This window comes from Phyllobates terribilis, unplaced genomic scaffold (genome assembly GCF_046119375.1).
Source record: "Phyllobates terribilis strain yellow unplaced genomic scaffold, ASM4611937v1 Scaffold_800__1_contigs__length_655948, whole genome shotgun sequence".
In the NCBI taxonomy this organism is placed as follows: domain Eukaryota; kingdom Metazoa; phylum Chordata; class Amphibia; order Anura; family Dendrobatidae; genus Phyllobates; species Phyllobates terribilis.
The window spans coordinates 275,774-347,862 of record NW_027363560.1 but is presented as its reverse complement, the minus strand read 5'-3'; the positions used below and the strand labels follow the sequence as shown (position 1 = coordinate 347,862).

The following is a 72,089-nucleotide window of genomic DNA, read 5'->3' as shown; positions in this document are numbered from 1 at the left end:
CAAAGTGATGAATGTGGCCCCCTTGGACCTGTCTCGTCTCCCACCCAGTAAGACATTTGTAGCGGTTCCAGATCGTAAGAAGGTTCTTCACTGGGGTCATTCATCTAAACTAGCCAGCCATGCTGGCCAGAAGAAGACCTTCTTGCTCATTACCCGGCATTATTGGTGGCCTACCCTGCGCAAGGATGTAGTAGACTTCGTGACGGCCTGTTCGTCCTGTGCCCGCAACAAGGTTCCCAGACATCTTCCAGCCGGCCGTCTCCTGCCTCTTCCCGTACCTGCTGCCCCATGGCAACACATTGCTATGGACTTTATTACCGATCTCCCTGTTTCTGCCGGTTGTACTGTCATTTGGGTGGTCGCTGACCGCTTTTCTAAAATGGTCAACTTCATCCCTCTGCCTGGTCTCCCGTCTGCATCTGTGCTGGCTAAGGACTTCATCCATCACATTTTCGTCTCCATGGCCCACCCCTCCACGTTGTGTCTGATCGCGGGGTCCAGTTTACTTTGCGTTTCTGGAGAGCTACGTGTAAGCTGCTGGATGTCACCCTGGATTTTTCCTCTGCTTACCATCCGCAGTCAAATGGCCAAGTGGAACGTATCAACCAGACCCTTACCAGCTTCCTCCGGCACTTCGTCAACGCTCACCATACCGATTGGGTAGAGCTCCTACCATGGGCCGAATTCTCCTATAACAACCATGACAGCGAATCTTCTTCCAAGTCCCCGTTCTTTGTAGTCTACGGTCAACATCCCCGGATTCCGTTTCCCGTCTCCGCTTCAGTGGACAACCCTGCCCCGGAGTCTCTGGTCAGCGAATTTTCCACCATTTGGGAGGACACTAGGTCCGCACTTCTTTATTCCTCCGAGCGGATGAAGAAACATGCTGATAAGAGACGCCAGGACCCACCTCAATTCCATCTGGGAGACAAGGTTTGGCTCTCCTCCAAACATGTTCGTCTCAAAATACCCTCCTATAAGTTGGGTCCACGGTTCATCGGTCCTTTTGATGTCCTCAAGCAAATCAACCCAGTAGCCTACAAGTTAAAACTCCGGGCCACCTTACGGATTCCCAACTCCTTCCACGTATCTCTCCTCAAACCAGTTGTGCTTAATTCTTTTTCTGACAATCCAGGTACCCCCCCAGCTCCGGTCTCCGCTGAGGACGTCTATGAGGTAGAGAACATTCTGGCCACCAAGAGGGTAAGAGGAAAAACCTTTTTTCTGGTGGATTGGAAGGGGTTTGGCCCAGAGGAGAGAACTTGGGAACCCAGGGAGAACATCCACGCCTTTCTTCTCCTTAAAAAATTTCTTTCTGGCCTAAAAAAGAGGGGGCATAAAGGGGGGGTACTGTAGTATCGGCGTCTCTGCTCCCTGACAGGCAGAGACGCCGTCCCTCTTACCGCCACGCTCCCGGCCCGGCGTCTTCCGACTCTCCTGCTGCTGCTGCCGGCGCGCGCAGCTTCCCGGGCACTGTGCTTAGGGCGCGCTCTCCCCCCCTCTTAAAGGGGCCGCGCGCGCCGTCCTAAGGAGTCCTCAGCCAATGGCCGGAGAACCTCTCATATAGAAGGCACCCCCTCCAAAATGGAGGTGCCCGTGCAAGGTTGTAGCTTTGTGTCCTAAACTCTGCTTCAGCCCTCAGGTCCCGCTGCTAGTCTGACTACCAGTCCAGTCCGCCAGCCTGACTACCAGTCCAGTCCGCCAGCCTGACTACCAGCTCAGTCTGCCAGCCTGACTACCAGTCCAGTCCGCCAGTCTAACTACCAGCCCTGTCCGCCAGTCCTGTCCGCCAGCCTGACTACCAGCCCAGTCCGTCAGCCTGACTACCAGTCCTGTCCGCCAGCCTGACTACCTGTCTCCGCCAGCCCGACGGTCTGCCTACGATCCAAACCCGCCAGTGTGTCTATGGGCCTGGCTTGCCTGCCTACCCGGAGAACGTACCAGTTACCTGCCGTGCCTATCAGTCAGCCTACCTGGAGGCTCTTATCAGTTACCTGCCGTGCCTACCCGGAGGCTCCTGCCAGTTACCCGTGGGAGTCCCCTGCTCTCATACAAGGACAGGCCCAGAGTAGCACCTGGTCCTTCTGCTCGGTCCTTCCCTGGTTCACGGAGTCGATTGAGCCGCCGTGCTACCCTGGTCAGTCCGAGTTGATACCTAGTTACGCCCCTCTGGTCCCTCCTTGCTCCGCAGCACAGAGGTTCCACCACCCGGATCCGTAACAAGAAGCAGAGGTGACTCTTGGTCTTCCTTTCCTGGGGCGGTCCTCATATGAGCCAGTTTCTTTGTAGCGCTTGATGGTTTTTGCAACTGCACTTGGGAACACTTTCAAAGTTTTCCCAATTTTTCGCACTGACTGACCTTCATTTCTTAAAGTAATGATGGCCACTCGTTTTTCTTTACTTAGCTGCTTTTTTCTTGCCATAATACAAATTCTAACAGTCTATTCAGTAGGACTATCAGCTGTGTATCCACCTGACTTATGCACAACACAACTGATGGTCCCAACCCCATTTATAAGGCAAGAAATCCCACTTATTAAACCTGACAGGGCACACCTGTGAAGTGAAAACCATTTCCGGTGACTACCTCTTGAAGCTCATCAAGAGAATGCCAAGAGTGTGCAAAGCAGTCATCAAAGCAAAAGGTGGCTACTTTGAAGAACCTAGAATATAAGACATATTTTCAGTTGTTTCACACTTTTTTGTTAAGTATATAATTCCACATGTGTTAATTCATAGTTTTGATGCCTTCAGTGTGAATGTACAATTTTCATAGTTATGAAAATACAGAAAAATCTTTAAATGAGAAGGTGTGTCCAAACTTTTGGTCTGTACTGTATATATATGTGGAATGTTTGAGCTGAACGAATCTGTAACAGAGTGAAATTTGCTGAATATATGTGCAGCTGCTAAGTGAGATTTGTGTGACAGAGGCCTCATGTATGTTTGTTTCTTTATGTGAAGGTACAAAATTACATTTAAGTCTGAGAAAATGATGATACATAATTAAGTATTATCTATATAATATATATATTTCTATATTTCTTTAGTAATTATTACTTCTTGATTTAGCTAATAGTGGATAAGGGTAACCACACATTAAAATGGTTTATAAAGCAAATTTACATTTAGAATAATTTTTCACAATGATAATTTTATAGTATTCAAGGATATTATTATTTTTAATGGTTACATAAATAGGTACACACCTCTTCAGACAAATATATGCTATGACATTTATGCAAAATATTTATAGAAGAATAATTATTTTTAATTTGGTTCTGATATATAAATTATTTTCTAAAATAATATTTTTTGCCATTAAGGGGGAAAATGTGCTTTTGATCCTGATTACATAATCACTTTTGATCAATACTTATTTTTCACACATTTTAATGAAGAAGAAATATTAATAAGCTACAATGGTATGATTAAGAAGGGTATTACATGCAAAGTTACATAATTTAATCATTTTTGGTAAGCGCAGGAGAATTTTCCCACGCTTGCGGTGAGCGCAGGAGAATTCTCTCACGCTCACCGCATGCGCAGGAGAATTTTCCCACGCTGTCAGTGACGTGCATGAGGTGAGCTGAGTTCATTGGACATTAACTCGGCTCATCTGGATGCCGTCACAGCCAGACACTGAGGAGCGCAAGCATACCTGCGCTTCTCAGTGTCTGCGGCATGGCAAGCTGGATGGCAGCTTTCGGCTGCGATCCAGCCTGTCATGTGAATGTAGCAGAGCTGGAGCCGGCCTGGGAACCATGGAAAGGTAAGGATGAGGTTGGTTTACTATTTTATTTTTATTGCAGGAGATCGTTGGCTTTAGCTGGAATGGGCGTGATGGTAAGTATGGTTTAATTTAGAACATTAAAGAATTGTGCGTTTATTTCAATTAAAGGACTCTATTCTGGGTGTTTGTGTTTTTTTTTAACTTTGACTATGGGGTTAGTAATGGGGGTGTCTTATAAACGCCTCTCCATTACTAACCTGGGCTTGATGTCAGCTGGCATTATAAGCTGACATCAACCCCAGCCCTATTACCCCACTGCCACCGCTACAGGGCAGTGGGAAGAGCGAGGCTAAGTGCCAGAATTGGCGCATCCTATGGGGTGGCTGACGGCTGGTGTTTCTAGCGTGGGAGGGGGCCAATATTCATGGCACCCTTCCTGGGCTTTTAATATCAGCCCCCAGCTGTCTGCCTAGCCTTTGCTAGCTATTAAAATAGGGGGGACCCCACGTCATTTTTTGGGGGGGTCCCCCATTTTAAGCCTTTACTAGCTAGGTATTCAGCCCCCAGCTGAATACCTAGCCTTTACTAGCTATTAAAATGGGGGACCCCAAAAAAAATGACGTGGGGTCCCCCATTTTAATAGCTAGCAAAGGCTAGGTATTCAGCTGGAGGCTGATATTAGTAGCCTGGGAAGCTCTGTGGGTATTACCCCCTTCCCAGGCTTCAAACATCTGCCCTAGCCGTCTGCTTAACCTCCGCTAGAGACTAAAATTACGGGGAACCCCACGCCAATTTTTTTAAATAAATCCTTTCTTTTAACACTAAATGACAAGTACAGTAATCAACACTATCACTGTACTTATTATATATGTGACTGACATGTTTCTATCTATCTAATCTATGTGTGATGCTCTATTCTTTCTGTTCTAAATTGTCTGGTACCGGTGTATGCTGCTTGTGATGAATTGCCGGCCGGCTTTTTTAAAGAGACAAAAACACTATTATTTTTTTTTAATAAATCCTTTATTTTAACACTAAATGACAAGTACAGTAACCAACACTATCACTGTACTTATTATATATGTGACTGTCATGTTTCTATCTATCTAATCTATGTGTGATGCTCTTTTCTTTCTGTTCTAAATTGTCAGGTACCGGTGTATGCCGCTGATGAATTGCCAGCCGGCTTTTTTAAAGAGACGGGTGCATGAAAATCGGAGGGCACTAGTGTGTTCCAATTGCCCTGCTATGTTTTTCACGCACCCTCCTATATACCTTGCCTGCCTGTCTGCCTATATATTCTGCCAGCCTGACGTTTAATTGAGCACTGTTCCCATCGATTTGGGCAATTTTTGACCTTCTGCAGACCGCCGGGGGGACCGCCAGAAAAATGCTCGAGTTTCCCATAGACTTACATTGGGCTCGTTGCTCGGGTCGAGCACCCGAGTATTCCAATTTGCTCAACCCGAGCTTCGAGCACCCGAGCCTTTTAGTGCTCGCTCATCACTAATAAACACTTGTTTCAAAACACACTGACACCTATGGGTTGGAAAAGGTAATTACACCTATGACATAAAAATGTTCTATCACATGAAGAACTTGATTAATAATGAATTACTATCTATTATTGTTTTATTATTCCAAACATAATTTATTTTAATATTTTGATAATAATTAGATGAACATTATTGATTGCTATGGTACCCTATGATATTATAGGTTAGGAAAGTTGCCAGATTTGGTATCAGATTAGCGAATGAAGACTTCAATCAAGACATTGCAATTATTAATTCTATCTTAATAAAGATTTTTCATATTTATAAATTAAAGAGATTCTCAAAAGTTACAAGAAGAAGCAACCGATATACGGAAATCTCAGAAGGTAAAGATGTTGTGAATGCTGAGTGATAATAGACTGTGTCAATTACAATACATTCACACCACTGATAACCACGACTGCAGAGGACGATGATCCTATATGAACTGGGTTGTGTTCAAGTTTCATCATGTTCCAGTGGTTTCCTATCACCTGAAAGCTGGTGAATAATAACGGAGTGTCAGGATTCTGCCAGCCTGATATATGTGTTCTGTACATTAAGGATTAAGTACTGGTTATGGTGCTATATAGAGCAGGGAAGTGTCAAGTTAACCCTTGCTTTTCTGACCAAAGACGTCACACCTGTTCCAAAAGTGACAGGAGACCAGTGCGGATGACACGGAGGATTCCAGAATTATCCAAAGACAATCCAACGTAAGTCCAGGTGACACTGCACAGATATTAAAGCTACATTTCATCCATGGACTTTGTTTTCTTATCAATTGACACACATGATCTTTCTAATAAAGAGTACAGTTTAAAGACTGAACAATAATGAACACAATTATGGACTGTACAATATCTACACGCTATAATTTATTTCAAAGGAATTTTCATCTAAAGACTGTGTTTTAAAAGAACCAAGAAGAAGACGAGACAAGAACCGATGACATCAGATGATGACGATTGGACCCGTGATTATTTCGATTTAGATTTAGGGAAGTATAATTATATATGTTAAATGAATAAACAGACTGCGACCCGCATAATAAATGACGTGGGTTAATGGTCCCCAGAAAAATTCCGACCCCGTCTCCACATAGCCCACTCAAGACTTATATAAAACTAGGAGAACAGCTGAGTGAAATCGCATGAAAAGACTTTATTGTAGACATAGTTCATTAAAAGACAATACATAGCATTAATAGTTATGACACAAAATTAAGACAAGCAGACAAATGGTCCCGCATATTTGTAAGTGGGTCTCTCCAGAGGTTCACCCCTAGAGTCAGAAGGGTGCATGCTTACACTAAAACAGGGAGAGGGACGCACAATCAGGGCAAGCAAAAAGGTCACTCCCATATGGACCATGCGGTCCAGAAAGACCCAAAGGTCATATTGTACCAAACTTACCCTAATGTAAGGGGCCCCAGACCTCTGGGAGACCACACAGGGACCAGATAGTGAATGAGAAAGGCCTCGACGCGCGTTTCGCCGGGTGTAGATCAGCTTTATCAAGAGGCGTGTGTGAGGGTGCTGCCAGGACCTTTAAATACGCCCAGAAGTGTCACATGATACATCATGTGGTCGTCCAAGATGGCCGCCAAGTACTGGATGATGGGCGGCGCATGCGCAACGGCCGTCACATATCCCGCGCACGCGCCCCAGCTGTCATGACGTCGGCGCGCGGACCGAAATGCAAATGAATGCTATTCCCGGCGGCGCGCCGAAGGCATAAAGACAGCCGAGCGCAGCACGGCACGGGACGGACCGGGCGCATGTGCACTACATCCATGTAGGAGGTGAGCTTGGGACTGAGTGCCAATAACAGAAATGAAACCACATAAAGGGAGCAAAAATATCCCCACCAATCAAAACCCGGTAGCTATTCCAGCCAGCCAGCACAATACTAATGTTCTATAAAAGTTAATATCATGATACTAATAGTAGCAAATAATGCTGGTCATGGAAGTACAGCTCAATAGAAAGGTATGAAAGGAGGGGATGGTGCATTAGGTCAAAAAAAGAGGTACATATGTCTATACAATTAGCGTTATAACAGCATAAGTCCCCTTGCAAAAGGGGACATATAGTGCCAAAAAGTGCACAACTATAGATTTCTCAACATGGTTTCAATCAGTCACAAGTACCAGATATCAAACAGAATCCACAAGTAAAGTGTACATCCCGGTCAAGAATCAAGAGTGCAGTAGCAGTATCTGTATCAGAATCTCTTGTAGACATCAAAAGACGAAGGAGTTCAAAAGACAGATCGTCTGCCATAGATGTACATCAAAAAGAAGAGGTCCTGGGGCACAGTCACTGTCGGAGAAAATGTGAGTACAAAGAGAATAAAAGGGAAAATATAAAAATTAGAAAAGAATATAAAAACTAAAAACCTAAAGCCATGGTCCAGAAATAGACATATCATGGTCCACAGGGGAGCAGAAACACAGAACATATCATACAATCCGTCACTTCATTTCAGAGGAAGGACGAGAACCCCAAACTCTCATTGAGGCCCCGCGGAGCCATGGTGTCTAAAGTGACGATCCATCTGGCCTCCTTTTGGGCCAGAAGTTGCTTACCATTTCCACCCCGGGAGCCCAAATGTATGACATCAATGCCGCAAAACTTTAGTGTCCTCGGATCGCAATTGTGGACAGCCTTAAAGTGACGCGGCAATGTTTTGAGCTCCCTGGGGTCGGCCACCGTCCGAGCCGCGCCAATGTCCCGCACGTGTTCACAAACCCTGATCCTCAGCTCTCTCGTAGTGAGTCCTACATAAATTAATTGACAACCACATGTAGCATAATATATAACATGGGTTGTACCGCATGAGATGTAATTGCGGATTTTAAACTCACGAGAGCCATCAGAGAACGTGAACACCCAGCTGCGCAGGATATTGGCGCAGGCGGCACAGTGGCCACAGGGGAACGAGCCAAACGTGGGTCCGCGGGACACAAATGGATTCATCAAGGGAGTTATATAGTGGCTGGATACCAGTATGTCACCCAGGTTATTGGCCCGCCGGGGGGTCATTTGTGGATAGCTTCCTAAAGATTCACGTAGGGAGGGCTCCGCGCTGAGCACACCCCAATGACGGGAAAGGATCCGCCGCATATTCCCCCACTCATGATTATATGTGGAGATGTAGCGGATTCTTTCCGTTGTCACCCGTTTGGATGAATTTGAGGAATAAATCAGATGGTTACGGAATGTGTTCCGTGCTCTCGAGTAGCCACGGCCGATGCAGTGGTTGCTATACCCACGTTGCCTGAAACGTTCTGCCAGATCCGAAGCCTGTCTCCTAAACTTGTAGTCGGTGGAACAGATCCGCCTCATCCTCAGGAATTGTCTGACCGGGATGGCACGAATTGTAGAGGGATCATGTGCAGAGGCAGCATGTATTAAGGAATTGACCGAGGTGGGTTTTCTAAAGACATCAGTCTGGATGGTGTGGTACTCACCCACCTCCAGACTGATGTCTAGAAAGTCAATCTGTTTATGATGGTATGTATAGGTAAGCCTAATGGAACGATTGTTTGAGTTAAGCTGCACCATGAAATCGTCAAGCTCCTCCACCGTCCCCCGCCACAGAAACAAAATATCATCGATGTATCTAAGCCATGACACGACGGGGTCGGCGCGGCGCACGCCCTCGTCGCCAAAAATGTCTCTCTCCCAGGACCTCAAGAAGAGATTGGCGTACGAGGGCGCACAAGACGCCCCCATCGCCGTGCCACGCCTTTGTAGATGCACCGTATCTTTGAATAAAAAATAATTGTGGTGGAGGACGAAGTGGAGGAGCTCAAGGATAAAATTTCGTGAGAGGCCGTCCAGATTGGACGCCCCAAGGAAGAGGCGGACTGCAGAAAGGCCCAGATCATGGCTAATACATGTGTAGAGGCTCTCAACATCGGCCGTGACTAGCAGGATACCATCCGTCACAAGGACGCCATTAACGCGCCTTAAGACGTCCATCGTGTCCTGAATGTATGAAGGAAGTGTCTCCACTAATGGGCGAAGGTGGCTGTCAATATACTGGCAAATAGGACCACACAAATTACTTAGGCCTGACACGATTGGACGTCCCGGCGGGTTGAGGGCGTCCTTGCGAATTTTTGGAAGTAGGTAAAAAGTAGCAGTTTTAGGGAATCGAACAGGTAAAGCTTCAACTGTTTGCTTGTTAATAATTCCCTGATCACAGGCCCTGCCCAGGATCCCCTGGAGCGCGGCAGAGAAGGAGGCAGTAGGATTAAAGGGTAACCTCGAATATGTCTTGGTATCCCTTAGTTGGCGTAACGCCTCCCTCTCATATTTAGAACAGGGCCACAGTACAATGTTCCCTCCCTTGTCCGCTGGTTTAATAACCACATCACAAAGTGATTTCAACCGTTCTATCGCAGTACGCTGAGAATGAGTAAGATTGTCAAAGCGTCTGCGTGTGGAGAGATGTCTCAAATCCTCCGTCACTAGACGCACAAATATTTCAACTGCCAGACTCAGGGACAAGTGAGGGAACCTTGTGGATCTAGGATACCTCGACTGTGGTAACCCACCTGTATTTGGGGGTTTGTCCTGCTCCATCAAGAGGTCCTACAAATCCTTCAATGCCTCCATCTCTGTCGTGGTCACAGGGCCATCCTCACCATGTGGCCTGGAATGTAATTTTTTAAGAATAAGTTTACGTGCAAACAGGTGGAGGTCCTTCAGGGCAGTAAAAAAATTAAATGCATTAGTGGGTGCAAAAGATAGTCCCAGCCCCAGGACCTCCATCTGCTTGTCAGTTAGTACGTGGTTGGATAAGTTAACAATGCGGAGCCCCCCGCAAGCAGCACTAACCTGGTAAGGTGTGGCACGTGTTCTTCTATTATTGGGTCTTGTTTGAATCTTTGAAGATAGGAAGCCATCCACACCAGGGCGGCCACCTGGGTTGCCACCTGGGTTTTCTGACGGTGTTTGTTCGCCGTTAGAAGTAGTTGAAGCGACCAATGTAGTTAAATGAATATTAGTCACGGCTTACCATAACATGGATTCACATCATTATGCTATTGAATACATATAACAATAATCCGATATTGATATTATTATTATTATTATTATTATTAATATTGTTATGGACATTAAATGATATTGCCAAGGAAGAAGAAAAGAAAAATGATCCTATTATCCTAATGATGAACCTATCTACTTTGAGGATTTCAGTTGATGTCTGTCATCCTCAAAAGGGGGAATTGTTAAATATTAATTACGGATATTAATTTTATTCTGAATTCTGTACCATACATTGCATAAGATTGCATCAGCCATTGTGCTAGGGTTTCTAGGTAACATGCGCTATTTGTTTATTTTTAGTTAGTCCATTTCACAGGACACTGGACGACACATGGTGTCATTCTAACACACGTGCTGGACACAGACAGACGCAACCTACCATCCAGGATCCAAGGAAAAGATGAGTGAATCTCAACTATTAAGCTAATTATGGATAAATGGACAATCACTCTAACTATTTAACTATTTTATGTAACTATTGCAATCATTCTTTATAATGGACAATCCAAGAATAAATCGATATATTTTTTTATAAGAATATCGTGATATTGATACTTTGATCAATCGCATCTGATAAGAAGTCCTCAATAGAAAAATATACTGAAAGAAGTATTTTTTTTACACCTTCAGACATTTGTCCCATGGTTCACTCAAACCAACACTGTGGGACCATTTGGCTGCCAAAATATTATAGGGAGTCTGTTCCCAACCTGGTATCTCAATAGACTCAGTAACAACTATCTTTTTCTTAAATAAAGGCATGTGTGACATGCAGAAGGAATGCTGTTGCTTCAAAAGCATCCAGCAACTGTTACAAAATAACACAAGCACAGGAGACAGGAAGTGTTGTGCTCCAGAAGCATCCAGCAACTAGAGGGGTTAACACCGTCACAGGAGACAGGGAGTGTTTTAGCAGAGCCCCAGGGGGATTGTGGGGAACTTGTTATTGTAGTCTGGCTGAAGCCGAAGAGAAAGGTAGTGTGTTATCTGGATCTGACAGAAGGCAACTAAACAGGATTCAGATCACGAGAGAAAATAAACACATGTCAGATAAACTCCCTGAACTAACAGTGCAGAGTATTATCGGGCAGGAAGATAAGAACTGGAAGGAATTGTGTCACAGGGATCATCTCCCTCATCAAACCCTGCCCCCCTACATCTCCATGCAGGATACAGAATGCTGTTTACTATTGTGTCCTTGTGAAGGAAAAGCCTGTGGTTGTGTATGCATAGAAGTGTGCTGCTAAGAGATCTAATCTATGCTGAATTATGCTACTGAAGAGACTGTAATACTGTGCCTTGTGAAGAAACTACTGTATTGTTACTGGAGCCGGTTGCTCAAGAAACTCAGACTGTACTGTAATGAAGATTGTTGCTGTAATATCCCTGAATTGCACTGGCCGTGCTTCAGATTACATTCCACTGTTAAACTGTTAAAAAAGACTCTTGTTAGATGTGTCTGGTCAGCAATTGAATCTATCATGTGCCTGAGAGAAGCTTCTGCCTATGGTTGCCCTGAGTAACATTTCCCCGAGGATTCCAAAGAATTCATGAAACCGGTCTCGCCCTATCTGAACCTAGTGGCGTGCGTGTAACATTGGTGGCCCGTACAGGGAATCCTAAGTGGGAATTAGCATGTAGAGGGAGAAGAGGAAAAGTGTCTGGAAAACACAGCAGCAAAACACATCAATTCAACTCTGCTACACCAGTTAAAGGGGACCAGACCTAAAGAAAACTCACTAGCAGCAATGGATGTGGAAATACAAACGGACAGAATTAGTGAGCTGCTTCTTCAGTTAACCTGTGAAAAATTGAGAACAGTAGCAGAACATATAAAGATGTCAGAAGAACAGATTTCTAAAGCACACAACCGCAGGTAACTGTTAGCTGCCATTAATGCAAAAATGGATGAGCTGGGGAGAAAGAAGCTGAAGACGTCATGGGGACATTCCTCCAGGAGCTAACACAGTTTCTAACCTGGCTGAAGTTTGAGGATGGAGGGGTGGCACCAATTACCAAAAGCAGGAATCTCCATCCGCAGACAGAACTACAGGAATTTAAAGAACAATTCAAAGCCCTAACAACAGCCCTACAGGAATCAATCAAAACCTCTGAACGGGTGACAGACTCAGACACAACCTTTACCCTGCTCGGACTAGATAAATCAGAAAGACAGTCCTCTGTAACACCACAAATCACCATAAGGAAAGAATTCAAGATCCTGGGACAGATTTGAGAGTGTGAACAGAAAGAGAAACTGTCTTATATGAACTTGTTGCACCAGATCGATGCTGGCTTACAGAAAGGCTACAAGCCAGATGAGATCATTGAGGGGGTGGTGAAAGCGATCATCCCAGGACTGAACCTCCGTAGTATGCTAGAAATGAAGAGTCAATTGACCTTGCAACAGCTGAAGATGATTTTAAAAGGGCACTATAAAGAAGAGAGTACTTCAGAATTGTTCCACCGACTCATTAACCTCTCACAGAAAAATAATGAATCACCCCAAAGTTTCTTGTTCAGAGCAATTGAACTGAAGGAGAGACTGTTGTTTGTGTAGCACCCTGAGGATTCGGCTGCTACAGGAGTATTGCACCTCAACCCAGAGGTGTGATATTCCACTCCCGGGTAAGGATGGAGTGTGGAACTGAGCTCGGTAGGCTGCATGCACTACATACATCCCATTTCCGAGGAACAGGCCGACGGTACTCCCACTTAGAAATGTGCAGGTACGACCGAGTCTGTTCCTGGCTGGAGTGGGAGGGGGGTGGAACATCCCAAGTAGTGTAGGGGCAGATAGGGGGAGCAGCCTGGGTAAAGATAGGAGCTCATTGGGTGCTGGTCACCTGAGCTCACACATAGAGGGTGTATATAAGGTGGGCACCATCAGAGATCAGGGTCAGTCTGTCAGCCTTTGCAGAGGAGTCACAGGAAGAGGAGCAGAGCAGATCCAGAGAGAGAGAGGAGAAAGAAAGAGAGACCCAGAGGGGGAAACAGAAGAAAGGACTCTAAGACCCCAACTAAAAGCACCGGGTGAAGAGTCGGCATCAGGGTACCGGAACCCAAGCTGGTGGGGGCAAAAACACACCCCAGCCAGAGACCGGAGGCCGTGGGCAGCGTCTGCCACGGCCACCCACCACATCCACCACGAAGGCATACCACGTGGAGGGTCAGGGAACCCAAGGCCAAGGGTCACCCAACAGAAGGCCCGAGGGAGCTGGACCTGGGTGGATCACTAGTGGGGACGGCCAGAGAAAGGACAGAAGGAGAGCTCAGGGTCACGCTCCGGACTCGCTTGGGGGTTGGCTGGATCCAGGACCTGGTGGACGCAGCACGGCTCGGGTGGTCACTTGAAGCTGGAGTGACCGGAACATCAGCAGTGAGTAAATACCCTAAACTGCACAACCCGACTCTGTCTTCCTTTAACATCTATGCTGCACCACTACAACCCCCATCCTCTGCACCTGACCCCCTGAGGCTATACCCCACCCGTTGGGGGTTATACCATCATAAGCTGCACCTACACCATCAGCCTCAGCGGACCCTGCTGCAGCGGCGGCCATAGTGACCGCAACACAACGGGTGGCGTAGTCGACAATAAAGAACTTAATAACATCTGTAGGACTGCCACATACAACTGAGTTTGACACCCTGGGCACGGACCGGGTCACAGCCACTCGGAAGACTACAACTCCCATCTGATCCGGCTCCGGATATTCCCCCTAAAGAATATGGCCCAGGGGGCGCGTCAACTTTGGCGTAGTCGGCAGGATACCGTGCCCGCAACACCCGGGTACTGCGTGCCTGAAGAAAAGTGCAAGTTTACCTCAGAAAGAAGTCTCCCGCCGGTTCCGGAGGGTCCACGCCATCGGACTCCATCACCAGTCGTTTCCCGCCGATTGTCCGCCATTTCCAACTTGTTCCCGCCATCTGCAGAGTTTCCCGCCACTGGGCGACGCTTCCCGCCAAAACCGCAGATTTCCCGCCTTGGAAGAGCAGCGGACGCCATTATGGGCGTGCCAAAGGAGGGCAGGAGGCCGCCTCCCATCGTGGGCCAGGACAGAAAATGGCGCCAAAAGTGGAAACCGCCCCCACCAACAGAGACTGTGATGCTGGAGGTGTCGGTCAGCGTGAAAGAACTACCCCTGGAGCTGACAGTCACCGAGTTGCCCCGGGACCGCCCTCGAAGTGGGAGGAGACGAAAGAAAAGAGCGAAGATGGGTGCCGCCTGGAGCAGTCTGGAGCGAGCGCACCCGGAGGCAGGAAGCCTGGAGAGGAGCAGCAAAGAAGCTCACCCGGAGATGTCCAGAGAGCAGAGCAGCACCGGCCCGCTGGCCAGGAGCCTGCTGGAAGAAGAGCAGAGCAGCACCGACCCGTTGGTCAGGAGCCTGCTGGACACCACGACCCCACTAGGCCTAGTGGAGGTCCTTGCACAGCTCCCCCGAGACCGGGAGTGTGCGCAGACTGCCCTGGAGGGCCTCGCACGGAGGATGGCCCGGGTACAGCGCGAGATATTGGCGGAATGGAGCCGGGAGATGGCCCAGCAAGCTGAAACCAAGACGCAAGCTGAAACCAAGACCCGGAGCACGCCAGCCGAGATGAGGAAGGAGACCGCCTCTGAGGATGGCGCGGGAGGACCCAAGGCCAGAGACGGCGCCGAGGAGGGAGCCGAACGCATGGAGGCAGGTAAAGGGGACGCCTATACCCCAAGCCGTGACACCGCTTACCTGCCCCAGCTCCCCGTCGCAGAGCCCGAAAGTCCCCCTGCTGTGCCCGAAAACGCCATGTCACCGACGCAGACTAGGCCCCAACCGGAAGCCGCCGCCGCGACCCCTGTGACGTCACACGCCTCGACCCCGAGCGTGACCAAGCAGGAAGTACCACCAGCCTGGTCGCAGGGCCTAGAATTCCCGGGCGCCGCTACACCAACAGCGCCCCCTACCTCTGCGGAGCCTCCGGCCTGGTCGCAAGGCCAGGTAGCCCAGGGCGCCGCCGTATTAACGGTGCCCTTCACCTTCCAGGTGCCCCAGGCCTGGCCGCAAGGCCTGGGCAACCCGGGCGCCACCACCACCGCGCCCGCACCCGTAAAACCAAGGGTGCCGCGTCTGGGAGAGGACTTGTTTGCCCAGCACACGTGGCCGGACGGGCAGCCTTTCGTCTGGCCCCAGAAGTATTACGAACTGGAGCACCAGAGGAGGGTTGGGGCCATGTGTGCACCCCTGATTCCGGCTCCGAAGCCCGTAATAAGGATCTCGCCCCCGCTAGCGGAAGCACAGTTTGAGTGGGACCCCACCGGAGAAGATCTAATGGGGTTCACTCAGGAAACTAGGGCAGCTGCAGCAGAGCGTGCGGAGTGCTGCCGCCAACAGCTCGAGGAGTTTGCGAGGGAGCGGAGAGAGAGGCGGGTCCGGGAACAACAAGCCCAGATAAGGAGCGCGGAGCAGAAGAGCCGGGCCAGGAGAGACCCCCGTGCAGCGCATTGTCCCCGCACCATCGGGACAGTGATCAAGTTCAACCAGCAGCATGGGTGGGGCTTCATTCGAGACAACAACACCCCCGGCGACGTCTTTGTCACGCGCAGAGACGTGGAGTCCCATCTGCCGGAGGGGCACAGAGGTCGTGACCTCTACATCGGAGATGAGGTCACCTTTACCCGGCACAAGTGTGCCAAGGGACCTTACGCCCTCCATGTGCATCGCCTGACGGAGGAAGAGCTGCGGTGTGAGGAGGAAGAGCAAGAGGACCCGGACGGGTCTGAAGTAACAACCAGCTGTAAGCAAAGAGCAGGAGGAAGACGCCGTTGAGTGCGGCAGAGCAAGTGATGTAGATAGTTACCCGACCGGGTACCAAAGAAACTGTTGATACATATATATATAGTCCCCGTTGGGACCAGCTGAGTGAACTGTTTACCCGTTAACCCCTTAATCCCACAGGCTGAGGACTGTGAGCAGCCATTCCCTTCCCTCTACCTGGCCGAGGACTGAGAGCGGCCATAATCCCTGTATATAGTTGCGCGTCCTAAAGCGCCCCCAACCGGTTTTTATAGGGAAAACCAGTTTTCCAGAGAGACTGTCGCACTTTACCCGGTCACACGTTGCACAGTGACCGGAGGAGGAGCCAGAGACGACGAGAATGTTTATATGAAAAGTTTTATATATATAATGTTTTATATGTTTTATATGTTTATAAAAATTTGTATGTTTTGGTGTTTTGTCTTACAGCCCGAGGACGTGCTGTGATTTACCAGGGGGGAATGTAGCACCCTGAGGATTCGGCTGCTACAGGAGTTTTGCACCTCAACCCAGAGGTGTGATATTCCACTCCCGGGTAAGGATGGAGTGTGGAACTGAGCTCGGTAGGCTGCATGCACTACATACATCCCATTTCCGAGGAACAGGCCGACGGTACTCCCACTTAGAAATGTGCAGGTACGACCGAGTCTGTTCCTGGCTGGAGTGGGAGGGGGGTGGAACATCCCAAGTAGTGTAGGGGCAGATAGGGGGAGCAGCCTGGGTAAAGATAGGAGCTCATTGGGTGCTGGTCACCTGAGCTCACACATAGAGGGTGTATATAAGGTGGGCACCATCAGAGATCAGGGTCAGTCTGTCAGCCTTTGCAGAGGAGTCACAGGAAGAGGAGCAGAGCAGATCCAGAGAGAGAGAGGAGAAAGAAAGAGAGACCCAGAGGGGGAAACAGAAGAAAGGACTCTAAGACCCCAACTAAAAGCACCGGGTGAAGAGTCGGCATCAGGGTACCGGAACCCAAGCTGGTGGGGGCAAAAACACACCCCAGCCAGAGACCGGAGGCCGTGGGCAGCGTCTGCCACGGCCACCCACCACATCCACCACGAAGGCATACCACGTGGAGGGTCAGGGAACCCAAGGCCAAGGGTCACCCAACAGAAGGCCCGAGGGAGCTGGACCTGGGTGGATCACTAGTGGGGACGGCCAGAGAAAGGACAGAAGGAGAGCTCAGGGTCACGCTCCGGACTCGCTTGGGGGTTGGCTGGATCCAGGACCTGGTGGACGCAGCACGGCTCGGGTGGTCACTTGAAGCTGGAGTGACCGGAACATCAGCAGTGAGTAAATACCCTAAACTGCACAACCCGACTCTGTCTTCCTTTAACATCTATGCTGCACCACTACAACCCCCATCCTCTGCACCTGACCCCCTGAGGCTATACCCCACCCGTTGGGGGTTATACCATCATAAGCTGCACCTACACCATCAGCCTCAGCGGACCCTGCTGCAGCGGCGGCCATAGTGACCGCAACACAACGGGTGGCGTAGTCGACAATAAAGAACTTAATAACATCTGTAGGACTGCCACATACAACTGAGTTTGACACCCTGGGCACGGACCGGGTCACAGCCACTCGGAAGACTACAACTCCCATCTGATCCGGCTCCGGATATTCCCCCTAAAGAATATGGCCCAGGGGGCGCGTCATTTGCATCCAGAGATGTAGAAGCGGAGAAGAGGTTTGATGCTAGACTATTCCAGAAGAAGTTTTTGAGAACATTGGGAACGAGATTAATCAGCAAAGGCATCAAGTTGCAGCTGAAACAGTACCTAGAAGATCCTGGCATTCTGGACCAAGTCCTAATTGAAAAAATGAATGAGGCAACTTGTTTGGAGTCAGAGAGCGAACAGAAGTTACAGATAGGCTCTGCTCCTAAAATCACCAAAATGAGTCAGCTGAAGCTGGGGACCCCCGGTGGCCAGTCCGAAGATCATCATGGAGACCCTCCAGTGCCACCTCCGAGAGGGAACTTTAAATCACCAACAAAAGAGAGGACCGCCAACGCTGACTGGGAGGAAGTAATAGATCTGCGAGCCGAGTTGATTTCGGTAAAAAAGTTGATTCGTACCAGGCTGGAACCTGTATCCCTCAGACCCAGGAGTGGGCTCCAGAACAGAAGATACCCGACTTGTGAAGTGTGCCGTTCATCAAATCAGAGTACGGTGTGTGTCTACTGTCTAAGATGTGGTGAGGAAGGACATTTTGCCAAGGAATGCAACGGGTCAGAGATGGGTCGTTGAAGTAGCTGACTTCAATTCCAGCATCAAGTACAGGCCAGGAAAATGCAATGCGGATGCTGACGGATTGTCGAGAATGCCTCTAGAGCCTATGGAGTTCATGCAAAAATTCTCGGAGGAAGTCAGTCTGGAAGCAATTGAGAGCACTACCCAAGCAGTACAAGTTTATCAGGAGGAAGACACACCATTGTGGTGTCCGTTGACGGTGGAAACCACCATAAAAGCGGGAGAATAAGATCACCCCCTGTCTATTCAACAACTACCAAAAGAAAAAATCCATAGAGCACAACGGAAAGATCAGATAATTGGTAGAATACTACTTTATGTGGACCAAGATCGGTTTCCAAGTAAACGGGAGAGAGATAATGAATCATCAGCAGTATGTTTTAGTTAAAGAATGGACGAAGCTCTACCTCAGTGAAGACAGTATCCTGTATTGTAAAGGAGGACAAAACCGGCAGTTAGTACTACCCAGAGTATTCCGTAGGTTGATCTTCAAAGAACTCAATGAAAACATAGGACACCTAGGAGTGGAAAGGACCACCAACTTGATCCGTGAATATTTCTTCTGACCGTACATGCAGAGAGATATTGAGAGGTATGTGACCAGGGAGTGTGGGTGTCTGAAAGATAAACATCCCAACACATCAACCCAGGCACTTATGGGCAACTACAGTATGTATCCGTTTGAGATGGTCTCAATAGACTTTCTACATCTCGAGACGTGCAAGGGTGGCTACGAATACATATTGGTGGTGATGGACCATTTTACTCGATTTGCCCAAGCATATCCCACCACCAATAAAGCTGGTCAAACAGTGGCAGAGAAGTTCTTCAATGATTTTGCTTTGAGGTTTGGTTTCCCTACGAGGTTACACCACGACCAAGAAAAAGAAATTGAGAACCAGCTCGTAGACAAGCTAGGAAAATACTGTAGAATTCAGAGATCCCACACAACGCCCTATCACCTAGAGGGTAATGGACAAGTGGAACGTTTTAAGCGGACATTATTGTCGATGTTGCGCACTTTAAAGTGGTTGTCCACTACTTTTACATTGATGCCCAATTCGTAGGATAGGGCATCAATGTATGATCGGCCAGGGTCCCGCACGCGGCACCCCGGCCGATCAGCTGCTACTAGCGCCGGCGGCGGTGGCCGCAGGCCGGAAGTGATCACCAGCGGAACTCCACCGTCAAATGGTAGTGGCCGCCGCGGTGTACTGCACATCCGCCTCCTATTCAATTGAATGGGAGGCGGATGTGCAGCACACCTCGGCGGCCACTACCACTTGACGGCGGAGCCCCACAGGTGAGCACTTCAGGCCGATGGCCACCGCCGCCGGCACCGATAACAGCTGGTATGTGGGGGTGCCACGTGTGGGACCCTGGCCGATCATACATTGATGCCCTATCCTACGGATTGGACATAAATGTAAAAGTAGTGGACAACTTCTTGTCAGGACTCTGAAGAGGCAATTTGCATATTGTTTTCCTTTGGGACATTTCTGCCCTTTTTCAAGATGGCGTCTTCTGTATCATGTGCCCTTACCTCCTGCCCTTATTACTCCACCCCAGCCTCTAGTCTAGTGCTAGAGTATTTTGCCTGAGATCCTCCTTCTGGTGGCTTCCTGGCTTTCTGCATGCTCCCGAAATTCTGCTGGAATCATCTGTTCCCTGAGAGCCTGCTTCATACTCTAGTTTCCAGCATTTCTCGTGCCCCTGGCTGTTTTGTGCTGGTTCCTCTGCACCTCTGCCCTCCATCTGCTTTGGCTCTCAAGTAAGCTGCTCTGAGTTCTCAGTCTCCTTATTCGGATGGTTGCTGAGCATGGGACTGGTCTGCACTGTCCGAGACTTTACCCGGGCCTCTTTGATTGCTTCTGCATTGTATGGACTTGCTGATGTATAATGGTGAACTAACCTTGCAAAGACTCATTATTCTGTGAACTTAAGACTTTGAGATTTCTCTGCATTTTTGTGCAAAACACTGTGTGCTTTAATATAGACTTTTCACCTATAAACTGTGTACTGTTGTGTCTCGCTCCACGCAAACAGTCTCCTTAGTTATCCACTATAATTGTTACAGGATACTCTAGCCCCTTTAGGAGACTGCTGGAGCAATGACTGCAGAAAGCAAGTTAGAGCAGGTGTATGCCATAATTAGATCTCTGCAGAAAGATGTGGAAGGTGTGCAAAAGAGACTTGGAGGCCTTGAGCACAATCAACAAGTGTTTGGACAAACTTTACAGGACTTAAGTATCCGTATGGCGGCTCAGGAAAACAAACTTGCTGGCTTGGAGTCCCAATATGGACGGGCTTTCCAGGACTTAAACACGCAAATAGCGGCACAAGTGACTTTACCCTCTGGTAAACCGCCACTAGCCAGTCCACCTAAGTTGCCACCATTCAGGCTTAATGGTGATCGTGACAAATTTTGCGGTTTTGTGAACCAGTGTATGCTATATTTTGATGTGCATGTTGACCGTTTTCCTACTGATCGCTCTAAAGTATTGTGTGTAATTATGCTGCTGACCTCATGAGCGCTCGCCTGGGCGAATCCGATGATCGAGTCTCGTGATCCACGGTTAAATGATTTGGATGAGCTCTTGGCCGCTATGGCATTAATGTTTGATGACCCTAATCGCCGCGCAACTGCTGAGTCTGCTTTATTATCTGTACGCCAGGGTAAACGCTCTGTTATTGAATATGCGACTGAATTTAGGAGATTAGCGGTTGATACTAATTGGGACAGTTATGCACAATTGCCTATTTTTAAGAAAGGTCTGTCTAGCATTGTGAAGGATGAACTAGCCCGTTCAGAGTCACCACAAGAGTTAGAAACGTTTATACAGCATTGTGTACGCATAGACATTCGTCTTACTGAGCGTAGACAGGAGAAATTGGCTGTATTTAACCGTATGTCTAATTTTTCCTTTCCTCCAAAAGAGCCTTCAGGTAAATCATCTCGGGAGGTAGAGGAGGTGGCCATGCAGATTGATTCTGTGCAGAGGCGTGAGAGTAATGAGCGCCGAGAGCACCGTCTGCGAGAGAGGCTATGTTTCTACTGCAGTCAGTCAGACCACTTCCCAATTTACTGTCCTAAGCTGTCTGACAAGGTGCTAGCAGCGGTAGGGGAGTATGATAACTGTGACGATGAGTCTGACATCTCTGAATGTAGCCTGCCATTAAACGCTGTTTTCCATTCTGTCTCTCTGGCTACACCTCCCAGGGAGCTGCAGGAAAAGAACTCTCACTCTTCACTCCCTATTAAGATTCTGTGTACAGGGCAGTGGATTTCCAGTGCGGCTATGATTGACTCTGGCGCTGGGGGCAACTTTATGGACATTACATTCGCCAAGGAACATGGCATTGAGATACAGCGTAGAGCCTCACCAATTGCCATGGAAACAGTGGATGGGTCACCCTTAGTCTCTGGGCCTGTGGATCAGGAAACAGTACCCCTTGAAATTTTGTTGGAGCCTAATCATCAGGAGCAACTTTCTTTTCTATTAATTTCTTCTCCTCATTTTCCTGTGATTTTAGGCATCCCTTGGTTGCGTGCTTGAAACCAGATTGTCAACTGGGAGACCAAGGAGATTACCTTCCCAACAAGGAGCAACTCAGCGATTACAGAAGCCGTTCCTGAGTCCAGAGATAAAGAATCTCCTGCACAGGTTTTTTCTTTACCTTCTGTGTATAAAGATTTCTCTGATATTTGTGACCAGAAGAAAGCAGATCATCTTCTTCCACATAGGCATTATGACTATCCCATTGAGCTGCTTCCTGGGACAGCTATTCCTTTCAGTAATGTATACCCTTTGGCGGCACCTGAGCTTCAGGCCCTGAAGGAATATATTGATGAAAATCTGGCTAAAGGCTTCATACGCCCTTCTTCCTCACCAGCAGGGGCGCCTATATTTTTTGTGAAGAAAAAGGATGGGACCCTGAGACCCTGTATTGACTATAGGGAACTTAATAAGGTAACCATACGGAATCGCTATCCTTTGCTGTTGATTCCCGAATTATTGGACAGAGTTCATCATGTCAAGATATTCACTAAACTGGACCTTCGTGGGGCTTATAATCTGGTGTGTATTCGTTCCGGTGTTGAATGGAAGACAGCATTCAGATGTCGGTATGGACACTTTGAATACCTCGTGATGCCCTTTGGGCTTTGTAATGCCCCTGCGACGTTTCAACATCTTGCTAATGACATTTTTAGAGATCTATTAGATCAGTTTGTGGTGATCTATTTGGATGATATTCTATTTTTTTCTGACTCTCTGCAGGAACATGAGGAACATGTCAAATCTGTTTTGAAACGTCTGATAGAGAACCATCTGTATATCAAGCCGGAGAAATTTGAGTTCCATCGTTCTGAGATCCAGTTTTTAGGTTATATCATCTCTCCTCAGGGGCTGAACATGGAATCTGGTAAGATTCAGGCAATCCTTGACTGGCCGGTACCTAAGAACGTTAAAGAGGTCCAACGTTTTATCGGTTTTGCAAATTTCTATAGACGTTTTATTCAAAATTTTTCTGATATTGTTCGGCCCATCACTTCCTTGACCAAGAAAGAAAAGCCCTCTAAGTGGTCATCACAGGCTCAAGAAGCTTTTGATCGGCTTAAGACCCGTTTCACCTACGTACCGCTGTTGATCCACCCAGACCCAGCACAGCCTTTCATTGTGGAGGTGGACGCTTCTGATAATGCTTTGGGGGCTACTCTCTCCCAAAGAACTGGAGAGAAGAGTCTGCTACATCCTTGTGCTTGTGGGAGACAAGGAATTGCTGGCTATTATTGTAGCTTTCAAGGAATGGAGGCACCATCTGCAAGGAGCCACACAACAGATTGTAGTATTGACTGACCATCGGAATTTAGAGTTCCTTAGATCCGCTAGAGGTCTTTCTCCTCGGCAGGCTCGTTGGAATCTATTTTTAAATCAATTTAACTTTGTTATTTCGTACCACCCAGGTTCTCGTAATGGGAAGGCTGATGCTTTATCCCGATTCCATGCTGCGGATTCCGTACATGGAGCCCCGTCCAAGACCATTCTATCTGATGCCAACTTCATCGGAGTGATCCACAATCAAGACTTATGGAAGGAGTTCAAGAAGACCTATGACAGTGATGTATTTCTGGCCAATCCTCCTGCTGATATCAATCTCGTTCTTAGGAGTGGCATGTGGTTCAGAGATCGACGTATCTACGTCCCTGAGGCCGTCCGTCAACAGATCCTCAAGTTGGTCCACGACTCCAAGTTGGCTGGTCCCAGGGGGGTACAGAAGACACGAGAATTCCTAAACAGATTTTTCTGGTGGCCGACTTGCCTGAAGGATACTAAGGACTATGTGCTCTCTTGCGAGGTATGTGCTCGTTACAAGACTCCTCGTGTGTCACCTACGGGTCTTCTTCAACTATTACCTGTTCCGTCTCGTCCATGGGGTCTATCTCAATGGACTTCATCGTGGAGCTGCCTATGTGGCGCCCAGCTGCGCTTGGTACTACAGATCCTAGAGGGTTGCATAGAAGGATTTCTCCACAAGAGGCCCCCACAGCACACACACACCTCCACCTTCCACCTCAGACCACCAGAGGGAGCCCGTTAGAGATATAAATAGGGAAGGTGGAGCTAGGCAGCTCAGTGATTCAGCAGTTCCTGCTCAGACACAGAAGTAGTCAGTGCAGTCGAGCCAGAGCCTAGCAGTTCCTGCAGAAAGAGTTCAGTATAGTCTGTAGAGTGAGTCCAGACTAGAACTCACAGAGCTCAGGATAGAGAGCTAGGAGTGTGCCGACACTCTGAGAGCGGCGAAGAAGAGCAGCGTCCTGGCTGCAGTGTGTGTAGCCTAGTGAGGGGCTGAGCGGGGCCGAAGGCGAGTGGAAAGGGAGTGGCATAGGGGGCAGAGAAGCTTAACCAGCTCACCCCGAAGCATATACCGGACACCGGGTCCGAGTCTACGTGGATCTTCATGACCAGTAGAAAACAACCGGAACCCCTGGCGAACTACATGTCCCAGGATCACCAAAAGCTGATACGTACCAGGGTCAGGAATCACGGAGACCCCAAAGAATAGGGAGAGTGATCTCCAACAGAAGGCCCTATCACCAAGTCAGCAGGTGCAGAGCAGAAACCAGGTTAGGTCTAGCTCCAGGCAGGTCAGAAACTTACTACAGAGAGGCATGAGACAGGAGGCTCTACACCCGCTCACTGGGGAGGATCTTGATATGCACCCTTCACCCTACAGTGCTCCAGGATGTGCCTGAACTTCCATCAGTAAAAGGTACTGAAGTGACTTTCGTGTGTGCTCCTATTCTTGCTCTGACCCGGCTGGGTCCCCTCTGTCCTGCACCCCACCCCTCCTACGCTGCCCTGAGGCCCTGCTCCACCTGTGGGGAGCGATACCATCTAAGCTGCCACAACACCAGCCTCAGTGGACTGCTGCAGCCCTGGTGATCCTCACCAGACACCACAGGTGGCGTCACGAGCATTTACAAACCTATTATCCCAATAGACATTCCCCTCTTTTTCAGTTGTCCGCCCTGGGCCACGGACCGGGCCAGCCACCGTGATATCCCCCAAGCATCTGAGGGCCCGGCTGCCGAGTACCCCACGGCCCCGGGGGCGCGACAACTTCTGGCGTCACAAACAGGATTCCGTCCCCACTGCAACGACGAAGTGTTATGCCCGTTGCCACCTGGTACTGTGCGCCTTTAATTAAAAACTGTGTATGTTAAACTGTGGTGAAGATTGCCGCCATTGTTGGGCCGCCGAGCGAGAAGAAGGGCGTAACAGCAGGAAACTGAGGGGCGCACCTGCAAAAGCGCGCAAAGCCCCGGACACGCCCCATGCCTCGACGTCAAACCAGGAAATGCCAGGTCCTGGAAGGAGCGTCGCTGAACGCTCTGACGTAGGACGCAAGCGACGCAAGGTCCTGAAGAAGACTGTCACCTGGGGAGCTGTGGCCTACTGGAAGGAAAGGAAGGTAGGCCACGGTTCGCTAGGGGGGCACCAGAATGTCCGAGGAACAGCAAAACGCCGAAGCACCGGTTAATGGCCCTGATGTTCAACCCGAGCTCGGCGCCGAGCAGGCCGAGGCAGCCACTCCATCAGCAGGACCTGTAACCCCTGTCATACCCATGGCCCTGAATGTCCACAAGGTGGGGGAGGAGAGCAAACTCCCGCCATCTACGGCTGATGACCCGGCTGGGCCAGCCTATCATGGACAGGTGCTTCCCCGGAAGGAGCACCATTATTGAACTGCTGAAAATGTTTTATATGTTTATAATGTTTTTGTTATGCAACGTTTAAGAAATGTGCCTCCCATAAAGGGAAGATTGTTAATGTTTATTGTTTTATAAAATGTACTTCAGCCCGGAAGTGCTGAGCTTTGCTAGGGGGGAATGTGCCTCCCAGCTGCGCTTGGTACCGCAGATCGTAGAGGGTTGCATAGAAGGATTTCTCCACAAGAGGCCCCCACAGCACACACACACCTCCACCTTCCACCTCAGACCACCAGAGGGAACCCGTTAGGGATATAAATAGGGAAGGTGGAGCTAGGCAGCTCAGTGATTCAGCAGTTCCTGCTCAGACACAGAAGTAGTCAGTGCAGTCAAGCCAGAGCCTAGCAGTTCCTGCAGAAAGAGTTCAGTATAGTCTGTAGAGTGAGTCCAGACTAGAACTCACAGAGCTCAGGATAGAGAGCTAGGAGTGTGCCAACACTCTGAGAGCGGCGAAGAAGAGCAGCATCCTGGCTGAAGTGTGTGTAGCCTAGTGAGGGCCTGAGCGGGGCCGAAGGCGAGTGGAAAGGGAGTAACATAGGGGGCAGAGGAGCTTAACCAGCTCACCCCGAAGCATATACCGGACACCGGGTCCGAGTCTACGTGGATCTTCATGACCAGTAGAAAACAACTGAAACCCCTGGCGAACTACATGTCCCAGGATCACCAAAAGCTGATACGTACAAGGGTCAGGAATCAAGGAGACCCCAAAGAATAGGGAGAGTGATCTCCAACAGAAGGCACTATCACCAAGTCAGCAGGTGCAGAACAGAAACCAGGTTAGGCCTAGCTCCAGGCAGGTCAGAAACTTACTACAGAGAGGTAAGAGACAGGAGGCCCTACACCCGCTCACTGGGGAGGATCTTGATATGCACCCTTCACCCTACAGTGCTCCGGGATGTGCCTGAACTTCCATCAGTAAAAGGTACTGAAGTGACTTTCGTGTGTGCTCCTATTCTTGCTCTGACCCGGCTGGGTCCCCTCTGTCCTGCATCCCCCTCCCTCCTACGCTGCCCTGAGGCCCTGCTCCACCTGTGGGGAGCAATACCATCTAAGCTGCCACAACACCGGCCTCAGTGGACTGCTGCAGCGCTGGTGATCCTCACCAGGCACCACAGGTGGCGTCACGAACATTTACAAACCTATTATCCCAATAGACATTCCCCTCTTTTCAGTTGTCCGCCCTGGGCCACGAACCGGGCCAGCCACCATGATATCCCCCAAACATCTGAGGGCCCGGCTGCCGAGTACCCCACGGCCCCGGGGGCGCGACAACTTCATCGGGTGGTATGAATACGATCCTGGTGATAGTTGATCGTCTGACCAAGGCTGCCCATTTTGTTCCTTGCACTGGCCTCCCCTCAGCTAAGGATACAGTGAAGTTGATTATACAAAATGTTTTTCGGCTGCATGGGGTCCTGGATGAGATCATCTCTGACCATGGAGTGCAGTTTACCTCAAGATTTTGGAAGGGGTTTTGCTCTGCACTCAATATTAATGTCTGTCTTTCTTCCGCTTATCACCCTCACACAAATGGCCAGACCGAGCGTACCAATCAGACTTTGGAACAATATCTAAGATGCTATATCAGCGATCTTCAGTATGATTGGTTGGAGCTTCTTCCATTAGCTGAATTCTCTTACAACAACTCTCAGAGTGCCTCCACTAAGTTAACACCTTTCTTTGCCAATTTGGATTTTCATCCGAGTATTTTTCCTAGGTCTCCGATTAATGCTCCTGTTCCAGCTGTAGAGGAAAGGCTGACTGCAATGAGGCAAAATTTGGAGGTTCTGAAGGAATCTCTGACCTCGGCTCAGGAACGTTACAAAAGATCGGCTGATAGATTCCGTAAACCAGCACCCATGTTTAAGGTAGGAGATTCCGTGTGGTTATCCACTAAAAATCTAAAGTTGAACTTTCCTTCACAGAAGCTTGGATAGAAGTTCATCGGTCCTTTCAAGATCAACGGTATTGTGAGCTCTGTGGCCTGCCGTCTGAAGCTGCCTAGGAATATGAAGGTACATTCAGTTTTTCATGTTTCCTTACTGAAGCCTGTGTCTCCTAATACCTTCCAGGGACGTGTTGTGCCACCTCCACAGCCTGTAGTGATTGATGGGCAAGAGGAATTTGTGGTGGAGGAAGTGATTAACTCTAGGACTCGCAGGAATCGGCTTCAGTATTTGAAAAGATGGCAGGGGTATCACCCTGAAGAAGACTCTTGGGAACCTGTGGAAAACATCAATCCCCATAAAAAGATTTCTCGTTTCCATCAAAGATTCCCTGAGAAACCGGGTCCAGGATCATCCTCAGGCCGCTAGTAAGGAGGGAGTAATGTCAGGACTCTGAATGTTTCATTTTCTTTTGGGATATTTCTGCCCTTTTTCAAGATGGCATCTTCTGTATCATGTGCCCTTACCTCCTGCCCTTATAACTCCACCCCAGCCTCTAGTCCAGTGCTAGAGTATTTTGCCTGAGATCCTGGCTGTTTTGTGCAGGTTCCTCTGCACCTCTGCCCTCCATCTGCTTTGGCTCTCAAGTAAGCTGCTCTGAGTTCTCAGTCTCCTTATTCGGATGGTCGCTGAGCATGGGACTGGTCTGCACTGTCCGAGACTTTACCCGGGCCTCTTTGATTGCTTCTGCATTGTATGGACTTGCTGATATATAATGGTGAACTAACCTTGCAAAGACTCATTATTCTGTGAACTTAAGACTTTGAGATTTCTCTGCATTTTTGTGCAAAACACTGTGTGCTTTAATATAGACTTTTCACCTATAAACTGTGTACTGTTGTGTCTTGCTCCACGCAAACACTTTCCTTAGTTATCCACTATAATTGTGACACTTCTTTAACAGCTGACGAGAAGAAAGACTGGAAGAGTTCTCTGTCAAAAGTGGTACATGCTTATAACTGTGCAAAGAGTGATGCAACAGGTTACTCAACCTTCTTCCTATTAAATGGCCAAGACTGCCAATCGACATCATGTTCGATACTACTGTGTCAGAGACTTACAGAACGTATCCGGAGTACGTTCGGAAATGGAAGGAACGGATGGCAGAAGCATACAACATAGCGTCCAAAGTGGTTATGCAAGGACAGAGCAAGAGTAAGGAGTACTATCATCGAAAATGTTATGGAACAGAAGTGGCACCAGTAAGCTGGGTGCTAGTCAAGAAGACAAGGTGTATGTGGTCGTAAAGAGGAAAGTCGATGACAGTCCAGTGTATGAAATCCGATTGGAAGGAGGGGACAATAAAACCAGAATAGTCTATCAGAATTTATTACTACCATGTCATTATCTCCCACCACAACAAGACTTCCCAGAAGCAGAGCGACATCGACCAAGATCGACTAAGAGACCACCACAGATTAAAGCTCCGGTGGGAGATAGTGACCTTGAAAGTTCCAATGAAGAAGAGCACACCGTTTTATTTCTCGGACCGGCAAGGAGAGGGATGTACCATCCTCAGGAGAGTGAACTAAGTCCAGAGGCTCCAGAGTTTGTACCAAGGAGTACAGATGAAGTCCAATTCAGATCTGATGATCGAACACCGGTCACTGGAGAGACCGATCGACACTCAGGAGAAGCAGAATTACCAGACCATGTAGAACCAAGCGATTCCAGAGAAGTGCAGGAACTTACAGAGGCAGTTCCAGGAGCATCTGAGGAAGCACGGGAAATGAGTGCGGCGGAAGAAACTCCTGTGACCGAAGAACCCGTGGTATCTGAGGAACAACCCTCCAGGAGGATGTCGACTCGAGAAGTGAAGAGGCCCGTGATGCTGATGTATGAGACACTTGGTGAACCGAGTCAAGTGCCAAGGACTGTCGACTGGAAACAGGTATCTTTGCCTACGGACCAGGTAAGCCCACTGGAGTGGTATTCACCACTGAGAGGCAGTATGGAAGATGTTGCCTGGTGGAAAGACTTGTTTTCATGCTTTGATTTTCCTTAAAAGACTTTGTAGAAATAAAGAACTGTTAAGGCCTAGTGAGAGAGACAGCTTGTTGAAGATGTACGAAAAGCTCCAGCTGAAGCTGAAGAGATTGTGTTAATTGTGTTAATTGTTTATTTCTTACAGGAGTACTACAAGAAAAAGGTTGTAGAATAGATTGTTATAAATGTTTATAAATGTTATGCCAATTTGTATATAAAGTTACTCAACTTTCACCACTGTCTCAGAATTGGTTAGATTGACCAATTAAGAAGAATGTTGAGGACGACATTCAAAAAGGAGGGAGAGTGTGACATGCAGAAGTAGTGCGGTTGCTTCAAAAGCATCCAGCAACTCCAAAGACATACTGATACAGAATCTAGATTGTGAGCCCCAATGGGGACAGTGCCCATAATGTCTGTAAATTGTCTGAATTGTAAAGCGCTGCGGAATATGTTGCCGCTATATAAATAAAAAGATTATTATTATTATAACTGTTACAAATAACACAAGCACAGGAGACAGGAAGTGTTGTGCTTCGGTAGCATCCAGCAATTAGAGGGGTTAACACAGTCACAGGAGCCAGGGAGTGTTTCAGCAGAGTCCCAGGGGGATTGTGGGGAACTTGTTATTGTAGTCTGGCTGAAGCCGAAGAGAAAGGTGGTGTGTTATCTGGATCTGACAGAAAGCAACTGAACAGGATTCAGATCAGGAAAGAAACTAAACACAGGTGAGATAAACTCCTTGAACTAACAGTGCAAAGTATTATCGGGCAGGAAGATAAGAACTGGAAGGAATTGTATCACAGAGATCATCTCCCTTATCAAATCCTCCCCCCCTCCATTTCCATGCAGGATAAATAATGCTGTGTACTATTGTGTCCTTGTGCATAGAAGTGTGCTGCTAAGAGATCTAATCTATGCTGAATTATGCTACTGAAGAGACTGTAATACTATGCCTTGTGAAGAAACTACTGTATTGTTACTGGAACCGGTTGCTCAAGAAACTCAGACTGTACTGTAATGAAGATTGTTGCTGTAATATCCCTGAATTGCACTGGCCATGCTTCAGATTAAATTCCACTGTTAAACTGTTGAAAAAGACTCTTGTCAGATGTGTCTGGTCAGCAATTGAATCTATCGTGTGCCTGAGAGAAGCTGCAGCCTATGGTCGCCCTGAGTAATGGTTCCCCGAGGATTCCAAAGAATTCATGAAACCTGTCTCGCCCTATCTGAACCTAGCAGCGTGCGTGTAACACATGTTTAACGCAATGTCACTCTATCACACCTTATCACACAGAGGCCTTATAAATTCTAGATGATTGGAATTTTGAACAAAAAGAACTTCTGAACCTTCTGCGTATCCTGCTGACTACGCCAAATGTTTTGCCAAGTTTTTTTTAACGCTAAGGTTCGGATATGGCTTTAAAGAAGGAAACCACTTGCGATGTTACGCAATTTTATTTATAATAGTTGATTTAAAAGATAAAATACATAATTAAAGGAATAGTATGATATGATGATATTGCGAACACTTTTGTATATGTTATAATACAAATGTTAAGTACATATATATACTCACTTCATCACCAAGGAGCTTTTAAACATCATCTGTCGGGAATATCAGAGAAGCAATTTCACCAAGACAGAGAACTCCTAGAAATCTTCATAACACTGCATGGACAGGTATCACAACACTACACACCAGTGCAGGTACAACTTATGGCTTCTGCTCAGTAATATTCTCTCTGGCCTTATATAGTAAATGTACACTACTAAGTCTAATTCACCTTTGCCCCGACAGTGGCTGGCTGTAGGAAGAAAGATAAATCAGATACAGGCTCTTACATAGACAATGGTACACAATTCAAAAAGCTCTTAGGGATCAAGTACCGTATTTTTCGGACTATAAGACGCACTTTTTTCCTACAAAATTTTGGAGGAAAATGGGCTTACGGAGCACTGAATATTCATGCTCCTTAATAGCGGCACACAGTGTATTCCCAGTGCGGCTCCTGCTGCTGCCGGGCGATCGCTTTTGCCCGCTGTCAAAGGGCATGGATATTCACTCCCTCTCCACACCCATGGGAGTACACAGTCCCAGCGTGAGGAGCAGTGACTTCCGGCAGCTGATCTCTCCCTGTGAGCTGCGCATGGCAGTGACCCCATGCGCGGCTCACATGGCAAGATCAGTGCGGGCAGACAGAACACAGCGCTGGAGGAGAGAGAAGAAAGGTGAGTAGGAGTGTTTATTTTTTTATGTGCAGTGTGATGGGGATTAGGGGGACCATGAATACCAGGATAAGGATGAGGGGGGCATACATAAAGGGATAAGGATGAGGGGGACCATGCGTGCCAGGATAAGGATGAGGGGGCCATACATACCAGGGTAAGGGGGCTATACATAACAGGATAAGGATGAAGGGGCCATGCATACCATGATAAGGATGAAGGGGCCATACTTACCAGGTTACGGATGAGGGGGTCATACATACCAGGATACGGATCAGGGGGCCATACATACCAGGATAAGGATGAGGGGGCCATACATACCAGGATAAGGATGAGGGGGATCATACATACCAGTATATGGATGAGGGGAATCATGCATACCAGGATAAGGATGATGGGTGCCATGCATACCAGGATAAGGATGATGGGTGCCATGCATACCAGGATAAGGATGAGGGAAGTCATAAATACCAGAATAGGGATGAGGGATGCCATACATACCAGGATAGGGATTAGGGGTGCCATACATACCAGGATAGGGATGAGGGGTGCCATGCATACCAGGATAAGGATGAGGGGTGCCATGCATAACAGGATAGGGATTAGGGGTGCCATGGATACCAGGATAGGGATTAGGGGTGCCATGCATACCAGGTTAGGGATTAGGGGTGCCATAATACCAGGATAGGGATGAGGGGTGCCATGCATACCAGGATAAGGATGAGGGGTGCCATGCATACCAGGATAGGGATTAGGGGTTCCATGCATACCAAGATAGGGATTAGGGGTGCCATACATACCAGGATTGGGGTATGAGGCGTGCCATGCATACCAGGATAAGGATGAGGGGTGCCATGCACACCAGATTGGAGGGGTGCCATACATATCAGGATGGAGGAGTGCCATGCATATCAGGATGGAGGGGTGCCATGTGAAGCATCGGCGTCTCTGCCTCCTGGCGGACAGAGACGCTGTTCCCCTCACCGCCGCAGTCCAGGTCCGGCGTCCTCCGGCTCCCCTGCTGCTGTGGCGTGCAGCCACCCGGGCACCGTGCTTAGGGCACGCGCGCGCTCCCTCCCTCTTAAATCTAGCCTACCTGGAGCACCAATCTCTTACCTGTCGTGCCCACCAGCTCGCCTACCCGGAGCAACAGTCTGGCTATCTGCCGAACCAGCCTGCTTATCTACCCGGACCACCCATCAGCCTTCCTGCTGTGCTCATTCGCTGTACCCATCTGACCCGTGGGAGTCACCTGCTCTCACACAAGGTCGGTCCTAGAGTGGCACCTGGTCCCCCTGCTCGGTCCCTCCCTGGTTCACGGAGTTGATTGAGCCGCCGTGCGGCATTGGTCAGGCCGAGTAGGCACTTAGTCACGCCCCTCTGGTCCCTCCTTGCACCGAAGCACAGAGGTTCCACCTCCCGGACTCATAACACCATGCATATCAGGATGAAGGGGTGCCATGCATATCAGGATGGAGGGGTGCAGTGCATACCAGGATGGGGATGGGGACCAGGTATAATAGGAAGGGGGGGGGGCATATATACCAGGATGGGGGATATTATCAGAATCGGGGGACATTACCCCTATAGCAGTGTCAGCAACAGACCCCCTCCCCCTTAACAGGGCATCGTGACCACATTTTTTGCTTTAATTTTTTTTCTATTTTCCTCCTCTAAAACCTAGGTGCGTCTTATAGTCCGAAAAATACGGTAAGTAATTAAACACAAAAGGTTATGTAAATCTTCATGTTTTACAATAACCCTCCATAAACAGAAGACTATTGGTGATAGATGCTTCAGACAATGAATAAGCAGGTCCTAACATAGTCTTGTGTCTAAACTTCAAGTAAATACAAAGTAAATGAAAACAGAATGAGCCTTATCTATCTGTCAGTATATAACCAAACCAGAGCACATGCTGGTTTGATTTGAACACATTCTTTATATTTCATATTGGACCCAGAGTTCCATACATGTGTTCCTGAAATACTCGGTTTCACCATATCGCCCCTTATATTTATATAGTGCTGTCACACGTGCCACTTCTGAAGCTGCCAAAGGACAATTATACAGAAGCCCAAAACGTGACTTGTCTGAAATAAAAAAAAATTCTGTATGGCTCTATATGGTTTATTATATAGTTTCTGTATGGCACTATTATGTAGGTACTCACTGTAAGGCAGTATAATGTTGGTACAGTATAGCACTATTATGTAAGTATTGTATATGTATTATATATGATCCATACCAGCGCTCGGCCATATGGACACTCGGCATGCAATGCAAGTTATATACCTTGAACTACTTGGTCTCATCACTCCATTCGAACCCAATATCTTATGTCGCTAAACCATATTCAGAGACACAAATCTTCTGAATTCTGGGGGTAGGCGATGACCTTTATTAACAAATGATATAAAGCTCACACAAAAATACAGGAGGATCTTGCATTTTAGAATGGATGATGAAGAAGTCACCAGCCATCGCCACTGCTCCTGCGGAGGGCAAGTCTGGATCTGCCTGTTTACCATGTCGCTGCCAAGTGTCTTCTCATCTTCTCATGCAAGATTATCCATCCTCCAACAGTGACAATTATAAAGAAAGCAGAAGACATAATATCAATACATATTTTTTTATTTTACTCACTTATATAGCGCCATTAATTCCACAGCGCTTTACAGACATTATCATCACTGTCCCCATTGGGGCTCACAAGCTAGATTCATATAAAATGTAACAGTAATGTACATATGGTAACAACCCTAATAAGGATAAAAATAATAAATGTCATAATAATGTACTCAATAATGTGAGGGAGGGTGGGCCGTGACACTTGCAAAATCTTGATGGCTGAGAATACAGAAATAGCGTTTCAGGAGTATAAAGATCTCAATAAGAAATGTAAAAAAGTAATCAAACTAGTAAAGTTATCTACCAAAACACAAATCGCCAGTGACATTAAAATAAATTCCCCCAAATTTTTACAAATATATCAATGCCAAAAAGAAAAAAATGGATGGTATCGGCCCTTCAAAAGATCATAATAAAATAATTATAGAGGGCAAAGAAAAAGCTGAAATATTCAACAGGGATGCCCAAACTTTTACATGCCACTGTATATGTGTGTGTATGATTGTGTCCATGTGATTGCAACTGAAGTTTGTTTGTGAGACGCACAAGAGTTGTTTACATTAGAACAAGCTCACTGACAGATTCTCAGCTAACTCACTCTGCAGCCAGATGTGCAGGGTAATAAAGAGTCTGTAAAAGCCACACAGTGTAAAATTTGTAAGGAAATCCAATTTCAAGCAATATTTTTAGCTCTATTTACATGCATTAAAGAAGTTATCCACTACTTGGACAACTCCTGTTTATACCCCACGCTTGGCCCCCGTAAAATAATAAAACTTATACTCCCCTCCAGTGCTGGCGCCGTTTCCGTGGTGTCAGAATTCGCTGTCCCCGGGGCTCACATTGTCTTGTTGTTGTGACATGTGACACCGGTGACAATCAGCGCAGGCGTCAATGTCTCTGCGTTCAGACAAATGGGACATGAAAAGGAAGGCAGAGATGAGCCGCATCCAGGGTCTCCTCTTCATGTTCGATTTGTCCAAAGGCGGAGACAGTGACGCCAGCACTGATTGGTCACGAGTGTCACATGTCACAATAACTGCACGAGAACCCCGGGACCGCGAGTGTCGACAGCGTGGGAACGGCGCCAGCAAGGGAGGTGATATAGTTTATTTTATTTTATCATGGGAGGTGAGTAAGGCTGTGTGCCCACAATGCGTTTTTTAAGCGTTTCCGCAGCAGCAAAAACACTGCAGAAACGCATTAAAAACGCATGTTAGAAGGCCTGCCATGATCCCCAATGATAATCCGCGTGTGCTATGCACATGCTGCGGACATTTCTGCTGCGGATTATCATTGCGGAAAAAAACGCAGCACTATCAATTATTTTGCGGAAGCGCTGCATTTTCGCCGCCATTGACTTGCATTAGAATACGCCAATTCCGCAAGACTGCATCTGTACTTGCATAATTGGCGCGTTCTAATGTGCGGATGGTACCCGGGTGTAGAGGAGAAGAGAGTCTCATCCACACCCAGGTACCATTAAAAAAAAGCTGTAAAAAAAAGAATAAAATAAAAAATAAATATATACTTACCTTCCGGCGGCCCGCGCTGTGCTCCTCCTTACTTCCCGGCACTTCGCGATGGAATGAAGGACCTGCGCTGACGTCAGAGTCATGTGACAGGTCACGCGACGCTGACGCCGGCAGGTCCTTCAATCCACCGCTGCCGGCAGCCGGGACGGTGAAGCAAGACAGCGCGGGCCGTAAATATACGAGGGCGATCCAAAAGAAATGATAATCAATACTAAACACAATGAATATAGTCAAAATTTTTTTTTATTTTTCTACATAGTCTCCTAACAAGTCTATACATTTAGTCCATCTCTTTTCTCAACTTAGAATTCCCTTCGAAAAAAATTCTTGATCTTGACCCTCAAAAAAATCCCCAACAGCTGTTATCACGTCGCTATTGTCGTCAAATTTCTTGCCCCGGAGGTGTTCCTTGAGCCAAGGAAAGAGAAAGAAGTCACTGGGGGCTAGATCTGGCGAATAGGGGGGGGGGTTGTTCCACCAGTTCAAAGCCCGCTTCTTGTATGGTAGCTATGGCAACTGCAGCTTTGTGAGCCGGCGCGTTATCTTGGTGAAACAGCACTCCAGCCTGCCGTTTGCCGCGCCTTTTCTCCTTGATAGCCTCCCGCAATCTTCTTATTTGTTCTGTGTAGTAGGAGCCCGTAATAGTGGCTCCCTTCTCCAAATAATTCACCATAATAATTCCTTCAGCGTCCCAAAAAACGGACGCCATAACCTTCCCTGCTGAGCTTGACACTTTGAGTTTCTTCGGTGTCAGTTCGTTGGCTCGTTTCCATGTCATCGATTGTTGTTTCGTTTCGGGATCAAAGTGGTGGATCCAGGTCTTGTCCATGGTCAAAAAACGTGACAAAAAATTCTCCTTGTCTGCTTGGAACTTTTCGAGACGTGCTCTTGAAATGTTAACTCGTTTCTTCTTTTGCTCGTCGGTTAACATTTTTGGCACCCAACGCGCCGAGACCTTTCTCATATGCAATTCTTTTGCAAGGATTCTTTGAATACTGCCATATGAGATCCCCGTGACCTCCGCTACATGCTTGATAGTCACTCTTCGATCGGCCAATACAACTTCTTCAACTTTTTTCATGTTTTCTTCATTGAGGGACGTGGATGGGCGTCCTTCACGATGTTCATCTTCCGTCGATGTTCTTTCCAGCCTAAATTCCTTGGCCCAGCGTGCAACTGTGGAATATGGAAGAGAAAAGACCCCAACGTTTCCACCAAGTCGCTGTGTATGTCTTTGGTAGTAATTTTTTTCAAGCAGAGGTATTTGATGACAGCTCTGAGCTCGTTTTTTTCCATTTTGATGTTCACTCCTCGGCAGTTCCTACTCAAATGAATGTAGCTCCCGTGAATCGTGGCCTATTTAAGTGATTTTTTTTTCCTGGACTAGTGGGTACCTAAGAGAGAAGAAAACATTTTATTTTAATTTCTGTGTGCAATAGAAATAACCGATTATCATTACTTTTGGATCGCCCCTCGTATATTTATTTTTTTATTTTTTGACATTCTCTCGGTCACACTATATAAATTCATGCCGGTTGCATGGATTTATATAGTGTGACCAAGTTGTCAAGCATTTTCCAAGTGATGCTAAAATCACAACCCGCATGCGGAAATGCAAGTGAAGAACGCTTCACATCCGCATGTCCCTGGCAGGAAAAACGCATGTACAATCCGCATGTACAATCCACATGTACAATCCGCATGCGTTTTTTTCTGCCAGGGAGATGCAGAAACGCTCAGGAAAAAATCCTGAGCATTTCTGCATCGTGGGCACATAGCCTATAGGTTGTTTTTTTTTTATCTTATCAGGGTTCAACATTTTCAAATGAAAAGATTCATTAGGTGACTCTTTGTATCAAAGTACACTGAGTGTATATGCATGCACCGCACGATGACATCACAATGGCTTAGAACCTCCAGCGACCGGCTGATGATGTCACAATCGGCCCCTGCGTATAAGTATGGGCGCCGGCCGGATCCCAGTCACTCACTATTGTGTGTTGCAAAATTTGCTATAGAAAGTGATATTTATTTGTTATTATCAGCGCCCTCCGGTGGGAAGAGAGAAAGGTAAGTCTGAACTTCATCTAATGAGTAATGGGAGTCTGTCCCAGGGGGAGACACAACCTGTAGATGATTATAGGGGGACATATATAGATTTCCCTATAAAATTATCCCCAATAACAGTATAGACACGGTTTTGTAAATTGTCATTAACCCTTTTAGAACATGGCCAATATTTCCTCCTCTTCTTATTCTTCATTTTTCCAATCACTTAGTCAGGTGAAAGCTTGTTTTTTTCTTTTTGTGAGACGAGTTGTTGCTGAAAAATGGGGAAACAATTACGAGTGCGGTGAAATGGTGAAAAGCAAAATAATTTTGCAACAGTTTTTTGTGCTTCCTTTTCACCGCATTCATTTTTTGGTAAGATTGATCTGGAAATATGATTCAGGGTCAGCGTGATTACAGCAATATCAAACATATTGCTTTTTTATTATCATTATCATTAGTATTATTATTATAGTGGTTACAACAATTTCAGAACTTTGTAAAAAAAAAAGTTTTTTTCACCATTTTATGAGCCTCTGCTCTTGTTTTTTTTCCATGGCGAGTTGTCATTATTATTGACACCATTTTTGGGAACATACAAAGATTTGATGACATTTTATTGCATTTTTTGGGGGGAAGATGCTGCGATAGAAAAGAAAAGGCAATTCTGGCGTTTTGATGGTTTTTCTTACTTTTATGGATACATTGATGCACAATATGTATATTTTTATCTCTTTAGTTTTTAATTAGGAACAGGAGTTAATTGAACTTTTTATATTTTATATATATTTTTTTAAATTTTTGTTGATATTTATTTTTATTTTTTTACCCACCCTGGTAGACTTGAACCTATGATTGTTTGATTGTTTATACTATATACAGCAATAGCACAGTATTGTGGTATATATTGAAATTTATGTTCTTATTGTGCTGTAGTACCACAATTCTCAGCATGCACTTCTAGAAAAGTATAGGACTACAGGTGTCAGCATGCCCTGTCATCAGAGTCCTTATCATTCTGTAGTACTACAACACCCAGTATATACATCTGGAAAAGTATAGAACTAGCAAGATCCATCCTCAAGTCTTTCATTGTGCTTTGGTCTATAATGAAATTGATGTTCCTCTTGATGGATGGATGGATGGATGGATTCAGTAGTACTACAAAACTCAGCATGTCCATCCATCCATCCAGAGGGACATGAATTTCAATATAGACCACAGCACAATGAAAAACGTGAGGGTGGAGCATGCTAGTTCTATACTTTTCCAGACGTACATACTGGGTGTTGTAGTACTACAGAATCCATGGATGGACGGATGATTAGATAGATCGATGACATCACAATGGCTTAGAACCCCCAGTGACCGGCTGATGATGTCACAATCGGCCCCTGTGTATAACTATGGGCGCCGGCCGGATCCCAGCCACTCACTATTGTGTGTTGTACTCACGATTTCTGTGTTGCAAAATTTGCTATAGAAAGTGATATTTATTTGTTATTATCAGCGCCCTCCGGTGGAAAGAGAGAAAGGTAAGTCTGAACTTCATCTAATGAGTAATGGGAGTCTTTCCCAGGGGGAGACAACCTGTAGATGATTATAGGGGGACATATATAGATTTCCCTATAGAATTATCCCCAATAACAGTATAGACACGTTTTTTGTAAATTGTCATTAACCCTTTCAAAGCACGGCCAATATTTCCTCCACTTTTTTATTTTTCTGATCACATAGTCAGGTGAAAGCTTGTTTTTTTTTTTTGTGAGACGAGTTGTTGCTTAGAAGAACAGCATTCATTTAACGTTATATTATACTGAAAAATGGGGAAAAAAATAATAACTATGGTGAAATGGTGAAAAAAAAACAGAAAAACAAAACTGTTTTTTGTGCTTTTTACCACGTTCATTTTGTGGTACGATTGATCTGGAAAGATGATTCAGGGTTCATATTGTTTTATTATTATTATTATTGTTATTACTTACCGTAAGTGGTTACAACAATAGTTTTAGAATTTAAAAAAAAAATTGATTTGTTTCACCATTTTATGGCAAGTTGATGTTTTTATTGACACCATTTTGGGGAACATACACAGTTTGGGTGACTTTTTATTGCATTTTTCGGGGAAGGTGCCGTAATAAAAAAAAAAACAAGGGAAAAAAAGGCCATTCTGGCGTTTTGATTGTTTCTCTTACTTTTATGGATATATTGATGCCAGAGACTGTATTTTGCAGATTAGAAGATGCGCCCCAAATTTTGGGGAGGAAAATGGGAAAAAAATGAAATTAATAAAATAGTGCGTCTTATAATCCCCTTTTACGATAGCTTACCCGGGGGTGGTCGAGGGGGCTGCGGTGAAGCGGGATCCCAGGAGGCAGGGTCGCTGCTGCAGAAAGCTTTCAACGGTGGCAGGAGTGGGGCGATGCTGCAGGGCCCGGGCTGGAAGGTTGGGGTGCTCAGCAGTGCGAGACTGCTCTGGGCCACGGGCTTTCAGAAAATATCAAACAAGTCCCCACACTGCCCATCGTTTGCATCGTTTTCACTGCAGTGGACTTTGGGAAAATGGCGCATGTTTAGATTGAGATCTCCGCTCCCAAGATCGAGATCTCGGGAGCCGAGATCTACACATGCTCCGCTGGAGGCGTCCATTTTCCCGAAGTCCACAGCAGTGAAAACGATGGGCAGTGCGGGGGCTCCACTGACATTTTCTGGAAGCCTGGTGCCCGAAGCAGCCTCGCATCGCTGACCACCCCCACCTCCCAGTCTGGGGCCCACAGCATCGCCCCACCACCTTCAACTTCCTGCAGCAGTGACCCTGACTCCTGGGACCCTGCTCCACCGCAGATACCCCCCCAGCCCGGTAAGCTACAATTGGATTATAAATCGCACCCCCATTTTCCCCCCAAATTTGGGAGAACAAAAAGTGAGTCTTATAATCTGAAAAATACATATATATATATATATATATATATATATATATATGCTTGTTTTTTTTCTCTTTATTTTTGAAATCTTTATATTTTATTATTTTTTTTATATTAAAGAAAAACTTTTTTTGCTGAATTTGACCTCATTTTTAGTCCCTCTAGGGGACTTAAACTTATTGTTGTTCGATTGCTTATTACACTATATACTGCACTACCACGGAATTGACTGAGACTAATGCAATATTTTTACCGTCTTGTGTTTTTCTCCAGTGTTTGCAGGGCTCTGTTGAACATGGTATCTCTCTTCAATTCCACCCCAAAAATGCCACTTCTATTAGAAGATGTGGAAAAAGGAAAAGACCAGCAAGATGAGGATGAAAACTGCGAAGAACAGGACCTGCACGCCCGGACTGGAGTCTCCATAGTCCGCTCTTTCATTATTGTAGGCGTTCTAACCTTCATCAATCTGGTCACCTTCATAGCTGCCTTCACTTTCGTAGGTAAGTAGGCGTAAACCGGCTTATGTCGGGGGCAAGGTGTATAAGGCCCAAAACTGCAAAAAAAGAAGAAAATCTTCATGGCCAACGAGAAGGCTCGTTAGCTGCTGTGATGTCTATTCCTGCACTTCTCTAATTACAATAATCATTCGTGTTCTTCTTTTTGTTCTGGCAGGAGCGATTTCTTACCTACAAAGCGCATTTAAAATGAACGACAGCAAATCCGGCCTTATAAGCTTAGGTAAACTTTTAACATAAAATCCCATTCTATAGGTCACTTGTGAGGACGGCTGGAATCTCGTGACATCATAAGGTTCCAATTTTGTAACGTTCACATGATGGCCGCCTTTATAGTTACCAAAAATGCAAACAGTGATGAGGACGGGAGAAGTGTTTTCAGTGCAACAGTTTAAATAATCCTCAAATATAAATAAATATATGTTAAAGAAATCATTTCTATTAACTGTGACCTCTTGTTTTTCCCCTTCTAGTATTCACGATCAGCAGTGTCCTGTTTGGTCAAATCTATGGATACCTGGGTGACCGCTGGAACAGAAAATACATCATGTGTGCAGGGATGTCCTTCTGGTCGGCCATCATTCTCTGCAAGTCCTACGTTCCCAATGAGGTAACTGATCTAATTGGTAGAAGCATAAAGACTTAAGGCTCATGCAGACGTCTGTGGATCTCGGTGCCATCATGGACAATAATGCACGGACTGGCCGCGGGTCTTCCGACCCGAGCATCGCTATCACGCTGTCAGAGATCGGACCGGGATCCACCGACGTCTGCATGAGCCCTAAAGCCTCTCACTTGTTTGTATGTAGATCAGTATTTTGCATTAGTATTTGCAAGACAAAAGTGAGAGCGGGTCCAAAATTAGGAAAAGTTTATAATTTTTCCATTACCGTATTTCTTTAGGTGTCTTAGAAAACTTTCATAAATGGTCACTGAATATTTTTTTGTGTTTTCACAGTATTTTACAGTTTTTCTCCTAATTAATGGACTGTCTGGAGCTGCAGAGGCAAGTTTTAAAATAACTGCCCCCTCCATCATTGCCGACGTCTTCGTGGGAGATCGGCGCAGCCGCGCGCTTAACTTGTATTACTTAGCAGCACCCTTTGGCTGGTGAGTGTAGATCTATTTATTGTTTTAAGGAGGGAATCATAGCCAAACTGTCTAAGAGTAAGTCCGACAAGGCGGATTTGCTGTGGACTTTTTTCGGTACGGATTTTGCTCTACAGATGCATGTACAATACATATGGATGGCGTTTCAAAAACCCCTCCGCAAGTAATGATCATGGTGTCGCAACACGTAGGGGGAGGATCAGCAGTGAACCAGCAAACATTTCTGGAATTGCTGCAGATTTCTAGGAAATTGATTCAAGACTCTAAATGGAAATATTTTTTCAGCAATGTCAAGACTTTCCCTAACAGAAAACTGCACTGATTGCTATGGGCAAAAAAGTTTTCTGCTAGACAGTTTGACTTTTAGCACTTATGACAAGAGCTCCTCAAAGAATGTGAAGACTCAGAATGATCTTACACTTTTTATTGTTTTTTTATAAATCATTTAAATGGACATAGGAAATGTTGTAATATATCTTATCAGGAAATATACTTATTTCCCTTCATTAATTCACTGATAAAAATCCATCTTCAGTGACAAGACAGATTGTAGCTTTATGCGGCATGGGGTAACAGTTGCTGCTCATAGAAGTCTATGGAGGGGGTGGAGTAGGAAGGAGGAGCCGGAAAAAGGCACTCAAAAATGTATATGTTTATATGTGTGCAGAAATTATGACAACTTTGTTTTTGTTTTTTACAGTGGCCTTGGTTACATCATTGGGTCTAAAGTGACAAGTGCATTTGGTGGCGCCTGGCAATGGGCCTTCCGGGTAAGTAATAGGTCTGAGGGATCTTGTGGACAAACTGTGAATCTTAATTATAATTCCTGAATCGTATTAAAGGGAATCTGGCAGTATGTTTTTCCATTTGATCTGAGAGCAGGGGCCCTGTAGGGGCAGAGCACCTGATTCCAGCGATGTGTCACTTACTGCTCCTTGTAGATGCTTTAAAAAAAAAATCACTGTTTTATTAGCAGGAGATTATGACGAGGGGACTAGTTGTCTCGTGCCATGTAGTCCTCCTGTTCTGTGTAACCCCGACCCCACCACTGATTGGTGGCTTTCTGCCTATGTACAGTGTGCACAGAAAAATCTACCAATCAGTGGTGTAGGCAGGGTATACAGAGCTCAGCATTCAGAGTACTGCTAGATCTGCAGCAGAGAAAACTGGGATTTTATCAATACTTCACCAAGCACACCAGCAAGTGACACATCGCTGGAATCGGGGTCTCTGTCCCTGCATTATGCTGCTCTCAGATGCGCAGCAAACACCTCGTCGCAGATCCCCTTTAATGGAACCAGTTCCACAACAGTCTGTGCTCATGTCCTTTTTGTGATGAAACCTCTGTATATGTGATATGTGATGTCTCCTTCTTCATCTACACAGATCATCTCTGCTCTGGGCCTGGTAGGAGTCCTGCTCATGGCTGCATTTGTAAAAGAACCGTCCAGAGGAGCTGCAGAGGAAAAGAACAAACCACTGAGCTTCAAAGGATGGCTTATGGATGCCAACCAACTGCGTAAAAAGTAGGTGTCTTCTGTGCATTGATTTATGTCACTGATCTCCCCCGTGACTTCTGCGTCATTTACAAGTTTTTTACCCTTTTCTCTCTCTGCAGCCGAAGTCTTCTGTTTTCTACTCTTGGGACTATTATGGTAAAATTTGTGGCAGCTGCATTCGGCTTCTGGGCTGTTACTTTCCTGAAGCGTGCCCGGGCTCTCATGCTACAGAAGGCGCCATATCAGACTCAACTATCCAACTATGATGACAGGTACAAGTTTAGCAAACTTTAATTTGACATTCACTGGTGGGAATTTAATTCCCCCTATGACCGTTTTCTCTCTAAAAAAAAATATTTATATTTCAAATTATTATTATATCAAATTATTTATATTTCATTTCTTCAAGCTACTTTACTAATCTCTTTACCGCTTTTCTTTGCAGTCTGATTTTCGGAGGACTTACGGTCATCTCTGGCATCCTTGGAGTTGGAACAGGGGCGGAGATAGCCAAGAGATGCAGGAAGTACAACCCTCGTGCTGACCCTATAGTTTGTGCGGTTGGATTGCTGGGCTCCGCCATTTTCCTGCTGTTGGCTATTATTCTTGCAGACATCAGCCTTGTGGCCACTTATGTAAGTACCTGGAGTACAGATTGCTTTCATCCCCTTACTGGGTCTCGGCTATAGGACCGAGCAGTAGAAATCATAGACTATGGCGGGGGCTGTCTATGAATGTACGGAGACTGGGGTGGATGAATGGATTATACAGACAAAACCTATGGGGGATAGGAAAGCGTGCAAGACACAAATGTTTATATGTATTGTTCTTTACTCTCTGCAGGTGTTTATATTCATCGGGACCATATTTCTGAGCCTGAACTTTTCAGTTTCAACTGATATCCGCCTGGTGAGTGGAGAAAAGCGCTAAACTTATCATAGCTATAATTATATGTATGTAGTCAGTCTCTATGTTCTGTTTTTACCCATCAAATGCCCCATAATCCTGGCTGTGCCCAAGCGTCTGTTGGGTAATTCCCAACTAAAAATAAACCTGGCGCAAGATGATTAAAAACTTCTTTAGTAAAATCTCAGTCCACAACATGTCTGGGCTTCTTATCTATCCTGGCTGATTGTGCATTTAAAGGGGTTGTCCACTACTTTCACATTGATGCCCTACCCGTAGGATATGGCATCAATGTAGGATGGCCGGGGTCCCGCACGCGGCACCCCCGGCGATCAGCAGTTATTGGTATCTGCAGCGGCTGCCACCGGCCGGAGGGGCTTACCTGCGGTGTTTGGCCGTCAAGTTATAGTGGTCACCGCGGTGTACTGCACATCCACCTCCTATTCAATTGACTTGAATAGGTAAGGACTTCCGGCTGGTGGCAGCCGCCGCCGGCACCGATAACTGCTGATCGGAAGGGATGCCGCATGCGGGACCCCGGCCGATCATACATTGATGCCCTATCCATAGTGGACAACTTCTTTAACTTAGGCTTCAAGTATGTTCACTTTGTCCATGTTCTCTTGTCTCGTTGGGTTCAGTGACTCCTTCTGCTCATTCAGAATATTCTCTTGTTTCAGTATGTGGTTTCTCCCACAAGGCGATCAACAGCACAGGCGTTATCGATGGCGGGGTCCCACCTGCTGGGGGAAGCTGGAAGCTCCTATTTCATCGGGCTAGTAAGTAGCTGTTACATATTCTCACATCACTTTAGGGCTACATTCACACATCTGTTTCCATTTGTACATTGTCGCAAAACAGACCATTTTTCTCTTGTGTCATCTGTTTTTTTAAAAAGTGAAGGTGGTAGACTGTCCAAACTTTATTTATCCATTGACTCTTAATAATGGATCAATGAAAAATGGATGAAACACAGATGGAAAACTGAAGTACAAAGTATATCATCCTTTCTCCATCCATTTTTAACAGATTCCTATAGACTAGAAATAGTAACCCCAGTTTTAATTTTTATTTCATAAATCAATAGTACAGTACACATGAAAATAAGAAACGTTGGAATATATCTTTTCAGAGAAATCTGCTTCTTTCTCCTCTCGAACTGATCGTTTATTCTCAAAGTTCTCACTGTATTCAGTGAAGCATTACTGGGATAGGAGATGACAGTTGGTGCTTATAACATTCTATGGAGAGGAAAGAGGGAGGAGCTAGAGGCAGGCTCCCCCCATGTACATAGAATCTGATCAACAGCAATTGTCATCTCCTATCTCAGTAATGTAAAAATCTGTCTTCACTGATTACAGATTTTATCTGTGAATTAAGAATGTTATAAATTAATGGAGGAAAAATAAGCAGATTTATCTGATAAGATCTACCACAAAGTTGCTTATTTTCACGTGTACTGTATTGATTTTATAACGACAGTTACTCTTTACTGGCCAAGTCTGATCCGCAGAACGGATGAGAATAGGACATGCTCTGTCACAGAGGAGTTTTTAAAACTCGCTGTAGCCTATTCATAACATACTTAAAAGGGTTCACCGGGACTATTTGATTTTTTTTACTATGGGCTAACAGGCAAGTCGTTGCTAAATACCTGCCTGTAGTGCCCGGGACCGATCTCTGCCAACACCCGCGATTCAGTGGCCTCCCCTGATATCACGTTGACAGAGCAGCATCTTCTCTTCCGCTCTGTTGACGGGGTGGCAGAACTCCAAAGACAAGATGTCCTGGAGTTACGTCACAGATTATCTGCTGAAGAAGGATGTCACAAGTGTCCTGTTCCCAGACAATGTGTAGTACTGGAGCTGCGGATACTGGAAGCATTGCTGTTCATAGTTTGGAGGAGCCGCTATCTGCAGTGAGGCACCTTCTCTTTCTATGATCACCAGATTTCATTGGTATCCATTGACTGCTGTCAGCATAAACGTGTCCAGTCAATTATGTTTTTTTACTTTCATTAACCATACATAATTATTTATCTCGTCTCATCTTCAGATATCCGACCGCATCAAAAGTTACAATCCAGACTCGGCTCTTTCGAACTTCCGCAGTCTGCAGTACGCCCTCATGGTTTGCCCCTTTGTGCTGGTTTTCGGAGGAGGATTCTTTTTCGCATGCGCCCTCTTTGTTGAAAATGATCGTAAGAAGGCAGAGACAGAGTCTGAAGGTACGTGCAGAAATAAGTTAATTATCCGATCATATCTCTTACAGAATTGGATTAGCATTAGCTCCATAATTAGTAAATGTAATACCCAGCATCTGTATAATACATCAATCCCCATAACAAAGCTCCATAACATAACATTAACAAAGCTGCATAACATAACATTAACAAAGCTGCAATTAACTTATTATTATGACATAAATAGTTTTATCCTAAGGCTATGTGCCCACGATGCAGAAATGCTCAGGATTTTTCCTGAGCGTTTCTGCATCTCCCCTGGCAGAAAAAACGCATGCGGATTGTACATGCGGATTGTACATGCGGATTGTACATGCGTTTTTCTGCCAGGGACATGCGGATGTGAAGCGTTCTTCACATGCATTTCCGCATGCGGGTTGATAAGCGCTTTCCAAGCGATTTTAGCATCACTTGGAAAGTGCTTGACAACTTGGTCACACTATATAAATCCATGCAAACGGCATGGATTTATATAGTGTGACCCCAAAGAATGGTTAAAAATAAAAAAATAAATATATACTTACCTTCCGATGGCCCCGGCAGTCTTGCTTCACTCCGTCCTGGCTGCCGGCAGATCGCGGTACACTGAAGGACCTGCCAACGTCAGCATCGCGTGACCCGTCACATGGCTATGACGTCAGCGCAGGTCCTTCAGTCCACCGCGATCTGCCGGCATGGGAGGACGAGCGCACCGCGGCCCGCCGGAAGGTAAGTATAACATATATTTTTTATTTTATTCTTTTTTTTACAGGTACTATGGCACCTGGGTGTGGATGTCTCCTCTCCTCCACACCCGGGTACCATCCCCACAATGGAACGCATACATCTACATATACAGTGATGCGGAGTCCATGCGGTCTAATGCAAGTCAATGGCGGAGAAAACTCAGCGCTTCCGCAAAATAATTGGTAGTGCTGCTTTTTTTACGCAATGATAATCCGCAGCGGAAATTTCTGCAGCATGTGCACAGCACATACGGATTATCATTGGGGAACATGGCAGACCTTCTACCATGCGTTTTTTAAGCGTTTCTGCAGCGTTTTTGCCGCTGCGGAAACGCTTAAAAAACGCATCGTGGGCACACAGCCTAAGTGTGACCCTACCCTACTGATATGGGGCTGATTATATGACATAAATTGTATTTGAAAAAATCTGCTATGTCTTTTTGGTGGAATCTACTTTTAAGATAACCTGTCACTCGCCATAAATATACATTTATTTTAACCCGGTATAAATGCTGCTATTCTCCTGAATACGGCATTGTTTGTCTCTTGTTCTCAAATCTCCTTGTTCCTGATAGGTCTCCCTGCTCCCTATACATTTATCCACTATTTTAGCCAACTGGCCGTTGTCATCAAGATGTTTCTCAAAAAGAGAAGTTTTTGAGGGTCACGCCCACTTGGCAAAAATAAATACAAATACTAGATTTACATAAAGGGAAAAGGGGGCAATTTCTCAGGAAATTAGAATCTTGAGGAACAAAGGATGAACAATGCCAGATTCAGGAGAACAACAGGATTTACAACGGGTAAAAAATGGTAAATGTCGGATCATCTCGTTCAATTGTTTTTACTTAACATTTACAAAAAAAATAACATTAAGAAGGAATATAAATTGGGGAGGGGAAAAAGGAGTAATGGGGTAACAATGGGAAGTTACAGGAGAGAAAGTAAAGGCAAGGCTAGTCATTATTATTAGTAATAAACAACTATTATAACTTTGACCATAATATGTGTAAACAATTAGTTTGGTATATATCCGGTATTGTTTGTTTATACAACTATTTTAGTTTTTAAGTTTTGGGTTTAGCCTGAGTAAAAAAAACTCTTCCACTATGGCATTCATCTAACTAAATATCAGCTACAACATTTTTTCACTAATCGCAAAGTTGAACTTTAATATTGTGCGTTGATGCCTTTCCATTACTTCTAATATTGATGGAGGAATTATTTGCTTCCATTTTGTTGCGATTAAATGTTTAATCACCAAAAAGATATGACAAGAGATATGTTGAAATTTGGGTGGGATTTCTTCTAGACCTTGTGATAATAATATTAATTGTGGTGTAAGTGGAATATTGGGTTTAGAAATTCATAGGAGTAAGTTCAAAGTTTCTTTCCATAATTCCTTTATGGACAACTCCAAAATATGTGTAAAATGTCTCCCGGTTTAGCACAACCTCTCCAGCATAGAGGAGGTTGGGAAGGAAATGCTCTGCGGGGTCTCATTGGAGTAAAGGAGCACCGCAGCATAATGTTATAGTGCGTCTCTTGGAAACACGTAGTGGCACAATATGTCAGGTTTAATGCTTTACTGTACATGTAGATAATCCTTCTGTATCATTTTATATCAAATAATTTAATTTTATTTCATCTTTATAGACTTTGTCCTGAAGGAGGTAATATCTACAGCTCCATAAATTAGAACTTTTTAAAGCTGGACCTGAGGAAAAATGAAAGGTAAGATAAGATGGGAATAGTCAACTTTAACTTTTTTAATTTTTGGTAATGAGAATATATAATTTGAGAATATAATTTGAGTGGGTTTTCAGATCCTATTATTTCAGAGTTAGAAATTTTAGTTTCTTTCCAGGCCAGGTATCTCTTCTTAGAACTATTCAATCCTTTTACAAGAGGAGATAAAATATTAAGTACCAATTTTATTTTTTAAGGGGATGAGTGATAATACCAGATGGGAAATATATTAGTTATACAACCATATAAATCATCGTATAAAACTGTACACTTGTTAAACTACGTTTTGCTTCTTTTGTTGGAGACAGTGGCTCCAGCTTTGCGGCACGAATCATCACGTTGTACATTCAATGTCCGTTCCGGCTATGACAACTTGCTGGAGGTCCTAGATTCATTGGGGATCTGCAGGGGTTTGTCTGACATCTTTAAGTTCCTGGATGTCTTTTAATGTTTTAGAAATACTTGATCTTTTACTAAAGCTAAAATAGTGGGGAGAAGATCCTTTACAGTAAAAATAGTTCTATTTAGATCTAGCTTTATTAACGCTACATAATCAATAATTTATTTTTTAATTTAAATTTATAGATTTAAAAAATTGCACTCATGTACTTCTTAGATATCCATGAAATGCTTAGTGCCGGCCAATATGAAACATTCTGGGTTTAGGAGTCCAGTGGGTGGTCTCAGATCTCACATAGTGATTGTCAGCCCCCTCTATATGAATGGGGGGTACAGTCCTAAACTAAGAATAAGCCAATATCACTTATCTTAAATCTTTTCTCACAAGGCTAGAAATCAGTAACCAGGAGTACATTGCCTGCCGTTTATATATGATATCCAGTTGTTTCATCTTCAGTCATATTTATTATTTCTACAGATCACTATTCCGGAGAGAGGCCTGATTGTGATCCGTCAATGAACAAAGAATCCAGCCGGATGTGACGACTCTTCCACAAGGCGAAAACAAGTCAGAAAAAAGAGACAGATTCCGGGCTCGGTCTCTGTTCTCGCATACGACATTTACTGGACTTTCCGCAGTCAGATGAACTCACGGAATAAAGTGAGGTTCCTGCTGCATCAAGAGGCAGATTCCGGGCTCGGTCTCTGTTCTCACTTCTGGATACGACATTTACTGGACTTTCCGCAGTCAGATGAACTCACGGAATAAAGTGAGCTTCCTGCTGCATAAGGAGACAGATTCCGGGCTCGGTCTCTGTTCTCGTCCTATCATGATTAGTGCCACATTGAAGACTATTGGGCAACACGGTGGCTCAGTGGTTAGCACTGTTGCTTTGCAGCGTTCGGGTCCAAACCCAACCAAAGAGAACAACTGCATGGAGTTTGTATGCTCTCCCCGTGTTCGCGTGGGTTTCCTCCGGGTTCTCCGGTTTCCTCCCACACTCCAAAGACATACTGATAGGAAATTGATAAATAAATAATTAAATATTATTTCAACTATTATTGAAAATTCTTATATTTGACTCCTTGAATGAAGCTAATAGTCAGTGTATGATAACATATCTGAGCCTCTGTATGGGTCTTCACAGTGCTTAATAGAGGCAACTGGGGGTCAACCCAACAAATCATAGGAGCCTCAGGTCTGGTCAATGATTCCTCCCCAGGTCCACACATTGCATTCCATGTCCTGAGCTCACGTATGTGATCAGTCCTCCATTATGGTAAATGGAAAATATAGAAACAACCAATCAAAAGTCTAACACCTTACTGCCCTATGACATACTATTACATCATGGGCACATGGGATTAAACATGAACTGTGCTATTTTCATGGTAGTCGTGCTGTGCAGGCTTAGCAGCTGAGCCCGCACTTCAAGGAGAGTTGGCTGCAACTGCCGACTTTGGTGTTAGCACCTATCCCGACAGTTTAACCCTTTAGATGATGCGGTCAATAGCGACCACCGCATCAATATGGTGGACAGAAGGAAGGGGCCCCCTCTGTACCTTCATTATTACCCCCATGTTACAATCACGGTGTATCGATGGTTATCATGGCAAGCTGAGACCTAACAACAGCCTCTGGGTCTATCAGCAATGGAAGCTTGTTGAAAAAAAGAAGGATCGCTTCACTGTACCAAACTTTTAGGGTGCTCTGAAGAAATAGGTAGTATAGATATCAAAAAAGAACTTCGGCACTCCAATATGTATGCAAAAAATTGGTTTTTATTAGCAGAATTCCCCTTAAATGAAAAGCAGGCCAACGTTTCGACCTAACATGGTCTTTCTCAGGGCCTATGCTAAACATCAAAAGAATATATCCCATCAACATTTGTATATAAACAGAAAATAAGGAAAAACAAAATATACACATACATCTACTTATAAATGATGTGGAATAACCCACAAAAGATTGTGAAATAAATTTGTAAGGTACAGTAGAATATGCAAATAGCGTGCGTTTTTTTAAAAAAATGTTTATATATGTATATAAATTCAAGAATAATGATATAGTAGGAGACCTCATGCTGCCACAAGAATATAAAGTATATATATATATATATATATATATATATATATATATATATATATATACAGTACAGACCAAAAGTTTGGACACACCTTCTCATTTAAAGATTGTTCTGTATTTTCATGACTATGAAAATTGTACATTCACACTGAAGGCATCAAAACTATGAATTAACACATGTGGAATTATATACTTAACAAAAAAGTATGAAACAACTGAAAATATGTCTTATATTCTAGGTTCTTCAAAGTAGCCACCTTTTGCTTTGATGACTGCTTTGCACACTCTTGGCATTCTCTTGATGAGCTTCAAGAGGTAGTCACCGGAAATGGTCTTCACTTCACAGGTGTGCCCTGTCAGGTTTAATAAGTGGGATTTCTTGCCTTATAAATGGGGTTGGGACCATCAGTTGTGTTGTGCAGAAGTCAGGTGGATACACAGCTCATAGTCCTACTGAATAGTCCTAAATAATCAGTAACATGAAATATATTCAATTATTATAAAATGACAAACAATCTAGTCACCCATACTGAAAGCCCAGTGAATGACCCACAACTTAAAACTTTAATCAGTAGCATAGAATTATCCGCTAAACCCTGGTTTATTATCCTATCCAATAGACACTGGACAGAGTGAGTTTTATGTCATATAGGTAGAGGGATTTTTGGGGGGGATATAGGAATTTTTTATTCATATTGTGCTTCATACTCCCTATTAAGTCCTTTCGGAGTGAGGATCTGTAGCGTATGTATCCAGTATAGCTCACGTTTTTTGAGGTTTTGAATCCGGTTGCCCCCCCCCGTCTATTTGGCGGAATGTGATCAATTACTTGATACCTTAGTTGTGAAATGTTGTGGGACATAGCTAGAAAATGTGCTGGTATAGGTAACATCATGCGTCCACAAAGAATTGTTGATTTGTGTTGTGAAATGCGGTCTCGGATATGTTGGGTGATCTCACCAACATACGCGAGACCGCATGGACACTTAATTAGATACACCACATACGTGGAATCACAAGAGAAATATTCTTTAATAGAATAACGTTTGCCAGAATGAGGATGTGTAAAAGTGTCATCCTTAGTAATATTTGAACACTGTAAACATCCTAGACACGGGAAAGTTCCCCTCCGGGGGGTGGCCAAGGTGCGTTGGATTGGTCCCTTATTTGTGGATCCCATGTCAGCTCTAACCAAATGGTCGCGAATGTTTCGGGATCTTTTATGACATAGTAGGGGGACATCAGTAAATTCCTCTATATCCGGATAAGATTGCTCTAACAGGGACCAATATTTTTTAATGCACTTGAATATCTGTCCCCCAAAGGGGTGATAGGTGTTCACGAAAGTCAGTCGTGAGTTATTATTCCGTCGTGAAGTAGGTTGGGTGACCTGGTTCAAGATATGTGATGGGTAAAGACCATGTTAGGTGGAAACGGACTGCTTTTCATTTATGGGGAATTCTGCTAATAAAAACCAATTTTTTGCATCCATATTGGAGTGCCGAAGTTCTTTTTTGATATCTATACTACCTATTTCTTCAGAGCACCCTAAAAGTTTGATACAGTGAAGCGATCCTTCTTTTTTTCAATTGACTGTTTCTTGGGATTACGCTCCTGTGGCTTCAATGTCGTTCACAACCTTTGCCTTTAATCAGGAAGAAGCAAGTGGAATACTTGCACATGTCACAACTCCCGTTACATTTCTCCACACCCCCACTGAGGAAGTACGCACAAGGGACCTAGAGAAGGAACAAAGGAGGTATACCGCTTTGGATCTACACTGCGTTACTCTCGCAGAATATCACAAAACACAACGAATTCCACGAGGATTAAGAGTCAACCTACGTCCTACTCTATTTAATGATAACTCTGATTATTGCAGTAAGTTCGAGGGGATCCTCAACAAATGCTCAATGGACATTATTGTGTTGACAATTGATTTTCTCCAGAAGGAAATAACCAATCTACATACTAGGATTGCCTCTACTGAGCAACAATTGAGTAATACGATTTCATCTGAAGAATTTACAACACTGAAAAACAAAGTGGACAAAACCATTTCTGAATATCGCAACGAACTCCAGATCCAGAAAAAATCTAAATTTCTATGTGACGCTGAAAACTACCTCAATAATCAAGTGTATAGATGGCGCTCTTCAGATCAAGGCAGAAGCAGCAGATCATACAGGCGAGCATACAACTCTTCTCCAGGCCGACACTCCTCTACAGACAGCAAACGAGGTACCTATCAACCAAATTATTTTTTGGATCAACGCAGAAACCGTCCACCAAGAATAAGACGAGGCGGGGGAGGCGATCGACAGACAGACAACGCTCGGATGACAACTCGTTCTCGGGTAGGACTAACATCGTGTATAACATCTTCTCACAATCCTTAGCACCGGCCGAATTAGACCTATTGCAAAAAGGTCTTTCATTTAGCCCTACACCTGCCTTTGATACATTCCAACTGGAGCAAGAACTACAACGCTTTTATAGAACCTTAAGATTGAAAGTCCATTTTTCCTCTGGTAGGGGGCTTACTACTGATCCTCCAGGTCCCTCTCAGAGCAGCCAGAATGATGGAATGTTCTCTTTACATGGCTTGAAACTGCGTATTCCTAGCCATTTCCAACCGCCTTGTACATATTATCATGTAGAGACATATATTGACTTGGTCCAGAAAGACATTAATGAAGTCCTACAAGCCATAAAGAGAGGCGATCTGCATAACAAAAATAACCTCAACCCTGAGGAAAGTATGGCCCTCTCCTCATTGAAAAAAAGGAAAGAACTTATTGTAAAACCAGCTGATAAGGGGGGAGCAATTGTTATTATGGACCGGTCTTATTATATATCAGAGATATACACTCAATTGAATGATACTGAAACGTATCTACCTATAACACGTAACCCCACCACAGAGGTAGCTAATTTAATTAAAAATTTAGTCTCACATCATTCTCAGAGAGGCACAATCGATTCCAAACTGTCAGAATTTTTGGTCAATCCAAACCCAATAATGCCGGTATTTTATACCTTACCCAAAATACACAAGAATCTATGGTCACCACCCGGGAGACCTATTGTAGCCTCTACAGATTCTATTTTGTCACCCTTGGCTATTACATTAGAAAAAATTTTAACACCCCATATTCAGAAGATTACCTCATACCTTAAGGACACTACCCATTTTTTGACATGCATAAGAGAATTAGGACCAATCCCTACTAACAGCATCCTAACAACAATGGATGTCAACAGTCTCTATACTAGTATCAATCACCAGTAGGGCATTTGTGCCACAATAAAATTTGTAAGAGCCCATACTACATTCTCAGCCGATCAGATTGACTTTTGCAGTGATTTATTAACTTTGATCCTCACCAAAAATTTTTTCATGTTTGAAGATCGTTTTTTCTTTCAAAAGAGGGGTACGGCGATGGGCTCCAATGTGGCACCCCCCTATGCCAATATCTTCATGGGGAATTTTGAGATAGATCATGTATATACTCACCCTCTGTTTGAAAAGCATGTGCTATGCTGGAGACGTTTTATTGACGATATTTTCTTTATTTGGACTGGCACAAGACAAAACTTAAAAACTTTTTTTGATGACCTTAACAGCAAACTTACTAATCTGACATTTACCATACACCAAGACCCACATTCCATACGTTTTTTGGACACACGGATTACACTCGTTGACACAGGATATCTAGTCAGTGACTTATACACAAAACCAACAGATAAAAACAGTCTATTGTTGTATTCCAGTTCTCACCCGGGCCATATTAAAAGGTCATTACCAAAATCACAACATAATAGGGTGGATCGAATAGTGTCTACTGCAGATTCTAAAAAAATTAGACATGAGGAGATGAACGACAAATTTCGACAGAGGGGTTACCCATCACATATCTTGAACCAGGTCACCCAACCTACTTCACGACGGAATAATAACTCACGACTGACTTTCGTGAACACCTATCACCCCTTTGGGGGACAGATATTCAAGTGCATTAAAAATATTGGTCCCTGTTACGGCAATCTTATCCGGATATAGAGAAATTTACCGATGTCCCCCTACTATGTCATAAAAGATCCCGAAACATTCGCAACCATTTGGTTAGAGCCGACGTGGGATCTACAAATAAGGGACCAATCCAACGCACCTTGGCCACCCCCCGGAGGGGAACTTTCCCGTGTCTAGGATGTTTACAGTGTTCAAATATTACTAAGGGTGACACTGGAAGTGCATTGAGGTGAAGGGTGCATTGCTGGAAAAGGGAAAAAAAAAAAAAACTCTTTAAATATCTTAGTTTGCGAGTGTGAACGAGCTGCGTGAGTCCGGAGCGTAAGTGCGAACGAAAGTAAGTGTGTGACTTGTTTTTCAGTGACTTTGTATTCAGGGAGTTTGGAAGGGAGGACTTTGGACTGAATTGCTGACTGTATTTCATTAATTCTTTACTTTACTTTTTACTTAACATTCTGTATATTGCAATCCCCATTAGGAAATGAGCTCCATTATTGACAATGCTATCCAGTGTACATCTTGCCACATGTATGTATTCCTTGAACAGCAGGTCGAGGTTGCTTACTGCTGCGCGAGATGTGTGCACGTTGTGCGTTTGGAAGCCCAGATACTGGATCTAAATGAGCAGCTGGCAACACTGAGATCCATTGACAACATGGAAAGGAGTCTGCTGCTCACTGAGCAGCAGCTTACTGGGGTAGATGTGGGGGAGGGTGGTAGTCGGGAACTGCAGGACAGTGAGGTCGCTAGTTGGGTGACAGTTAGAAGGGGTGGTAGAGGGAAGAGTGCCAGGGAGGCTAGTCCTGATCTGGCACACCCCAATAAGTTTGCAAAGTTGGCAGATGAGGGGAGTGATGGTACAGGGGTAGCACTACTGCAGCAAGGCATCTCCGGCTTTCAGGGGACGAGTGTCAGCTCCAGTAAAGAGGGAAATAGGAGAGTAGGGCAGGCTAGGCAGGTGCTGGTAGTGGGGGACTCAATTATTAGAGGAAAAGATAGGGCAATCTGTCACAAAGACAGGGATCGTCGAACAGTGTGCTGCCTACCTGGCGCTCGAGTCCGGCACATCGCTGATCGGGTTGACAGATTACTGGGAGGGGCTGGTGAGGACCCAGCGGTCATGCTGCACATTGGCACAAATGACAAAGTTAGAGGTAGGTGGAAGGTCCTTAAAGATGATTTTAGGGAATTAGGCTGCAAGCTGAAAGCAAGGACCTCCAAGGTGGTATTCTCTGAAATACTACCGGTACCACGTGCCACGCCAGAGAGGCAACGGGAGATTTGGGAGATAAATAAGTGGCTCAAGAACTGGTGTAGGAAAGAGGGATTTGGGTTCCTGGAGAACTGGGCCGACTTCACAGTTGGCTACAGACTCTACGCTAGGGACCGGCTGCACCTTAATGGGGAGGGTGCAGCTGTGCTGGGGGAGAAAATGGCTAGAAGGTTGGAGGAGTGTTTAAACTAGGGATTGGGGGGGAGGGTATTCATTTTATAGGTGGGGAAGATAGTGCAGATAGTGACCTGGGCACAAATAAAGAAATTGGGGGTGGGGTTAGAACAGTCAATAAAGTAAGATGGAATAGAGGTACAGAGAGATACATAAAATGCATGTACACTAATGCCAGAAGCCTCACCAACAAAATGGAGGAATTAGAATTAATTTTGTTGGAAAATAATTATGACATGGTAGGGATATCTGCGACATGGCTGGACGAGAGCCATGACTGGGCAGTTAATTTACAGGGCTATAGTCTGTTCAGAAATGACCGTACAAACAAGCGAGGGGGGGTGTGTGTTTATATGTAAAATCATCCTTAAAACCTGTCTTGCGGGAGGATATATGTGAATCTAATGAAAATGTAGAGTCCCTGTGGGTGGAGATAAGGGGAGGGGGAAAAAATAATAAATTACTGATAGGGGTTTGTTATAAGTCTCCAAAAATAATGGAAGTAGCGGAGAATATCCTCGTAAAGCAGATAGATGAAGCAGCGACTCAAGGAGAAGTCATTATTATGGGAGACTTCAACTACCCTGAAATACATTGGGGGACAGAAACATGTAGTTCAAGCAAAGGAAATAGGTTTTTGACTACTATGAGAGACAATTACCTTTCACAACTGGTTCAGGACCCAACAAGAAGGGGGGCACTGCTAGACCTAATATTAACCAATAGGCCAGACCGCATATCAAATATATTAGTTGGGGGTCACTTGGGTAATAGTGATCACAAAATAATACGTTTTCATGTAACCTTTAATAAGATGTATAGTAGCGGGGTTACAAGGACACTAAACTTCAGGAAGGCAAATTTCCAACGGTTAAGAGATCATCTTAGTGCAATAAACGGGGACGATATCCTGAGACATAAAGCTACACAAAGCAAATGGGAGACATTTATTAACATCCTGAATAGGACCTGTGCACAATATATACCCCTTGGGAATAAACATGCTAGAAATAGGAGGAAACCACTATGGCTAAATAGAGCTGTAAGGGGCGCAATAAGTGACAAAAAGAAAGCATTTAGAGAACTAAAGCAAGTAGGTAGTGATGAGGCATTAAATAAATATAGAAAATTAAATAAATTATGTAAAAAACAAATCAAGGCAGCAAAGATTTAGGCAGAGAGAATTATTGCCAGAGAAAGTAAAAATAACCCCAAAATATTCTTTAACTATCTAAATAGTAAAAAACTAAAAAATGATAGTGTTGGCCCCCTTAAAAATAGTCTGGGTGAAATGGTGGATGAGGATGAGGAAAAAGCCAATATGCTAAATGATTTTTTTTCAACCGTATTTACACAAGAAAATCGCATGACAGAAAACATGATTAGTGATAACAAAAATTCTCCAGTAAATGTCACTTGCTTAACCCAGCAGGAAGTATGGCGGCATCTAAAAATCACTAAAGTTGACAAATCACCGGGCCCGGATGGGATACACCCGCGAGTACTGCAGGAATTAAGTAACGTCATAGATAGACCATTATTTTTAATCTTTAAAGATTCCATAATAACAGGGTCTGTACCACAGGACTGGCGTATAGCAAATGTGGTGCCAATATTCAAAAAGGGGACAAAAACTGAACTTGGAAATTATAGGCCGGTAAGCTTAACCTCTACTGTGGGTAAAATCCTGGAGGGTTTCCTAAGAGATGCTATAATAGAGTATCTGAAGAAGAATAACCTCATGACCCAATATCAACATGGGTTTACGAGGGACCGTTCCTGTCAAACTAATCTGATCAGTTTTTATGAGGAGGCAAGTTCCGGACTGGACCAAGGAAATGCAGTGGATGTTGTGTATATGGACTTTTCAAAAGCTTTTGATACGGTTCCACACAAAAGGTTGATACACAAAATGAGAACAATGGGGATAGGGGAAAATATATGTATGTGGGTTAAGAATTGGCTCAGTGATAGGAAACAAAGGGTGGCTATTAATGGAAAACACTCAAACCGGGTCTCAGTTAACAGTGGGGTACCACAGGGGTCAGTATTGGGCCCACTTCTTTTTAACATATTTATTAATGACACTAAACTCTGCAGGGTAATCAATACAGAGGAGGACAATTTTATATTACAGGAGGATCTATGTAAACTAGAAGCTTGGGCTGATAAATGGCAAATGAGCTTTAATGGGGATAAATGTAAGGTAATGCACTTGGGCAGAGGAAATAAAATGTATAATTATAAGCTTAATTGTAAAACACATGGCAAAACTGTTACTGAAAAAGACCTGGGTGTATTGGTGGACGACAAGCTCAGTGTAGTGGCCAGTGTCAGGCTGCTTCTGCAAAGGCAAATAAAATAATGGGATGCATTAAAAGAGGCATAGATGCTCATGAGGAGAACATAATTTTACCTCTATACAAGTCATTAGTGCGACCACACTTAGAATACTGTGTACAGTTCTGGTCTCCGGTGTATAAGAAAGACATAGCTGAACTAGAGCGGGGGCAGAGAAGAGCGACCAAGGTTATTAGAGGACTGGGGGTCTGCAATACCAAGACAGGTTATTACACTTGGGGTTATTTACTGTGGAAAAAAGAAGGCTTAGGGGTGATCTTATTACTATGTACAAGTATATGAGGGGACAGTACAAAGAGCTTTCTACTGATCTTTTTACTCTGAGGCCTGAGACGGGGACAAGGGGGCATCTTCTACGTCTAGAGGAAAGAAGGTTTAATCATAATCACAGACGGGGATTCTTTACTGTAAGAGCAGTGAGACTATGGAACTCTCTGCCGCATGATGTTGTAATGAGTGATTCACTGTTAAAATTTAAGAAGGGCATGGATGCCTTTCTTGAAAAGTATAATATTACAGGTTATAAATACTAGATTCCTTGATAGGGCGTTGATCCAGGGAACTAGTCTGATTGTCGTATGGAGTCAGGAAGGATTTTTTTTCCCCAATGTGGAGCTTAGTGTTTACCACATGTTTTTTTTTTGCCTTTCTCTGGATCAACATGTTAGGCTATGGGTTGAACTAGATGGACTTAGTCTTCCTTCAACCTTAAAAACTATGTTACATTTACACATCCTCATTTTGGCAAACGTTATTCTATTAAAGAATATTTCTCTTGTGATTCCACGTATGTGGTGTATCTAATTAAGTGTCCATGCGGTCTCGCATATGTTGGTGAGACCACCCAACATATCCGAGACCGTATTTCACAACACAAATCGACAATTCGTTGTGGACGCACGATGTTACCTATACCAGCACATATTCTAGCTATGTCCCACAACATTTCACAACTAAGGTATCAAGTAATTGATCACATTCCGCCAAATAGACAGGGGAGCAACCGGATTCAAAACCTCAAAAAACGTGAGCTATACTGGATACATACGCTACAGATCCTCACTCCGAAAGGACTTAATAGGGAGTATGACGCACAAGATGAATAAAAAATTCCTATATCGCCCCCAAAAATCCCTCTACCTATATGACATAAAACTCACTCTGTCCAGTGTCTATTGGATAGGATAATAAACCAGGGTTTAGCGGATAATTCTATGCTACTGATTAAAGTTTTAAGTTGTGGGTCATTCACTGGGCTTTCAGTATGGATGACTAGATTGTTTGCCATTTTATAATAATTGAATATATTTCATGTTACTGATTATTTTTCTTTGTCTTGTAGGTTACTAATTAAGGTTCCCAGGGACCTCCGTAACGAATCCCATGCATTTTTTTCTTTGACTCTTCAGGATCCCCCTCCTTATTTTGCAATTTAATATAATATAATCTGTTTTTCAAGTATTCATCTCCTATAGCTCCTCCTAAGGTTGGCTCACCCTGCGTTATTCTGCTCTTGATTGAGTATAACCTCTTTCCACTGATTTACACCTTAAGTAAAGTCTATCCACTTACTTCCAGTGTAGCGTATATACTGCGCATGTCCGGAAGTGACTTGCGTTCCACTGTCTCCCTTTGCGTTCCAGCACGCGCACCGGAAGTCAGTATGGCCATACTGCGCATGACCGGATATACACCGGCGTTCTTTCACCGCTTCCACCAACGCACTAGTCCTATATAATATATATATAGTCCTATATATATAGTCCTTTATATAGTCCTTCCTTCTTTCCACCACACGGCGCTTTTTCGCGGTTCCTAGTCCATGCACTATTCCCTTCACGCCAGGTATGTAATCCTTCAGTGTTCCCTACGCCATTTTTGCTATTTGAACCGTTTGTTCTGTGTCTAATTGTTCCTACTTACCTGTAATAGAGTTTCTTTGCTGCTACTCCTCTTGTAACTAACTCTATGACGGACCATGACACCATATGGGATCAGTGACTCCATGAGCTTACATTGATATTCCCATTAGAAGCCTTATGATGAATATATTGCATGTTACCTACACTCTTTAATATAAATTGTACCCTTTTTCCTCATTGTAAATCATCTGACAACGTTTGTCCTTGTACCCTTTTTCCTCATTGTAAATCATCTGACAACGTTTGTCCTTCAAGCATATATGTGAATATACAGTACAGACCAAAAGTTTGGACACACCTTCTTATTTAAAGATTTTTCTGTATTTTCATGACTTTGAAAATTGTACATTCACACTGAAGGCATCAAAACTATGAATTAACACATGTGGAATTATATACTTAACAAAAAAGTGTAAAACAACTGAAAATATGTCTTATATTCTTGGTTCTTCAAAGTAGCCACCTTTTGCTTTGATGACTGCTTTGCACACTCTTGGCATTCTCTTGATGAGCTTCAAGAGGTAGTCACCGGAAATGGTCTTCCAACAATCTTGAAGGAGTTCCCAGAGATGCTTAGCACTTGTTGGCCCTTTTGCCTTCAATCTGCGGTCCAGCTCACCCCAAACCATCTCGATTGGGTTCAGGTCTTGTTACTGTGGAGGCCAGGTCATCTGGCGTAGCACCCCATCTCTCTCCTTATTGGTCAAAAAGCCCTCACAAAGCCTGGAGGTGTGTTTGGGGTCATTGTCCTGTTGAAAAATAAATGATGGTCCAACTAAACACAAACCGGATGGAATAGCATGGCGCTGCAAGATGCTGTGGTAGCCATGCTGGTTCAGTATGCCTTCAATTTTGAATAAATCCCCAACAGTGTCACCAGCAAAGCACCCCCACACCATCACACCTCCTCCTCCATGCTTCACGGTGGGAACCATGCATGCAGAGTCCATCCGTTCACCTCTTCTGCGTCGCACAAAGACGTGTGTTCTTTAGCCCATACAAGAGTCTTCTGCTTGTTGCCTGTCCTTAGCAGTGGTTTCCTAGCAGCTATTTTACCATGAAGGCCTGCTGCTCAAAGTCTCCTCTTAACAGTTGTTGAAGAGATGTGTCCGCTGCTAGAACTCTGTGTGGCAGTGGCCTGGTCTCTAATCTGAGCTGCTGTTAACCTGCGATTTCTGAGGCTGGTGACTCGGATAAGCTTATCCTCAGAAGCAGAGGTGACTCTTGGTCTTCCTTTCCTGGGGCAGTCCTCATGTGAGCCAGTTTCTTTGTAGCGCTTGATGGTTTTTGCAACTGCACTTGGGGACACTTTCAAAGTTTGCCCAATTTTTCGGACTGACTGACCTTCATTTCTTAAAGTAATGATGGCCACTCGTTTTTCTTTACTTAGCTGCTTTTTTCTTGCCATAATACAAATTCTAACAGTCTATTCAATAGGACTATCAGCTGTGTATCCACCTGACTTATGCACAACACAACTGATGGTCCCAACCCCATTTATAAGGCAAGAAATCCCATGTATTAAACCTGACAGGGCACACCTGTGAAGTGAAAACCATTTCCGGTGACTACCTCTTGAAGCTCATCAAGAGAATGCCAAGAGTGTGCAAAGCAGTCATCAAAGCAAAAGGTGGCTACTTTGAAGAACCTAGAATATAAGACATATTTTCAGTTGTTTCACACTTTTTTGTTAAGTATATAATTCCACATGTGTTAATTCATAGTTTTGATGCCTTCAGTGTGAATGTACAATTTTCATAGTCATGAAAATACAGAAAAATCTTTAAATGAGAAGGTGCACACTTTGCTCCAGTACCGGCTGTGTCTCTTGTCTGATTGTTTAGGGCGGCGGCGCGGCTACTGCCTGATTCTTATAGTTACTGTGTGCGCACTCCTAATGCCTCCCCAGCCTATTGCTGTGAGTCACTGGATACTTAAACCTCCTCCACCCAGTAGGGGGTGCCTGAGCAACACTTTGATTCAGTGTGTTCTGTGCAACTGAGTTGCCAGGTCCTGTCCTGTATCTTGTCTGTTTCCGCCCCTGGGGGCTGTATACCCAGGCCTGTTACCTGTATCTGTGACTTCTAGTCTGTCTCCGCCACCATGAGGGCTGAGTTCCCAGGCTCGTTATTGTATCTTATTACTGGTTCAGCTCCTGTCTGAACTGTGTCCTAGCCCGTTACCTGTTTCTCTCTATGTCCGAACCTTCCCTTTTCCTGCAGTGTCTGAACCTGCACCTAACTCCAACTTGTTGTCTCTGAACTTCTGTTTGTGAGTTTTGTGTACACTCGCTACTTCATTGTAAGTACCTTGTGTGTATCTAGTTCTGCTTGTTCACCGCACCTGCGGTTTTGCTCTGCCCTGCTTGTTCACCGCACCTGCGGTTTCGCTCTGCTCTGCTTGTCCACCGCACCTGCGGTTTCGCTCTGCTCTGCTTGTTCACCGCACCTGCGGTTTTGCTCTGCTCTGCTTGTCCACCACACCTGCGGTTTCGCTCCGCTCTGCTTGTCCACTGCACCGGCGGTTTCGCTCTGCTCCGCCCTGCATGTTCACCGCACCGGCGGTTTCGCTCTGCTCAGCTTGTTCATCGCACCTGCGGTTTCGCTCTGCTCAGCTTGTTCACCGCACCTGCGGGTTTTGCTCTGCTCTGCTGGTTTACCGCACCTGCGGGTTTTGCTCTGCTCTGCTTCTCTACCACACCTGCGGGTTTTGCTCTTTGCTCTACTCTGCTTGTTTACCACACCCGCAGGCTTTGCTCTGCTCTGCTTGTCTATCGCACGTGCGGGTTTTGCTCTGCTCTGCTTGTTTACCGCACCTGCGGGCTTTGCTCTGCTCTGCTTGTCTACCGCACCTGCGGGTTTTGCTCTGCTCTACTTGTCTACCGCATCTGCGGGTTTTGCTCTGCTCTGCTTGTCTACCGCATCTGCGGGTTTTGCTCTGCCCTGCTTGTCTATCGCATCTGCGGGTTTTGCTCTGCTCTGCTTGTCTACCGCACCTGCGGGTTTTGCTCTGCTCCACTTGTCTACCGCACCTGTGGGTTTTACTCTGCTCTGCTTGTCTACCGCACCTGCGGGTTTTGCTCTGCTCTGCTTGTCTACCGCACCTGCGAGTTTTTCCCTGCTCTGCTTGTCTACCGCACCTGCGGGTTTTGCTCTGCCCTGCTTGTCAACCGCACCTGCGGGTTTTGCTCTGCTCTACTTGTCTACCGCATCTGCGGGTTTTGCTCTGCTCTGCTTGTCTACCGCATCTGCGGGTTTTGCTCTGCTCTGCTTGTCTACTGCACCTGGGGCTCCTTTCCTGTGTCCTAGTCTGTCATGGTCCCTATCCTGCCTGTGTTCATACCTGCCAGTACCCGCCTGTCTGCATGCCAGCCGTGCCTGCCAGTGCCCACCTGTCTGCAGGCCAGCCGTGCCGACCAGTGCCCATCTGTCTGCATACCAGCCGTGCCTGCCAATACCCACCTATCTGCATACCAGCCGTGCCTGCCAGTACCTACCTGTCTGTATGCCAGCCTAACCTGTCTGTTCCTGCATTCCCCAGTGTGGGTCAACAGCTGTGACCGGGGTCTGACCTGGAGTAGCACCTGGTCCCTCTGCTCAGTTCCTCCCTGGTTCACGGAGTCGACTGAGCCGCCGTGTGACCTTGGTCGGACCGAGTTGATACTTAGTTACGCCCCTCCAGACACTCCTCAGTTCATGGTCCAGTGGGATCACTAATCATGCTCACGCCAGTCAGTCCGGGCGTGTGCGTAACAGTTTGCTCAGGCCATGGTCCCTGTTGAGCCCCACGATCCTTCGCTCTCGGAGACATTTGAATTCTTGTCTGGCGAATACGTGCACCAAGGAAAAAATTTTTTCTCAAGCTGAGGTCCAGGCGATTTACGCACCAGCCCAAATGGAGCAATCAGCACTCGTTCCTGCGGATCCACCACGGTACTATGGGGATCCAAAACAAAGCCGTTCGTTTGTGGAGCAATGTATGCTGCATTTCAAATTCTATGCTCACTATTTTCCCACTGATCGGGTTAAAGTAGCATTCATGATGTCCTACTTAGCGGGTGATGCCTTGAAGTGGATCACCCCCCCCCTATGGGAAGCATGGGATCCTATTGCCTCCGACCTGCAGGCCTTCCTGGTGGCCTTTCTAATGCTCTTCGATGACCCTAACCCTGAAGCTTCTGCTAAAGCTTCCCTTCCCAATATCCTGGAGCAGTCCCCATTGGTGATGCGTGTAGGTAGCCCACCAGTTTCCCAGCCAGAAGAGGCTTCTGCCCACACAGAATCCACACAGGATGACAATGCTCCATAGAATACATCTCTTCCCAACCTCAAGGGGGGGGTACTGTAACATCCCTGGCGGCGTGCTGGCATGGCTTACCACCTCTCACCTTGCAAGACCGCCATCTTACCTATCAATCCAGGCTGCCCACTTTGCTCCAGTACTGACTGTGTCTCTTGTCTGATTGCTTAGGGCGGTGGCCCGGCTACTGCCTGATTCTTATAGTTACTGTGTGCGCACTCCTAATGCCTCCCCAGCCTATTGCTGTGAGTCACTGGATACTTAAACCTCCTCCAGACAGTAGGGGGTGCCTGAGCAACACTTTGATTCAGTGTGTTCTGTGCAACTGAGTTGCCAGGTCCTGTCCTGTATCTTGTCTGTTTCCGCCCCTGGGGGCTGTATACCCAGGCCTGTTACCTGTATCTGTGACTTCTAGTCTGTCTCCGCCACCATGAGGGCTGAGTTCCCAGGCTCGTTCCTATATCTTATTACTGGTTCAGCTCCTGTCTGAACTGTGTCATAGCCCGTTACCTGTTTCTCTCTATGTCCGAACCTTCCCTTTTCCTGCAGTGTCTGAACCTGCACCTAACTCCAACTCGTTGTCTCTGAACTTCTGTTTGTGAGTTTTGTGTACACTCGCTACTTCATTGTAAGTACCTTGTGTGTATCTAGTTCTGCTTGTTCACCGCACCTGCGGTTTTGCTCTGCCCTGCTTGTTCACCGCACCTGCAGTTTCGCTCTGATCTGCTTGTCCACCGCACCTGTGGTTTTGCTCTGCTCTGCTTGTCTACCGCATCTGCAGGTTTTGCTCTGCTTTGCTTGTCTACCGCATCTGCAGGTTTTGCTCTGCTCTGCTTGTCTACCGCACCTGCGGCTCCGTTCCTGTGTCCCAGTCTGTATTGGTCCCTATCCTGCCTGCGTTCCTACCTGCCAGTACCCGCCTGTCTGCATGCCAGCCGTGCCTGCCAGTGCCCACCTGTCTGCATGCCAGCCGTGCCTGCCAGTGCCCACCTGTCTGCATACCAGCCGTGCCTGCCAATACCCACCTGTCTGCATACCAGCCGTGCCTGCCAGTACCCACCTGTCTGTATGCCAGCCTAACCTGCCTGTTCCTGCATTCCCCGGTGTGGGTCAACAGCTGTGACCAGGGTCTGACCTGGAGTAGCACCTGGTCCCTCTGCTCGGTTCCTCCCTGGTTCACGGAGTCGACTGAGCCGCCATGTGACCTTGGTCGGTCCGAGTTGATACTTAGTTACACCCCTCCAGGCACTCCTCGTTTCATGGTCCAATGGGATCACTAATCATGCTCACGCCAGTCAGTCCGGGCGTGTGCATAACACAGCAAAGCACCCCCACACCATCACACCTCCTCCTCCATGCTTCACGGTGGGAACCAGGCATGTAGAGTCCATCCGTTCAACTTTTCTGCGTCGCACAAAGACACGGTGGTTGGAACCAAAGATCTCAAATTTGGACTCATCAGACCAAAGCACAGATTTCCACTGGTCTAATGTCCATTCCTTGTGTTCTTTAGCCCAAACAAGTCTCTTCTGCTTGTTGCCTGTCCTTAGCAGTGGTTTCCTAGCAGCTATTTTACCATGAAGGCCTGCTGCACAAAGTCTCCTCTTAACAGTTGTTGTAGAGATGTGTCTGCTGCTAGAACTCTGTGTGGCATTGACCTGGTCTCTAATCTGAGCTGCTGATAACCTGCGATTTCCGAGGCTGGTGACTCGGATAAACTTATCCTCAGAAGTGTAGTATCGGCGTCTATGCCCCCTGAGAGGCAGAGACGCCGTCCCTCTTACCGCCGCGCTCCCGGCCTGGCGTCTTCCGGCTCTCCTGCTGCTGCTGCCGGCGCGCTCAGCTTCCCGGGCACTGTGCTTAGGCCAGGGACTCTTTAGGATGGCGCGCGCGGCCCCTTTAAGAGTGGGGGAGCGCGCGCGCGCCGTCCTAAGTAGTCCCCGGCCGATAGCCGGAGGACCTCTCATATAAATGGCACCTCCAAAATGGAGGTGCCCGTGCAAGGTTGTTGTTATGATCTGCAACAAGAACTAAGGAAAGATAGGGGAAAGCTGTCCCTACAGTAAGACTAAGCTGAATCCCTACGATGTAGCGGGCTGCCTGTTCCTAGTGAACAGACCCGCCTTCGTCCTCGGCTAGTCTGAACGAAGACCTATAGAATTAAGGGAGGGGTCCCTAAAAGAACTAAGGACTGGGACAAAAATGGGACACCCCCTAAACAGAAATTGTTGTAGAACACAAAAGACAAACTGACAAAAAGTATGAGAGGTCCAAGAGGACCAAGCAAACTGACAGAGATAGGCACCGAAGCACCAGGCTAGCAAAACAGTCAAACAACACTGAAGTCCAGCAAAGCCAGAAGGGTGGAGCTGGAATATATAGGCAGATGGTCACGTGACCGCAAAACACAAGATAGAAAAAACTAACAGGAGGGTTCTAACAGTACCCCCTCTTTTATGAGGATCCTCCGGATTCTCCAGGCCCAGGCCTATCCGGAAACCTACTGTGGAAAGCTTTAACAAGCCTAGGAGCAGAGACATCATGCGTTCTTACCCAGGAGTTGTCTTCGGGACCGAAACCCTTCCAGGAGACAAGATACTGTAATCTCCCTCTATGCCATCTAGAATTCAAGATACGAGAAATTTCATATTCGCTGTCTTCCACCACAGGAGGAACTGTGACAGTGACGACCATATCAGATACGTCAGCCTTTTTCAACAAGGAAACATGAAACACAGGATTAATCTTCCAGGAAGTAGGGACATCCAACCTAACAGCAGACTGGTTAACAACCTGAAGCACTTTAAATGGACCCACAAACTTAGGACCCAGTTTTTTAGAAGGAAACCTCAACCGCAGGTTCTTCGAGAACAACCAAACCATGTCACCCACAGTAAACAAAACCTCTTTACGTTTCCTGTCAAAATACTTCTTGGACTTTTTGTTAGCCTCTTGAAGGTTACAACGTACATTAGTCCAAACTTTCTCCAAATCACCGGAAAAATTCTCCTCCTCCTGCACCGCCGACCCCAATTTGGAGAACGAACCAAAAGATGGATGTCTCCCAGTACAGCAAAAAAAAGGAGAACACCCAGCAGAGGAGGATGTATAATAGTTAAGAGCAAATTCTGCGAGAGGCAGAAACTCCGACCACACCTCTTGATTGTCCGCCACAAAACAATGCAAAAACTGCTCAACATCCTGGTTCTTTCTTTCAGTCTGTCCATTAGACTCAGGATGATAACCAGACGAAAATGACAAATGGACTCCCAACCTGTCACAAAAAGCATGCCAAAAGCGAGCCACAAACTGAGGTCCTCTATCAGAAACAATATCCGTGGGAACGCCATGGAGCTTGACAATCTCCTTAACAAACGCCTTAGCGAGTGTCTTGGCGCAGGGCAACTTAATGAATGGAACCAAATGACACATCTTACTAAAACGGTCCACGACCACCCAGATGACAGTAAAACCCTCGGACACAGGAAGATCAGTAATAAAATCCATAGTGAGATGCGTCCAAGGCGCACTAGGAACCTCCAGAGGGCAAAGCAACCCCGCAGCAGGAGTATGTGAAGCCTTTGACCTAGCGCACAAAGTACACTGACACACCCACTTGATGACTTCCTTCTGCCACCAGGCCAGCAAAAACTGCGACTGATCAATCTCTTAGTCTTCGAAATTCCTGGATGGCCTGCCAACAGAGACTCATGACACTCCACAAACAAATCTCTCCTAAAGGCTCTAGGCACGAACAACCTCCCATGGGGAGTGTTAGATGGAGCATCATCTTGAGCTTTCAGAATCCCATTCTCCAAAACGGAGTCCAAAGCCGCCACCACAACTCCTTTCTGTAAAATGCTCTCCTCCTCCTCGGCACCGACCGTAGGAGAGAAGCTGCGAGATAAAGCATCGGCTTTAACATTCTTAGTACCAGGGATATAGGTAACAGAAAAATGAAACCGAGAAAAAAAAAGTGCCCACCTAGCTTGACGGGCATTCAAGCGCTTGGCAGCCTCCAGATAGATCAAATTCTTATGATCTGTGAAAACCTGAATAGGAAATCTAGCGCCTTCCAAAAAATGACGCCAATGTTCAAACGCGAGTTTAATAGCCAACAACTCCCGATTTCCAACATCATAATTCAGTTCGGTTTCCGAAATTTTTTTCGAAAAGAAGTCACAAGGATGTCTCTCCTGAGACAAAACTGCTCCGACCCCCACCGATGAAGCATCGACCTCGACCAAAAAAGGCTTGGTCTCATCAGGCTGCATAAGGGGCAGAACTGAACCTCTCTTTGAGATACTCAAACACTTCAATGACCTCAGTAGTCCACTGGGCCGTATTCGCACCTTTCCTGGTGAGATCGGTTAGAGGTTTAACAATTACAGAAAAATTCTTAATGAATTTCCTGTAATAATTGGCAAAACCCAAAAATCTCTGTATAGATTTCAAACCAATAGGCCTAGGCCATTCCTGCACAGCCTGAAACTTCACAGGGTCCATCTCAAAGCCCTCGCTGGAGACAATGTAGCCCAAAAAACTAATTTTCTGCACAGCGAACTCACATTTCCCCAGCTTAGCAAAGAGTGAATTATCACCCAATAACTGCAAAACTTCACGTACACTCTGCCAATGGGACTCCAGATCTGGTGAATAAATCAAAATGTCATCCAAATACATAACCACATTCTTACCAGTCAGAGGTCTCAGGATGTCATTAATAAGGTTCTGAAAAAATGCAGGTGCATTGGTAAGACCAAAAGGCATCACCAAATTCTCAAAATGACCTACCGGAGTGTTAAAAGCAGTTTTCCATTCATCACCCTCCTTCACATGTAACAAATTGTATGCCCCCCAGAGATCAATTTTGGAGAACCACTTGGCTCCCACTAACTGGTTAAACAAGTCAGGAATTAACGGTAACGGGTAGGAATTGCTTACGGTAATCTTATTAATTTCACGAAAATCCAGACATGGACATAAACCGCCGTCCTTTTTTTAACAAAGAAGAATCCAACTGCCACAGGTGACTTAGAAGGTCTAATGTGACCAGCAGCCAGGCTAGTCTGTATGTACTCCTCCAAGGCCTTTCTTTCAGGGATAGTCAGATTAAACAAGCGACTCTTGGGAAGAGTAGCTCCTGGAACAAACTCAATGGCGCAATCATAATCCCTATGAGGAGGTAAAACTTGTGACTCCTCCTCCAAAAAAACCCTCCAAAAATCTTGAATAGGTACAGGTAATTCCACTTTTTCCACAGCCGCAATGCGACTATTACAACATTTATCATAGCACTTCGGACTCCAAGACTTAATCACATTAGTAGACCAGTCCAATAAAGGATTGTGCAGTTTTAACCAAGGCAATCCTAGAACAACTGGAGAGGGTAAATTATCCAAAACAACCAAATCCAAAATTTCTTGGTGAACTCCATTGATAGTGAGAGGAAATGCAGCAGTCTTGTGAGTAATACATTTCAAAGGAGTGTTATCAATTGCAACCACAGAAATAGGTGATGACAAAGGTTTGGATTTCAATTTAATGTTTTCCAAAAACCCTTTATCAATCACATTAAGTGTTGAACCACAATCCACAAATACCTAAAATTCTATAAAATCTCCCTGCAGAGTAGTACTCCCAGAAAGAAATACTCCTGCAGAGCGTAAACAAGCTATACAGGCGTAACTGACCTTTTTTTTTCTTTACTTAAACTACGCTCACAATACTTAATCAAATGGTCACCTTTACCACAATAAAGACACAATCCCTCGGCGAATCTCCGGTCTTTTTCCTGAGAGCGGAGTGACATCGCCCCCACCTCCACTGGTTCTCCGCT

The 72,089-nt window shown here is 45.5% G+C and overlaps 1 protein-coding gene across 1 annotated transcript; it reads left to right on the top strand.

Moving 5' to 3' along the window:
• The first annotated feature begins 41,246 nt into the window (after positions 1–41,246).
• LOC141240132 (protein spinster homolog 1-like) lies at positions 41,247–56,251 on the top strand. The gene is made up of 15 exons (XM_073668603.1): positions 41,247–41,454; positions 41,627–41,692; positions 41,943–42,079; positions 42,428–42,579; positions 43,280–43,349; positions 43,966–44,105; positions 44,198–44,350; positions 44,524–44,713; positions 44,922–44,987; positions 45,665–45,763; positions 47,040–47,211; positions 49,608–49,624; positions 53,841–53,944; positions 54,068–54,325; positions 55,963–56,251. Exons 1-15 carry the CDS (start codon positions 41,247–41,249, stop codon positions 56,249–56,251), a joined length of 2,121 nt encoding a protein of 706 aa, XP_073524704.1.
• Positions 56,252–72,089: the final 15,838 nt, after the last annotated feature.

Excerpts from the sequence above, each read along its gene's own strand:
- LOC141240132 (XM_073668603.1), top strand. The coding sequence starts at position 41,247 with ATGGTATCTCTCTTCAATTCCACCCCAAAAATGCCACTTCTATTAGAA. Across the intron at positions 45,764-47,039 it reads GCTCCTATTTCATCGGGCTA|ATATCCGACCGCATCAAAAG; the intron begins GTAAGTAGCTGT and ends TCTCATCTTCAG. Across the intron at positions 54,326-55,962 it reads AACTACCTCAATAATCAAGT|TTCTCACCCGGGCCATATTA; the intron begins GTATAGATGGCG and ends GTTGTATTCCAG.